The sequence below is a fragment of the Triticum urartu genome, chromosome 3A, assembly GCF_056163025.1.
Source record: "Triticum urartu cultivar PI428250 chromosome 3A, HENAU_Tu73, whole genome shotgun sequence".
Lineage (NCBI taxonomy): Eukaryota > Viridiplantae > Streptophyta > Magnoliopsida > Poales > Poaceae > Triticum > Triticum urartu.
In genome coordinates, this window is record NC_141875.1 from 168,352,813 (window position 1) to 168,424,901 (window position 72,089).

A 72,089-nucleotide genomic window follows, 5' to 3' on the forward strand; every position below is an offset into this window, starting at 1 on the left:
TTCTTCTTCGCAAGCGTGTGCAAATTCCTCATGCCTGCATGACCAAGTCGTCGATGCCATAGCCATCTTTCTGAAGATTTTGCAAGTAGGCACACGGCTGGTTGTGAATCTGCAGAGAAATCAACAATATACAAGTCTCCTCTCCTAAAGCCTTCGAAGACTTTGGATTTGTCAGGTTCCATAATCACAACACAACGATACTTGCCAAAGACAACAACCATATCAAGATCACAAAGCATTGAGACAGACATAAGGTTGTATCCTAAGGACTCAACAAGCATGACTTTGTCCATGTGTCGATCCTTTGTGATAGCAACCTTACCTAGACCCAATACCTAACTTTTGCTTTTGTCAGCGAAGATGATATGCTTCAGATGTGATGACGATAAGGGAGCATCCATCAATAGATTTCTGTCACCAGTCATGTGATTTGTACATCCACTATCAAGGACCCACCCAGTGGCTTTGGGTTGATCATCCTGCAGATGAATTAGTGCAACTTACGAACCTCATATACTTCAACAGTGAAGAATATGATATCACAATTCATCAGATCAATTTCATCAAGCAGTTATACAGATAAAACAATGTGAGGACGTGAGAAATGAAGATTCATTTCTTCATGATTAGCCTGCGTCCTTTCAGGCAATTTGTCAGGTCCCCAGCAAATTCTTCAGACGTTACAGTACGTCTGGAGACCTAACCCTGCATAAGAGATTAGTTCTTTTTCTTCACCGCCCACATCTGAAGGGGTGGCAAAGAGTTCATCACTCTGTGAGCTCCATATGAGAATGGTGGCATAGAGGCCAAACCATTTCGTTTCACATAAGAGGGGTTAGGGTAAGCATATGAATAAGCAGAGAAATTCTTCGAGGACTTCTGAACATAATGATTAGAAGAATAATGCTCATATTCATAGCCCTTGGCTCTTCCCTGTGAAACAGAGTTGTTAGCACGATGATGTTCATATGAGGACTTTGATCCTTTTGAGGAATTTGATCCTCGTGAGGAATTTGGTCCGTATGAGGACTTGGATCCATATGAAGAATTTGGTCCATATGAAGAATTTGATCTGGGGTTCCTATTCTTCACAGGTGGTGTCATGAGGACATTCACCCGAAGACTTTCAAGGCACCTTTTGGGAACCCAGATTTTCTTCATAGGGGAACCATTCCTACAGTTAGTGCCAACATATCTAGCAAATACTTCACCATTCTGATTTTTAAACAGTTTATAGTTGGAGTCAAATGACTCATCAGAAGAATGAGAAGATTCACATGTATAGCTAGATAAATTAGATGGACCAACTGGAGGTCCTTTTGCAGCAACCCATGAGGTTTTGGGGTACTGCTCAGGATTCCAATATGTACCATCAGCATTGAGTTTCCTCTCAAAGGCAATACCCTCTTTCCTAGGGTTCCTGTTGAGGATCTGATTTTTAAGCACATCACAAAGAGTCTGATGCCCTTTGAGGCTTTTGTACATGCCTGTCATGTACAATTCCTTCAGCCCTGCATCGTTAGTGATACTAGCAATGTCCTCAGATGAGGAATTAGTGATAGCAGAGGCAGGTGAAGAATTTGTAACATTAGAAGCATTTGAACATTCAGGTGAAGAATTAGCAGATTCTCGTTCAATGCATTTCAAACATGGAGGAACAAATTCTTCCTGAGTAGCGCTGATTTGTTGAGCAAGTAATGAATCGCGCTCCTTCTGAAGATCTTCATAACTCATTCTTAGCTTCTCATGATCAGATAAGAGAGAGTTAAGCTGATCTTGAAGGGAGTCATACTTAGAATGAAGTCCCTGAAGACTTTCAGCCAAAGCTTTTGACTGATCCATTTCTTCACCCAACATATCATCGCTCTTACTAAGCATTTCGTGAGCCTTTTCCAAAGCTCTTTGTTGTTTAGCAGCAAGGGAAGCAAGTTTGACATAACTGGGTCCAAATTCATCACCAGATTCATCATCACTAGATTCAGACAGATAGCATTCAGTTACCTTTTCACCATCTGCCATAAGGCATGATGAGGAGGATGATGATTCTGGTTCAAATGTCATTGACTTGAGAGATTCCTTGAAGTCCTCAAACCAAGGGTCATGACAGGTTCGATGGCCTTCATAGACGTCGGAGAGACGGTCCCAGATAAGCTTTGCCTGATCGAGATGCATGATGTTCCTGAACTGATTTTGAGACAGATAGGAGCAGATGACATCCTTCGCCGTGAGGTTGAGAAGAGTGTACTTGCGAATGTCATCAGCTTCCGCCATCTTGCACAGGTCGGTCAGACCAATCTCAGTGACGGTCCACAGCTCGCTGTTCATCGCCATGAGACGCTTCTTCATCATGGCCTTCCATTTGGGATACTCATGACCGTCAAAGATGGGGATGTCACTTTCTTCATATCTGCGGTCGACAAAACTAAAACTCCAGGCGGTTAAACCAAAATCACACAGAATAAGGGAGTACCTCGCTCTGATACCAATTGAAAGTGCGTTATATCGACTAGAGGGGGGGGTGAATAGGCGATTTTTATGAAATTCTTCACTGAGGAATTTGCTAGTGAGGAAATTCCTTAGCGAAGAACTACTAGCAGTGGAATAAGTACTCAGAAGTAAACATAGCAGAATACATGCATGGTCATCATGATGAAATGAAGATAAACACAGAGTACAGAAAGCGTAAACACAGGATAGCTAGCACAAGATGAAGATAAACAGACTAAAGAAATTGAACTGAGGAAATTGAGAAAGTCTTCAGTTAAAGTCTTCAAACACATATATGAACAAACACACAACACAGTAATGAGGAAATGAAAGTGTTGAGGAAATAGAACCAGTTGGTTTGGTGAAGACAATGATTTGGTAGACTAGTTCCAACTGCTGTCTCAGTTGTACATCTGGTTGGAGCGGCTGAGTATTTAAACTCGAGGACACATAGTCCCGGACACCCAGTCCTGAACACGCAGCTCAGGACACCAAGTCCTCACCGTATTCTCCTTGAACTAAGGTCACACAGACCTCGTCCAATCACTCGTGGTAAGTCTACAGGTGACTTCCGAACCTTCACAAACTCGGTCACTTGGCAATCCACAATTCCTCTTGGATGCTCTAGACCATGACGCCTAACCGTCTGGAAGAAGCACAGTCTTCAAAGGTAACAAGCGTCGGATCCACGCAGGATCAATCTCTTTAGTGATGCTCAATCATTTTGGGTTTGTAGGTGTTTGGGTTTGGGTTTGGATTTTCCTCACTTGATGATTTTCACTCAAAGTCCTCGGAGGATGGGATGCTCTCAAATGACAAGTGTCAGTTTCTTGCGGAGCAGCCAACCAGCTAGTGGTCGTAGGGGGCGGCTATTTATAGCCTAGGGAGCAGCCCGACATGATAAGACATAAATGCCCTTCAATGATATGACCGTTGGATGGATAAGATATTTTGGGACAGCTAGCGCGTAGCACAGCAACGGTCGGAAATTTGAGGTACAAATTCCTCAAGGCTATCATGTTCCTCACTGTGTAGGCAATCCGCACTGGCGAATTCCTAACTCCTCAGTCAGAACAAATTCCTCAGTGACCAGAAGAACTGCGTCTCTGTCACTGAAGAAATTGACTGATCTGTATGAGATTTCCAATGGCTTCACTCGAAGGGATTGGTAGGTGTAGGATTTTGAGTTGAGCATCACATGGAAATTTTCTCCTTAGTATTTCCTCGACCCCCTTTAACAGTACGGTGTTTCCTATGACTCAAGAAAGAGAAAATGAAACTACGAAAACAAAAGTCTTCACGCCTCATGTTCCTCGAATGAATACCAAGTCTTCAAGGTCACACCAATTTCTTCACTTCCAAAGTCTTCAGAAAGTCTTCAGAATATCAAAGTCTTCAGTCGAAGAACTTCATTTTTAGGGGTCGACTTTCTCTGTAAATAACAAACTCCTCGTAGACTTATAGACCTGTGTACACTCATAAACACATTAGATCCTTAACCTATAAGTCTTCAATACACCAAAATCACTGAGGGGCACTAGATGCACTTACAGTTTGTTCTCCGCTATTAGTGACTTTGGAGTGACTCTTCGTTGCATGTTGAGGGATAGTTATATGATCCAATTATGTTATTATTGTTGAGAGAACTTGCTAGTGAAAGTATGAAACCTAGGCCTTGTTTCCTATCATTGCAATACCGTTTATGCTCACTTTTACCATTTGCTACCTTGCTGTTTTTATATTTTCAGTTTACAAAAACCTATATCTACCAGCCATATTGCACTTGTATCACCATCTCTTTGCCGAACTAGTGCACCTATACAATTTACCATTGTATTGGGTGTGTTGGGGACACAAGATACTCTTTGTTATTTGGTTGCAGGGTTGCTTGAGGGAGACCATCTTCATCCTACGCCTCCCACGGATTGATAAACCTTAGGTCATCCACTTGAGGGAAATTTGCTACTGTCCTACAAACCTCTGCACTTGGAGGCCCAACAACGTCTACAAGAAGAAGTTTGTGTAGTAGACATCAAGCTCTTTTCTGGCGTCGTTGCCGGGGAGGTGAGTGCTTGAAGGTATATCTTTAGATCTTGCAATCGAATCTTTTTGTTTCTTGTTTTATCACTAGTTTAGTTTATAAAATAAAACTACAAAAAATGGAATTAAGGTTGCCTCATATGCTTCATCTTTTTAATATCTTTCGTGAGTATGATGGAAAGGAAAATTGTGCCAAAGTGTTAGAAGAAGAATGCATTAGAATGTTTGGCACTAAATCTTTGAATGATGAGCATGATTGCAATGTTGTTAGTATGAATTCCTTGAATATCCATGATGCTAATGATATGCAAAGCCACAAGCTTGGGGAAGCTATGTTTGATGAAGATGATATTTTTTGTCCCCCAAGCTTTGATGAGCAAATTTACTATGATGAAAGCATGCCTCCTATCTATGATGATTATTGTGATGACACGTATGCTATATAGAATAATGATAACCATGAAACTTGTCATCTTGATCTTAATTTTCAATCACATGATAGCTATTTTGTTGAGTTTGCTCCCACTACTATTGATGAGAATAAATTTGCTTATGTGGGAAGTAATAAAATTTCTACGCAAGTAGATCATGAAAAGAATGTTTTAGGTGCTGGTTATATTGTTGAATTCATTCATGATGCTACTGAAAATTATTATGAGGGAGGAGTATATGCTTGTAGGAATTGCAATAATATCAAGTTTCCTCTCTATGTGCTTAAGGTTTTGAAGTTATGCTTGTTTTGCCTTCCTATGCTAGTTGATTATTGTTCCCATAAGTTGTTTGCTCACAAAATCCCTATGCATAGTAAGTGGGTTAGACTTAAATGTGCTAGTCATATTCTTCATGATGCTCTCTTTATGTTTCAATTCTTATCTCTTATGTGAGCATCATTGAAATCATCATGCCTAGCTAGGGGCGTTAAACGATAGCGCTTGTTGGGAGGTAACCCAATTTTATTTTAGTTTCTTGCTTTTTGGTTCTGTTTAGGAATAAATAATCCATCTAGCTTCTTTTTAGATATGGTTTTGTGTTTTAATTAGTGTTTGTGCCAAGTAGAACCTTTGGGAAGACTTGGGTGAAGTCTTTATGATCATGCTGTAAAAAACAGAAACTTTAGCGCTCACGAGATTACCTAAAACTTTTTACTGGAGAGTGCTATTTAGTTGATTCTTTTTGCATATGATTACTAGACAAATTACTCAGGTCCACCAATTTATTTTAGAATTTTTTGAGTTCCAGAAGTTTGTGTTAGTTACAGATTACTACAGACTGTTCTTTTTTTGACAGATTCTATTTTCATTGTGTCGTTTGCTTATTTTGATGAATCTAAGGCTAGTAAAATAATTTATAAACCATATAGAAGTTTTAATACAGTAGGTTGAACACCAATATAAATAAAGAATGAGTTCATTACAGTAACTTGAAGTGGTGTTTTGTTTTCTTTCGCTAACGGAGCTTACGAGTTTTCTGTTAAGTTTTGTGTTGTGAAGTTTTCAAGTTTTGGGTAAAGATTTGATGGACTATGGAATAAGGAGGGGCAAGAGCCTAAGCTTGGGAATTCCCAAGGCACCCCAAGGTAATATTCAAGGATAACCAAGAGCCTAAGCTTGGGGATGCCCCGGAAGGCATCCCCTCTTTCGTCTTCGTTCATCGGTAACTTTACTTGGAGCTATATTTTTATTCACCACATGATATGTGTTTTGCTTGGAGAGTCATTTTGTTTTCTTTAGATTTGCTTGATGTTTGAATAAAGTATCAAGATCTGAAATTCTTAAAATGGGAGAGTATTCACATAGTTGCATAATTATTCGACTACTCATTGATCTTCACTTATATCTTTTGGAGTAGTTTGTTGTTTGCTCTAGTGCTTCACTTATATCTTTTAGAGCACGGTGGTGGTTTTATTTTTAAAGAAATAGATGAACTCTCATGCTTCACTTATATTATTTTGAGAGTCTTAAATATCATGGTAATTTGCTTAAATAATCCTAATATGCTAAGCATACAAGATTTGTAAGAATTCTTATGAGTGTGTTGAATACTAAGAAAAGTTTGATGCTTGATAATTGTTTTGAGATATGAAGATGGTGATATTAGAGTTATGCTAGTTGAGTAGTTGTGAATTTGAGAAATACTTGTGTTAAAGTTTGTGATTCCCGTAGCATGCACATATGGTGAACCGTTATGTGATGAAGTCGGAGCATAATTTATTTATTGATTGTCTTCCTTATGAGTGGCGGTCGGGGACGAGCGAGGGTCTTTTCCTACCAATCTATCCCCCTAGGAGCATGCACGTAATACTTTGCTTTGATAACTTCTAGATTTTTGCAATAAGTATATGAGTTCTTTATGACTAATGTTGAGTCCATGGATTATACGCACTCTTCTTCCTTCCACCATTGCTAGCCTCTCTAATACCGCGCACTTTTCACCGGTATCATACAACCACCATATACCTTCCTCAAAACAGCCACCATACCTACCTATCTTGGCACTTTCCACCCTTTCGTTTATTATGACACGCTCCATCATTGTCATATTGCTAGCATGATCATGTAGTTGACATCGTATTCGTGGCAAAGCCACCGTTCATAATTCTTTCATACATGTCACTCTTGATTCATTGCACATCCTGGTACACCGCCGGAGGCATTCATATAGAGTCATCTTTTGTTCTAAGTATCGAGTTGTAATTGTTGAGTTGTAAGAAAATAAAAGTGTGATGATCTTCATTTTTAGAGCATTGTCCCAAGTGAGGAAAGGATGATGGAGACTATGATTCCCTCACAAGTCGGGATGAGACTCCGGACGAAAAAGAAAATAAAATAAAAAAAGAGGCCATAAAAAAAGAGAAAAGGCCCAAATAAAAAAAATAAAAAAATGAGAGAAAAAGAGAGAAGGGACAATGTTACTATCCTTTTACCACACTTGTGCTTCAAAGTAGCACCATGATCTTCATGATAGAGAGTCTCTCATTTTGTCACTTTCATATACTAGTGGGAATTTTTCATTATAGAACTTGGATTGTATATTCCAATGACGGCCTTCCTCAAATTGCCCTAGTTCTTCGTGAGCAAGCGAGTTGGATGCACACCCACTTAGTTTCTTTTGATGAGCTTTCATATACTTATAGCTCTAGTGCATCAATTGCATGGCAATCCCTACTCACTCACATTGATATCTATTGATGGGCATCTCCATAGCCCGTTGATACGCCTAGTTGATGTGAGACTATCTTCTCCTCTTTTTGTCTTCTCCACAACCACCATTCTATTCCACATATAGTGTTATGTCGATGGCTCGCGCTCATGTATTGCATGAAGATTGAAAAAGTTTTGAAAATGTCAAAAGTATGAAACAATTGCTTGGCTTGTCATCGGGGTTGTGCATGATTTAAATACTTTGTGTGGTGAAGATAGAGCATAGCCAGACTATATGATTTTGTAGGGATAACTTCCTTTGGCGATGTTATTTTGAGAAGACATAATTGCTTTGTTAGTATGCTTGAAGTATTGTTATTTTTATGTCGACATTGAACTTTTGTCTTGAATCTTATGGATCTAAATATTCATACCACAATTAAGAAGAATTACATTGAAATTATGCCAAGTAGCACTCCGCATCAAAAATTCTTTTTTATCATTTACCTACTCGAGGACGAGCAGGAATTAAGCTTGGGGATGCCTGATACGTCTCCAACGTATCTATAATTTTTGATTGCTCCATGCTATATTATCTACTGTTTTGGACCATATTGGGCTTTATTATCCACTTTTATATTATTTTTGGGACTAACCTATTAACCGGAGGCCCAACCCAGAATTGCTGTTTTTTTGCCTATTTCAGTGTTTCAAAAAAAAGGAATATCAAACGGAGTCGAAACGGAACGAAATCAACTGGAGAAGTTATTTTTGGAAGGAAAGCTACCGGAAAAGCTTGGAGTGCGCATCAGGAAAGAAGGGAGGTGCCCACGAGGGTGGGGGGGCGCGCCCACCCCCCTAGGGCGCGCCCCCTGCCTCGTGGCCCCCCCTTCGGTCCACCAACGTACTTCTTTCACCCATATATACCTACGTACCCTAAAACTTCCAGAATAGAGACTAGATTGGGAGTTCCGCTGCCGCAAGCCTCTGTAGCCACCAAAAACCAATCGGGACCCTGTTCCGGCACCCTGCCGGAGGGGGGAACCCTCACCGGTGGCCATCTTCATCATCCCGGCGCTCTCCATGACGAGGAGGGAGTAGTTCACCCTCGGGGCTGAGGGTATGTACCAGTAGCTATGTGTTTGATCTCTCTCTCTCTCGTGTTCTTGATTTGGCACGATCTTTATGTATCGCGAGCTTTTCTATTATAGTTGGATCTTATGTTGCTTTTCCCCCTCTACTCTCTTGTAATGGATTGAGTTTTCCCTTTGAAGTAATCTTATCGGATTGAGTCTTTAAAGATTTGAGAACACTTGATGTATGTCTTGCCGTGCGTATCTGTGGTGACAATGGGATATCACGTGATTCACTTGATGTATGTTTTGGTGATCAACTTGCGGGTTCTGCCCATGAACCTATGCATAGGGGTTGGCACACATTTTCATCGTGATTCTCCGGTAGAAACTTTGGGGCACTCTTTGAGGTTCTATGTGTTGGTTGGATAGATGAATCTGAGATTGTGTGATGCATATCGTATAATCATACCCACGGATACTTGAGGTGACATTGGAGTATCTAGATGACATTAGGGTTTTGGTTGATTTGTGTCTTAAGGTGTTATTCTAGTACGAACTCTAGGGCTGTTTGTGACACTTATAGGAATAGCCCAACGGATTGATTGGAAAGAATAACTTTGAGGTGGTTTCGTACCCTACCATAATCTCTTCATTTGTTCTCCGCTATTAGTGACTTTGGAGTGAATCTTTGTTGCATGTTGAGGGATAGTTATATGATCCAATTATGTTATTATTGTTGAGAGAACTTGCACTAGTGAAAGTATGAACCCTAGGCCTTGTTTCCTATCATTGCAATACCGTTTATGCTCACTTTTACCACTTGCTACCTTGCTGTTTTTATATTTTCAGTTCACAAAAACCTATATCTACCATCCATATTGCACTTGTATCACCATCTCTTCGCCGAACTAGTGCACCTATACAATTTACCATTGTATTGGATGTGTTGGGGACACAAGAGACTGTAACATCCCAAATTTTCAATTTGGAATGTTATACACTAGATCATATGCATATCATATTTTCTTGCATTTTGGTTGATCCTAGAAATTTCACGCAACTCAAGGACCCTCGGAGAGAGTTGGAGATTTCGTTATTTTCATATTTGAGAGTTCTCTCGAATTTTGAAAATAGGATCATTTGATTTATTTATTTTATCTTCAATAATTTTTCCGGTGTCAATATATGAGAGAGGGAATAATATGAATTTCCCAAATTTAGGAAAAATGAAGATATAATAAATAGATCAATTTTGCTTTCCGGTGTTTATTTGCATTTTATTTGGATAGGGAAAAATGCGCGTTTTCAAAAATTGCATTTTAGGTCCGGAGAAAAGTTCATTTTGTTCGGCTCATTTTTAGGAGTCGGGGAAAATTTACTTTAGATTTTTCGGAGTTCGTTTAGATCCCTTTTTTGTTTTTTTTCTTTTTCTGCGCGAGGAAACTATTTAAAATTTTTTTTTTGAGCAGCGCCTTGGGCCAAAGGCCCAAGCCAAGCCACCTACCGCCGCGCTCCCAGGCACTAGGCGCCGAGCCAGGAGCCGGTCGGCCGCCGCCGCCTCTTGCTAGGACCGAATCCTTTTAGGATTCTAGGGCGCTCCCTTGTCCCCTTTCCTTATTCCGTTTATTTTCTAGATCTTTCCTACTCCTATTCTAATTCCTTGTCCTCTACCCCAAGTAAACCCCTCCCCTCCCCAATATAAATACCCAAGCACCCCCCCTCTAAACACATCAAATCAAAGCCCCTCTCCTCCACACCGCGCCTTGCACCGCCGCCGCGCCGCATCACACCGCGCCCTGCGTCACCGCCACCGCGCCTCACCGCCGCCGCCGCCCCACACCCGCGCCGCCGCCGCACCTTGCCCACGCCGCCGCCCAACGCCGCCCCCGCCGGAGCCCCGTTCGCCGGAGATCCTTGCCAAGGTTGCCCCGCGCTACATCTATTCTTTTTCTCGGATCGTTTTCTTCTAATCGTTCCGATTCTTTTCTTCTCTAAACCGTTCCAGTTTTCTAGATCGGTTTTTCGTTCGGTTTTTCTTCTCCGAAACCCTAGATCGGATTTGTTTTCTTTTCCGATTTAGTTGCTTTGGACCGTTCGCCGGACCGTTCGTCCTAACGAACGTGATCACCGGATTCTTCTAGGTTAACGAACGTCCGTTCGTTTAACCGTTCTTCTTTTTCTTTTTGTTGGATTTATTCCGCGATCGCGATCTCAGATCCGATCTTCTTCCTAGTCTATCTTTTCGCTCGTTTATCGGAATCAGGTGATTCAAACGCCTGGAGTTTCGTCTCGAAACCGCCGTTCCGTCTAATCAACTTGAACAAGCTTTTGTTACAGTAAAATTTTGACCTAGTTTCAACTTGCTAGAACCGAGTTGTTTTCTTCCGCCGTTTGTTTTTCGTTCTTTCTTTGCAACCGGAGTTCTTAAGTTGAACTACCTGGTTCGTTCTCTTGTTCGAGTTTTACCTGTGCATTAGATGAGTACTTATTTTATGCTTGTTGTTTGTCTGCGATAGATTACCCGGATTGCGCCGCTTGTTACTTCGAAACCCTAGGACTCGCGGATCATCAGCAAGGCAAGTAACACTTTGATCATACCTTTTCTACAACCCATGTTTTATTGAATTAGATCAATCCTCTCACATTGCATGATTAGGATCTAATTAAATTGTGGGATGGGAAGTAGATGAGGTAGTACCTATTACCTGTATTATTATGAAACCTTTGGGAGTTACTTCTACGTTTGCTTATTATGCCATGCTATGCTAGTAGACGTGGATTGGGTGAGTGATATCCATGACAGATGTGAGTTGATAATTTTAATGGTTTATCTAAGGTGGCAACTTAAACACACATCTGGGTGGATTGAGGCACCTGATGTCTATCAGGACTTGCCTGTTTTTTTTGGACCGCCACCCAGGCTCAAAGGGATCATAAGATAATTCATGCTAGAAACTTCCGTGTGCAGCCACATGCTACTATGGGCTCTAGCATAGTTGACTAAGTTGTGCGAACTCTTACGGGGTGGACTAGCAGATGTAGGGGATGTAGGTGTACCGGTCTACCCCACATGTAAGGTGCTAGCGCTTCTGAAAGACTATGTCTCGGTCATCCGTCTTCTCAAACACCATGTAGTGCGAGAAACCAAACGGAGGCGATCGAGTCTTGTGGGGAAAAGTGCGCAAACCTCTGCAGAGTAACAAACTAATCATGATTAGCCGTGTCCCCGGTTATGGACAACTTGAGTATCTAGTACTTGAATATCATTGTGAATCTCAACATGTTACTTCTAATTAATGTTATTGGGTTTTAATTACTTTTAATTGGGATTGAGAATGCTGTCAACCATTCTCAATGTTTCACAACCACCATGATAGTTAAATAAAATTTATTCCTTTGCAGTAGGGAAAAACTGGCTTTACGCAAAACTGTAACCATAGAGCTTTCCACCAGCCATATATGCATATAGTATAGCTGTTTCATTCCATTACTCTCTATGTGTTACTTTGCCAGCATATTCCATGTGCTGACCCGTTTTCGGGCTGCAACGTTAATGTTGCAGACTTTTTAGATGACGATTGAGGTGTTTTAGGTCGTGGTTCTATACTCAGTGATGCCGCTGGAGTTGATGGACCCATTTATCTTCCAAGTCTTCCGCTGTTATCTTTAAAATATGGCCTTAAGCCATATTTATTGTAATAAGTTCTTTTTTGAGCCATCGATGTAATAAGTGTGTGATTGCAACTCTGCTATAAAACCTCGATGTACTGTGTGGTGTCAGCATTACTGATCCAGGGATGACACCGTAGCACAGTAGACGTGATCCATCCGGGTCAGGTCACTACAGAGATGGTATCAGAGCACACGCTGACTGTAGGACACGACCACTAAGTTAAAGCCATAGATCACCCTTCTCTTCTCATTTTCTAACTCCTCATCTTTTCTACTCTATTAGGATGACGCACGCGAAGATTAAGTACGCTCAACCGGATGAAGGCACACCATTTGGATTTCACCTGAAGGAAGTCACCAAGTACCTGAACATTGGATTACCAAGCTTCACGGGAACCTTCAACGCCACTCTGCCTGAAGAGGAGCGCTGGAAGATTCAAGCTCACGTTCCGGGAAGAACATTCGCGCCAATCACGAAGCCCATAGATAGTGTTTTCAATGCACCAACCTGGAGTCTAGGAAGGAGCATGGCAGCTCATATCACCATAGGACGCATTGGAGAAGTTTATCAGGAAGACCTCAAGGATACTATCTACCAGATTTGCAGACGCTGTGATGAACAATGGGAGTTAGTCAGGACCAAGAAAGATAAATCCATTGCATCTTTCATCCAGGAGTTAAACCAGCACATTCGACGCCACGAGAACCAGATGTGCAATGATATGGTAGAGTTGAAGAATGCGAAGGCAAGGATCATCGAGCTAGAAGGAGAACTGAAGTCTACACGCAAGGACTACATGGACGAGATCGTAGCTCTAGCAAGGCACAATTGCGATCTTAAGCAGGAGATTGAAGAACTCAAGAGCAAGTTAGCATCCCAGGAGGACGACAAGTATGTCGCATGTCCAGAAAACTACATCATCATCGACGACACCGATTCGGATCCAAGTGAACCCGACTTTGAAGACGAAGCTGGAGTAGATATCATGGAGTCTTCCACCGGTTCAAATTTCTAGATGACCACCAGATAGTAATAGTATTCCCCCATGTAAACACATTATAGTCGAGCACTTTTGCGATAGTTAGACCGTTTGTAAGCCCTTGTTTGATTGATTGAAGTGAATTGTGTGCTTTTGCCTCATGTGCATATGGGTAGTGTTTTCCCTTTAGACCCCCTCTATTCTTAATTCTCGTCTTTTCTAAACCCTCTGATGCCTCCGAGACGTGACAATGGATTTCCACCGGAGCTCACTCAGTTGATCCAGCAGCAGAATCAATTGATGCAGATGTTAGTTCAGAACCAGCAGAACAACAACAACAACCCACCACCACCACCTATTGACCACTTAGCCCGTTTCCTTAGGCTGAATCCGCCAGTGTTTTCTAGTAGCACCGAGCCGATAGTAGCAGACGATTGGCTCCGCAAGATAGGAAGGGAGTTGACCACTGCAGGATGCACGGATGGTGAGAAAGTGAAGTTTGCCGCACACCAGCTTGACGGACCCGCGGCAGCATGGTGGGAGAATTTCACAGCCACTTACCCAGTTGACACTGTCACATGGGATCAGTTTCAGCAAGCTTTCCGCACTGCCCATGTTTCAGCAGGAGCTATGGCCATAAAGAAGCGTGAGTTTCGCAACTTACGCCAAGGAGGAAGGACTGTTGGCCAGTATGTGGAAGAGTTTAGTAAGCTAGCCCGTTATGCCCCAGATGACGTTGCTACGGATGCAGCCAAGCAGGAGAAGTTTCTGGAAGGATTGAATGATGAACTAAGCATGCAGTTGATGGTAGAAAATTTCAACAACTACCAGGAGTTGGTAGATCGTGCCATCATGATTGAAGGGAAGCAACAGCAGATTGAGAACCGTAAGAGGAAGTATGGACAGGGGAAGTATAACTCTGGAGCCCAGCAGAAGCCCCGTTTTACCCCTAAACCGGGATTTAAGTTTCAGCACACCCATGGAGGAGGTAGCTCGCACAACCATAATGGGCACAAGAATGGTAATGGGAATGGAGGAAGCAACGGCCAGAACCGAACAACCCCATCAACCCCAACCAAGAGAGACCTGAGTCAAGTCACCTGTTTCAAGTGTTCGAAGACCGGACATTATGCCAATGAATGTCCTGAAGGCCAGAATGGAAATGGCAATGGAAGCTCTGGGAAGAAGCCGAACCCTTTCAATAGGGGACAGGTGAACCACGTTAATGTGGAGGAGATTGAAGATCAGCCCGATGCAGTAATCGGTAAGTTTTTGGTTAAGTCATTTACTGCACTCGTTCTTTTTGATACTGGTGCATCGCATTCATACATATCAAGGGGATTTGTGGAAAAGTATAGCCTGCCCACTAGGATTCTTAAAACACCTATGCTAGTAAGCTCGACAGGAGCAGAATACATGGCCAGACAAGGATGTTTTCAAGTACCATTGAGTATAAGAAGGCATGTATTCCCAACGGATTTAATTATTCTGGAATCCCAAGGTCTGGATGTGATTCTTGGTATGGATTGGCTGTCGATGTATGGAGGAAACATCGATTGCGCCAGTAAGACAATTTTGCTTACCACACCAGAAGGAAGAAGGATCAAGTATGTATCCCGGCATGTGCCAAACAGGACACAAGTGAATTGCTTATCAGGAGTTGTGCAGGAGGAAGTACCAGTGGTAAAGGATTTTCCTGATATATTTCTTGAGGAATTACCAGGCATGCCACCGGATAGAGACATTGAGTTTTTGATTGAGTTATTGCCAGGTACAGGCCCAATATCGAAGCGACCGTACCGGATGCCAGCAAAGGATTTGGTGGAAATTAAGAATCAGATTAAGGAGTTATTGGATAAAGGTTACATTCGCCCAAGTTCGTCACCTTGGGGATCACCCGTACTTCTAGTGGAAAAGAAGGATGGATCATTAAGGATGGTTGTAGATTATCGGGGATTGAATGAAGTAACCATCAAGAACAAGTACCCACTGCCAATGATCAACGATCTGTTTGATCGATTGCAAGGAGCTAAAGTGTTTTCCAAGATCGATTTGCGATCAGGGTACCATCAGTTGAAGATTCGAGAGCAGGACATACCTAAGACAGCATTCACCACAAGATATGGACTGTATGAGTATACCGTTATGTCATTTGGATTGACTAACGCACCTGCCTATTTTATGAACCTGATGAACAAAGTGTTTATGGAGTTTTTGGATAAGTTCGTCGTAGTGTTCCTTGATGACATCCTAGTTTATTCAAAGAATGAAGAGGAGCATAAGGAACATTTGCGTTTGGTTTTGGAGAAATTAAGGGAACATCAGTTATATGCCAAATTCAGCAAATGTGAGTTTTGGTTGAAGGAAGTTGGATTCCTCGGACACGTTATATCCAGAGAAGGTATAGCAGTTGACCCCAAAAAGGTTGAGACCGTAACCGAATGGGAAGCACCAACAACAGTTGGAGAGATCCGGAGTTTTCTTGGACTCGCAGGATACTAACGGAGATTTATTGAGAATTTCTCAAAAATTGCGAAGCCTATGACGGAGTTGTTGAAGAAGGAAACTAAGTTCAAATGGACTGAGGAGTGTGAGGCTAGTTTCCGGGAGTTGAAGAAACGTTTGGTTACCTCACCGGTATTGATTTTCCCAGATCAGACCAAGGATTATGAGGTGTATTGCGACGCTTCACGTCGAGGACTTGGAGCAGTGCTTATGCAGGAAGGGAGAGTTGTTTCGTATGCATCACGACAACTGAAGCCTCATGAGTTGAATTATGCCAAGCATGATTTGGAGTTAGCAGCCGTAGTGCATGCATTGAAGACGTGGAGATATTTCCTCATTGGAAATCATTGTGAGGTGTACACGGATCATAAGAGTTTGAAGTACATTTTCACTCAGAAGGAGTTGAACCTCCGACAGAGGAGATGGTTGGAGCTCATCAAGGATTATGACATGAGATTGCATTACCATCCCGGAAAGGCTAATGTAGTAGCTGACGCATTGAGCCGTAAGAGCCATGTCAAAACGATAATGACGGGGAAAATACCAAAGGAGTTAGCAGAAAACCTTCGTGAACTAAGCTTAGAAATAGTTCCGAAAGGCTATGTAGCAGCATTGGAGATTCAGTCAACATTGATGGATAAGATCAGAGAAGCTCAGAAATCTGACAAGGAGATTGCTGCTATAAAGGAGAGACTTAGCAAAGGAAAAGCAAAGGGATTTCGTGAGGATGAGCACGACACCTTATGGTTTGAGGACCGTGTTTATGTGCCCAATGACCCGGAGATCAGGAAGTTGATTTTGCAGGAGGCACATGATTCACCATATTCGATTCACCCAGGGAATACCAAGATGTATTTGGATTTGAGGGAAACATTCTGGTGGACCGGAATGAAGAAGGATATTGCAGCGTATGTAGCAGTTTGTGACATATGTCAGAGAGTAAAAGCAGAACATCAAAAGCCAGCAGGATTGTTACAACCACTGCCGATACCCGAATGGAAGTGGGATAAGATAGGCATGGATTTTATCACAGGGCTACCCAGGACAAAAGCCGGATATGACTCGATATGGGTAGTAGTTGATCGTTTGACGAAGGTAGCACATTTCATTCCAGTTAAGACCACTTACACCAGTGCTAAGTTGGCAAAGATATACATGACTAGAATCGTTGTTTGCATGGAGTTCCGAGGAGTATCGTATCAGATAGAGGAACCCAATTTACCTCAAAGTTTTGGAATCAGTTGCATGAAACTTTAGGAACCAGACTAGAGTTCAGCACAGCTTTTCATCCGCAGACAGATGGACAGACCGAGAGAGTCAATCAGATTTTGGAAGATATGCTGAGAGCTTGTGCACTAGATTATGGATCAAGTTGGGACGAAAACTTACCGTATGCGGAGTTTTCTTATAACAACAGTTACCAAACCAGTTTGAAGATGGCCCCTTTCGAAGCTTTATACGGAAGGAGGTGCAGGACACCGTTATCATGGAACGAAGTTGGAGACCGTTAATTCTTTGGACCAGATTTGATTAAGGAGTCAGAACGGAAGGTTAAGTTGATTCGCGATAGGCTCAAGGTAGCCCAGTCCAGGCAGAAGAGCTATGCAGATTCTAAACGCAAGGAGACAGTTTACGAAACCGGAGACAGAGTTTACCTTCGAGTATCCCCACTTCGACGAGTTAAGCGTTTTGGAGTTAAGGGAAAGTTAGCACCGCGTTTCGTTGGACCATTTAAGATCGTGAAACGTATGGGAGAAGTCGCTTATAAGTTGGAATTACCAGAAGGACTGTCAGGAGTTCATGATGTATTCCATGTTTCTCAGCTGAAGAAATGTCACGCCGAGATGGCGGAGGTACCGCTAAGAGATACAGTGCCATTAGAAGCAATTCAGTTAAAGGATGACCTAACATATGAGGAGAAGCCAGTCAAGATTCTCGATGTTGCTAGTAGAGTTACTCGCAGCAAGGTTATCAAGTTTTGCAAAGTTCAGTGGAACCACCACTCAGAAGATGAAGCCACCTGGGAGAGAGAAGAAGATTTGCTCAAAGACCACCCTCACCTATTTTCTAGCCAACCCGAATCTCGAGGGCGAGATTCATCTTAAGGGGGGTAGGTTTGTAACATCCCAAATTTTCAATTTGGAATGTTATACACTAGATCATATGCATATCATATTTTCTTGCATTTTGGTTGATCCTAGAAATTTCACGCAACTCAAGGACCCTCGGAGAGAGTTGGAGATTTCATTATTTTCATATTTGAGAGTTCTCTCGAATTTTGAAAATAGGATCATTTGATTTATTTATTTTATCTTCAATAATTTGGATAGGGAAAAATGCGCGTTTTCAAAAATTGCATTTTAGGTCCGGAGAAAAGTTCATTTTGTTCGGCTCATTTTTAGGAGTCGGGGAAAATTTACTTTAGATTTTTTGGAGTTCGTTTAGATCCCTTTTTTGTTTTTTTTCTTTTTCTGCGCGAGGAAACTATTTAAATTTTTTTTTTGAGCAGCGCCTTGGGCCAAAGGCCCAAGCCAAGCCACCTAGCGCCGCGCTCCCAGGCGCCAGGCGCCGAGCCAGGAGCCGGTCGGCCGCCGCCGCCTCTTGCTAGGACCGAATCCTTTTAGGATTCTAGGGCGCTCCCTTGTCCCCTTTCCTTATTCCGTTTATTTTCTAGATCTTTCCTACTCCTATTCTAATTCCTTGTCCTCTACCCCAAGTAAACCCCTCCCCTCCCCAATATAAATACCCAAGCACCCCCCCTCTAAACACATCAAATCAAAGCCCCTCTCCTCCACACCGCGCCTTGTACCGCCGCCGCGCCGCATCACACCGCGCCCTGCGTCACCGCCACCGCGCCGCATCACACCGCGCCTCACCGCCGCCGCCGCCACACACCCGCGCCGCCGCCGCACCTTGCCCACGCCGCCGCCCAACGCCGCCCCCGCCGGAGCCCCGTTCGCCGGAGATCCTCGCCAAGGTTGCCCCGCGCTACATCTATTCTTTTTCTCGGATCGTTTTCTTCTAATCGTTCCGATTCTTTTCTTCTCTAAACCGTTCCGGTTTTCTAGATCGGTTTTTCATTCGGTTTTTCTTCTCCGAAACCCTAGATCGGATTCGTTTTCTTTTCCGATTTAGTTGCTTTGGACCGTTCGCCGGACCGTTCGTCCTAACGAACGTGATCACCGGATTCTTCTAGGTTAACGAACGTCCGTTCGTTTAACCGTTCTTCTTTTTCTTTTCGTCGGATTTATTCCGCGATCGCGATCTCAGATCCGATCTTCTTCCTAGTCTATCTTTTCGCTCGTTTATCGGAATCAGGTGATTCAAACGCCTGGAGTTTCGTCTCGAAACCGCCGTTCCGTCTAATCAACTTGAACAAGCTTTTGTTACAGTAAAATTTTGACCTAGTTTCAACTTGCTAGAACCGAGTTGTTTTCTTCCGCCGTTTGTTTTTCGTTCTTTCTTTGCAACCGGAGTTCTTAAGTTGAACTACCTGGTTCGTTCTCTTGTTCGAGTTTTACCTGTGCATTAGATGAGTACTTATTTTATGCTTGTTGTTTGTCTGCGATAGATTACCCGGATTGCGCCGCTTGTTACTTCGAAACCCTAGGACTCGCGGATCATCAGCAAGGCAAGTAACACTTTGATCATACCTTTTCTACAACCCATGTTTTATTGAATTAGATCAATCCTCTCACATTGCATGATTAGGATCTAATTAAATTGTGGGATGGGAAGTAGATGAGGTAGTACCTATTACCTGTATTATTATGAAACCTTTGGGAGTTACTTCTACGTTTGCTTATTATGCCATGCTATGCTAGTAGACGTGGATTGGGTGAGTGATATCCATGACAGATGTGAGTTGATAATTTTAATGGTTTATCTAAGGTGGAAACTTAAACACACATCTGGGTGGATTGAGGCACCTGATGTCTATCAGGACTTGCCTGTTTTTTTTGGACCGCCACCCAGGCTCAAAGGGATCATAAGATAATTCATGCTAGAAACTTCCGTGTGCAGCCACATGCTACTATGGGCTCTAGCATAGTTGACTAAGTTGTGCGAACTCTTACGGGGTGGACTAGCAGATGTAGGGGATGTAGGTGTACCGGTCTACCCCACATGTAAGGTGCTAGCGCTTCTGAAAGACTATGTCTCGGTCATCCGTCTTCTCAAACACCATGTAGTGCGAGAAACCAAACGGAGGCGATCGAGTCTTGTGGGGAAAAGTGCGCAAACCTCTGCAGAGTAACAAACTAATCATGATTAGCCGTGTCCCCGGTTATGGACAACTTGAGTATCTAGTACTTGAATATCATTGTGAATCTCAACATGTTACTTCTAATTAATGTTATTGGGTTTTAATTACTTTTAATTGGGATTGAGAATGCTGTCAACCATTCTCAATGTTTCACAACCACCATGATAGTTAAATAAAATTTATTCCTTTGCAGTAGGGAAAAACTGGCTTTACGCAAAACTGTAACCATAGAGCTTTCCACCAGCCATATATGCATATAGTATAGCTGTTTCATTCCATTACTCTCTATGTGTTACTTTGCCAGCATATTCCATGTGCGGACCCGTTTTCGGGCTGCAACGTTAATGTTGCAGACTTTTCAGACGACGATTGAGGTGTTTTAGGTCGTGGTTCTATACTCAGTGATGCCGCTGGAGTTGATGGACCCATTTATCTTCCAAGTCTTCCGCTGTTATCTTTAAAATATGGCCTTAAGCCATATTTATTATAATAAGTTCTTTTTGAGCCATCGATGTAATAAGTGTGTGATTGCAACTCTGCTATAAAACCTCGATGTACTGTGTGGTGTCAGCATTACTGATCCAGGGATGACACCGTAGCACAGTAGACGTGATCCATTCGGGTCAGGTCGCTACAGAGACTCTTTGTTATTTGGTTGCAGGGTTGCTTGAGAGAGACCATCTTCATCCTATGCCTCCCACGGATTGATAAACCTTAGGTCATCCACTTGAGGGAAATTTGCTACTGTCCTACAAACCTCTGCACTTGGAGGCCCAACAACGTCTACAAGAAGAAGGTTGTGTAGTAGACGATCACAGGTTTATACTATATACTTTATACATGATACATGTGATGACTAAAGTCGGGTCGGCTCGTGGAGTACCCGCGAGTGATTCACGGATTGGGGGCTGAAAGGACCTTTGTCCCGACGGCCCTCTGGCTGGATCTTTGTGGCGGAGCGACAGGGCAGGTTGAGACTACCTAGGTGAGAGGTGGGCCTGGCCCTGTCGGCATTCGCGGTTACTACAAAATAACACGCTTAACGAGATCTTGGTATTGGATCCGAGTCTGGCCACTGGCCTATACGCACTAACCAACTACGCGGGAACAGTTATGGGCACTCGACGTCGTGGTATCAGCCGAAGCCTTCTTGACGTCAGCGACTGAGCGGCGCGCGCCGGGTTGGACCACGTAACGCAACTTCCTTTGTAATGGAGGTTGCTAGGTCTGCTCACTGGCCGCGTTCACAACGTGCAGGTGTGCAATGGGCGATGGGCCCAGACCCCTGCGCCATAGGATTTAGACCGGCGTGCTGACCTCTCTGTTGTGCCTAGGTAGGGCCGTGACGTGTTGATCTTCCGAGGCCGTGCATGACCCAGAAAAGTGTGTCCGGCTAAATGGGATCGAGCGTGTTGGGTTATGTGGTGCACCCCTGCACGAAAATTTATCTATTCGAATAGCCGTGATCTTCGGTAACAGGACGACCCGAGTTGTACCTTGACCTTATGACAACTAGAACTGGATACTTAATAAAACACACCCTTCCAAGTGACAGATATAACCCGGTGATCGCTCTCACACAGGGTGACGAGGGGAGGATCGCCGGGTAGGTTATGCTATGCGATGCTACTTGGTGAACTTACCATCTACTCTCTTCTACATGCTGCGAGATGGAGGTTGCCAGAAGCGTAGTCTTCGACAAGACTAGCTATTCCCTCTGTAGTTCAGTCCATCGATATTGCCCCTTTACACAGATACCCTTGCATATGTAGTGTAGATCCTTGCTTGCGAGTACTTTGGATGAGTACTCACGGTTGCTTTTCTCCCTCTTTTCCCCCTTTCCCTTCTACCTGGTTGTCGCAACCAGATGCTGGAGCCCAGGATCCAGACGCCACCATCGACGATGACTCCTACTACACTGGAGGTGCCTACTACTACGTGCAGGCCGCTGACGACGGTCATGAGTAGTTTAGGAGGATCCCAGGCAGGAGGCCCGCGCCTCTTTCGATCTGTGTCCCAGTTTGTGCTAGCCATCTTATGGCAACTTGTTTAACTTATGTTTGTACTCAGATATTGTTGCTTCCGCTGACTCGTCTATGATCGAGCAGTTGTATTCGAGCCCTCGAGGCCCCTGGCTTGCATTATGATACTTGTATGACTTATTTTATTTTAGAGTTGTGTTGTGATATCTTCCTGTGAGTCCCTGATCTTGATCGTACACGTTTGCGTGTATGATTAGTGTATGATTGAATCGGGGGCGTCACAAGTTGGTATCAGAGCTGACTACATGTAGGAATCCCCCTTTCCAACTCCTTGGCCGAAGTTGAGTATAGACATTGCAAAACTTTTACTAACATGGCTATGTGTCTTACGGGCACACGTCACCATTGGGTGGTAGTAGGATCTTTTATTCCTTGACCTATACTCTGGGACTCTGACATCTCTTCTATTCGGGTTAAATGATTTTACTAACTCTGACTCTAGGTTCTCGATAATACTTTCTCCCGGAGAGCCCCTTATTACAGATGATCGTCTGCTGCACTAGAAGAATCCAAAGATACTCTCCGATGTTCTCTGGAGACTTTATGGCATCGCTTTTGCAATTCCCTTCCATCGATAAACCCCTATGGATAACCACGTATACTCGCCATTCATAGCTTCCAAGTTGATCTTGTTATTACAAGATACCCCGAAATTCTCTTTGTTGTTCCGAGAATCCTTTGAGCTTACTGCCTTGCTGTTCTTTGCCACATGAATACCACTATGGATAATTTCTAGCTCTGGATATTTGCTCATCCCTAGTTGATTCATGTATTTCAAAAAAGTCTTTAAAATACTATTTGAACTTCCAAAAATCTTGAGTAGCCTATTGCTCTTGAAATTCTTACTTGCTTGCATTATGGTTAATCCCATAAGTCTATAATCTTATTGGCATCCCTTGTCATTATCATTTTGAGTCCATTGATTCAAAATGTTGTGAGTGCTCGCCATCCTCAATCATATCCTAGAATTCATCCTTCCGGCTCAGACGTCATTTTAAACATGAGCTGGTTATCGACCAATCAAATTGTCGTCGGTTGTACCCCTAAGACTATTCGACTGATCCATTCTTAATGAGAGCGTTGGCTTCTGATCCCCTGATTTGGAAATGATAATTCCCTTGCATTTGAGCTTTGGATTAGTCAGTTGTTTCGATAATCCGATGTCCTCTCATTCCTTCTTCCTTTGATAGAGTACCAATACTCGCATCAGCTCTGTTGTAGAACATAAGACCCCTTGTTGGATTATTATCCGACAACGTCCTTCATATTCAATAAGCTTGAGAGCCTTTCCTTGGATACATAATGCCTTTGGTAAATTGTATCCTCTGCTTTCTCAAGCATGCTATACTATTGAGCTTGTGTTAATTATTCTTGAGATTTGTGGTATAAGCTCCTAAGATGCCCTGATGGGTTGAACCTATTCCTTCCCCAAACCGTATGGACCCGAAAGTTTTCGCGTGTCATACTCTTCTGTTGCTTCACCAAATAAAATTTCAACACTATGACCTTTTCGAAAATGAGAAGTGAATGAAAGGTTATGCATTGCAGAAGTGGGATTCGACCTTGAACTTTGTGTTCATGCCCATGGACACGATGTAGATCTTATCATGGAAGCTTCTCTTAAATTGATTATTCCCTTGATATAAGTTCTAATTATATCTGGGATCTGGTCTCTTGCAATCATGGTTCTGGCCATATTGATATTCTTTGATTCCTTCTCTCGGGCATATCAATACATCTCCGCGACCTCTGTTTTGATCTTCCTTCGAGTATTACCCTCCGTTATCTCGAGAATATTAAAGTGTTGGGGAACATAGCAAAAATTCAAAATTTTCTACGCAACACGAAGATCAATCTATGGAGTAATCTAGCAACGAGGGAAGGAGAGTGCATCTACATACCCTTGTAGATCGCTAAGCGGAAGCGTTCAAGTGAACGGGGTTGATGGAGTCGTACTCGTCGTGATCCAAATCACCGATGATCCTAGTGCCGAACGGACGGCACCTCCGCGTTCAACACACGTACAACCTGGGGACGTCTCCTCCTTCTTGATCCAGCAAGGGGAGAGGAGAAGTTGAGGGAAAACTCCGACAGCACGACGGCATGGTGGTGATGGAGCTCGTGGTTCTCCGGCAGGGCTTCACCAAGCACTACGGAGGAGGACAAGGTGTTGGAGGAGGGAGAGGGATGCGCCAGGGGAAGGGTGCGGCTGCCCTCTCTCTCCCTCACTATATATAGGGGGATGGGAGGAGGGGGAGGCGCCCTAGGGTTCCCTAGGGGAGGGGCGGCGGCCACAGGGGAAACCCTAGATGGGTTTGGGCGCCCCACCCCCTAGGAAACTTGCCCCCCAAGCCGGGAGGGGCGGCTGCCGTAGGGGTGGCGCCCCCACCTCTCCTGGTTACGTGAGATGGGGTGGGAGGGGCGCTCATCCCCTTAGTGGGCTGATGTGCCCTCTCCCCTTGGCCCATAAGGCCCCCCAACGCTTGCCGGGGCCTCCGAAACCCCTTTCGGACACGCTGGTCATCACCTGGTACCCCCGGAACAATTCCGGACTCCAATACCCTTCGTCCAATATACCGATCTTCACCTCCGGACCATTCCGGAGCTCCTCGTCATGTCCGGGATCTCATCCGGGACTCCGAACAACCTTCGATAACCACATACTATTTCCCATAACAACTCTAGAGTCACCGAACCTTAAGTGTGTAGACCCTACGGGTTCGGGAACCATGCAGACATGACCGAGACAACTCTCCGGCCAATAACCAACAGCGGGATCTGGATACCCATGTTGGCTCCCACATGCTCCACGATGATCTCATCGGATGAACCACGATGTCGAGGATTTAATCAATCCCGTATTCAATTCCCTTTGTCCAGCGGTATTGTACTTGCCCGAGATTCGATCGTCGGCATCCGATACCTTGTTCAATCTCGTTACCGGCAAGTCTCTTTACTCGTTCCGTAACACATCATCCCGTGATCAACTCCTTGGTCACATTGCGCATATGATGATGTCCTACCGAGTGGGCCCAGAGATACCTCTCCGTCACACGGAGTGACAAATCCCAGTCTCGATTCGTGCCAACCCAACAGACACTATCGAAGATACCCGTAGTATACCTTTATAGCCACCCAGTTACGTTGTGACGTTTGGCACACCCAAAGCATTCCTACGGTATCCGGGAGTTGCACAATCTCATGGTCTAAGGAAATGATACTTGACATTAGAAAAGCTTTAGCATACGAACTACACGATCTTTGTGCTAGGCTTAGGATTGGGTCTTGTCCATCACATGATTCTCCTAATGATGTGATCCCGTTATCAACGACATCCAATGTCCATGGTCAGGAAACCGTAACCATCTATTGATCAACGAGCTAGTCAACTAGAGGCTTACTAGGGACATGGTGTTGTCTATGTATCCACACATGTATCTGAGTTTCCTATCAATACAATTATAGCATGGATAATAAACGATTATCATGAACAAGGAAATATAATAATAACCAATTTGTTATTGCCTCTAGAGCATATTTCCAACATAAAGAACTGTGTTGCTTCCTATGAGTCTTCATCTAATGCTGCTTCTCATCGATTTCAGATTTTCCCCGGGTTCTGAGTTATTAGTCACTCGAGAACACCGATAAGTGAATTGATTCCGCACTCCAATTCAATAACTCTAAGTAATTTTCATTGCTTATGAGTTTAATAATCTTTCAACTCATCCTAGCCTGATCGGCTACATCATTATTGTGCCAATTTTAACTGTACTACCTGGTCCTTCCCGGAGCACAACTTTCGACGATGAGCTAAACTTACGTCGATCATACTGAAGAACTACAGAAGCATCAAGTAAAGAATGATGAACCACAGTTGTACTAAAGACTGTAAAGAGAGAGGCGAAAGACATTCTGGTTGCTAGAGAAGGTGAAGCGTAATGCCCATATTGTGCCCTCCTCCATGCGTAATGCGCGCACGACTCTAGGCCAACCCCTTGTGATGGCTGCCCAGCCATCCTTCACTGTCTTCATTAGGACTTTTCGATGGTCATTGTAGTATGGATGAAGCACTTTAACCTTAATTGCATGTCCACCAATCATGTACTTTGTGAGGTAATCTTGAGTAAACTGCTTCGGGAACCACTGCGAACGAAAAAGATTCCGACATTGTTGTCTAACAACTCATTATGGGCAGTAAAAAGAGAAGGCTGCAGAGTTTGTAGTTATCATCCTACAGCTCACTGTTGTGTTGGATAGAGCATAAACAAATAATTTGCTTGCCGCCGTTCGTATCTTTTTGCTAATAATCCTTATCAGTTTCCTCACTTGATGCTTGTTCATGAATATCTGATTGCCCCATATGTAAAAAGGGTCAATGCGTGGATCCTTTCCAAGGGCATATGTACCTACAAGCAACAAGTCAATATTAGAAGCTAACAAGTGTCCAGGCATGGATCTATATGCACTACATTATAGAACGACGGGGGATACAAGCCGAGGATGAAACTAACCTCGGCGGAAAATGGTGGTCACTCCCATTGTTGTCCTGCATAAGTAGTGGAAAGGCATGATAAGTACAACAATCTTAACATCAAACAAATATAGCAAAGGTAAACAACATCATCTCCAAATGATAGCTTGAATGTGTTGGTTTCAGCATGCTGTTAAAGCAGATATACAATGGAAGGGAATGTTAGCTACAACAAGCTTAACAACCATCAAATATTGCAATTCAAATTGGTATCATTGAAAATGAATAGAACGTAGGTCATGCTTAAACATCTCACTAGATAAATGTGTAAAAGTGAAATAAAGGGCATGTGTTAACTACACCAGGCATAACTGGAACCAAATATAGCCGTTCAAACTGGTATTGATGCAATCGAGCGGCACAGTTCCAACTTGCACATAATGAACAACACATTGTCACTGGTACGCGTCGGTCCTAAACAAACGGTTTTTAACCCCTTTCCGCGACGACATTTGGAACCGTCGCCAAGTGAGTGTGGGCGATAGGGGGGTCCTTCCCACACGACCCAGAAACCGTCGGGGATATGCCCTCCTGGCACACACGCTCGGCAAAATGAGATTGTGTGCGACCGACAAGCACTTAAATACGGAAATACGTATGGTAGAGCTAAAAAAATACAATTATACGGCGAAATTGTTTCCGGTCGCAAGTACATCCCACATAGTCAGTCCCCGCTAAACCTTTCCGTTCGTATGTACATCCCACACAGTCGCTCCAAGGAAAACGTTTCCGTTCACAGGTACATCACACACATTTTTTCCCGTTAAATCATTTGCGTTATTGAATGTATCACACACGGTCCATAGAAGAAACTGTGTGGCAAAGGTTGTCCATCACACACAGTTTTTATGTGGTAAACGTTTGTGCAAGGTGGCCTAATGCAAACAATTTTCAAGAGAAAGTCGCGTGTGATTGTTCATTGATTCAACACGGTTTATTCCTAAAAACTGTGTGCGTTGCCTGAGTTCATCGCCCACGGTATTTTTTCAATAACCGTTTGCAATATCGAAACCCAATTAGCAGGCTGATTCGCCATTAGCAGGCTAATTGCCCTATTATTAATAATCCATTTATTAATCTAATTGACATTCATATTAAGCACACAATATATTTCATTTCCATATTAAGGAAGCAGAATTTCATAATCAAAATACATCATAGTACAACATGATATAGCTTCGCACTCAGCTACCCCATTACACAACTGCAGCAACACCAAGTTCCACATGCAACATGTAGAACCTTTCGAAATTAGCATCATAGATGGTATATAGACAGATGCATCTCATCTGGAAAACTGCTGAAGCGGAAGGCGAATATTGAGCCTTCATTCATGTTGAAGGTCTTTGCAACTTTAGGCCAGTGCATGTGGATGATTGACCGTCTGTCCTTGGTCCTCTTCAGGAACACTTCAATATTGAACCGTGGGTGTTGTATGAAAACCTTCCTCGCCTCCTGACCATAGAGATGGTTTGAGAGGTAATCATCAGTGAACTGCTTTGGAAAGGCCTGAAAACAAGGATGTTCGTAAATATCTTCTCTATATTGGAAATGGGGCATAGGAATAAAAAAAAGCAAGGTATAATAGTTAGTAAAATCTTGTAGTAAACTGATGTCTTCTTCATTGTGCAGACAAAGATCTTGTTGTTTTTTGTCGCTAATTTCTTTATCCTAACAATCTTTCTGAGTTTCTTGATTTGATTGATATTCATGGACAACTCATTTCCCAATATGCAAAAAGGGTCAAACAGTGGGTCAAAACCTCTGAGAGTAGGACCTACATGTGCAAGACCAAATTGTTAAAAACCAAAATATTAGAATGGTTCCTGCAATTACACAATAATGTGCTATTAGAGAATGAACCATGCACGTGCTAACCTCGATTGTAAACCTCAGTTCTTCCCATTGTTTCCCTGCAACACATATAAGGTAGTTAGTCATCAGATTAAGTAAGGGTGCACATGCTACTAGTAAAATATGTTGATGAAAAATAAGCACATTGCAGATTCATCAGATTAATTCAAGTCACACAGAAAACCCATTTATCCAAACCAAGCATAATTAAGAACTAGGAAATATAGCACTTGTATATGTTTCTCATGTATTAAGTGCAACCAAATTCGATTTATTCTTACATGCACAACAATACAAAATTCTACCCATGACAATTGGACATCGCATTGCAGAATTGAACCAAGCAGATAACTAAACACCACAACAAATGAATCAAACATTAACTAAGCACCACATTGCACAATATAACATACTCCTAATAGAAGATCAGACAGTTAACCAAACAGTTAACTATAGCCAATTGTAGCAATCATATTTGTTTCTCATGTATTTACTATAGCCAAATTCAATTTATTCCTCACATGGTATACAATAACAGAATGCACCCACACTTATTGAACATCGCATTGCAGAATTGAACCAAACAGTTAACTAAACACCACAACACAAATGAACTAAACGTTAAACTGAGCACCACATTGCACAATGTATAACCAAACCAAGCGTGCTTGACAACTTGGAAATATAGCATTTGTATTCGTTTCTCATGTATTTTGTAAAGATAAATTCAATTTATTTCTCACATGGAAGACAATAAAAAATTGCAGCCTGAAGAATTGAACATCACATTTGTAGAATTGAACCAAACAGTTAACTGAAGACGACAACTAATTAACAAAACAGTTAATAAGTGAGCACCACACTGCACGACATATAGAACATATACACTAGAGGAACATATTGCATGGTAAAATTAGATAGCACAATTCACTAGAATTTGTGAAGGAAAGGCTGGAGCAGCACACGCAATGGGTAAACCGAGCATGCTTAACCGGCATAGCTAGCAAATGACAAGGTGCTCCTCCAAGATCTGGGGGTCGGCACAAATGGCAGCCATCGCGACCTCATCCACGCATGCAGCCATGATTTGCTTCTCCACTGCCAAATGCTCCTTGAGATCCTGGCTATACTGCGTGCACCATGGCTTAGACCGGTGCTTATTTGGTGGAGGGGTCGGTGATTTGGGTGGAAGGTGTCGCGCTCACGCCGGCGGTCGGGGCATGTGGGATGTGGAAGGAGGAAGAGGATGCGGGTCGGGTGTGGATTACCTGCCTGGATAGACGAGGCCGAGCAGCGTGAAGGTGGGTCACCGACGAGGAGGTGGCGCTGCAAGCAAGGAGTGAAGGTTCCAACTTGGAAAGGAAGGCTGAAAGAGGGGAAATGTGGCTTTTGGTAAGGGGAAGGGGCGGGGAGGTAGATATTTCCGCGGAAGTCGAAAATTTGGAATCGCTTCAGACAAAAAACTGGCATGCAAAGTGTCATCAGACACAGCCCCTTATTCAGAACTGTGTACGATATGTGGACATCACAAACGATTCACATAGCTTCACCCGTGTGTGATGACTTTGAACGTCAAAAGTTTTTGTTCAAATTTCCATGGTTACAGTGGTCATCCACGTCATTGCATAATTTGGGTACACAAAGGATACTACAGCACACCCACACTTCTTAATCGAGCAAGTTCAGCAATTAAACAAAGCTAGCTGACCTAAACATTACTCTAACAAATTAAAGACCGACGCTCTTAATTAAACAAAACAAAGAGTACTACTACGGCTGGTGCTCGTCGATCTCCTCCGCTGCCTCCATGTCCAGCTCGTGCCCGACTATCTCCTGGGGAAGGGGCTCCATGACGTCCATCGCACCATACACGACAAGCATCTCGCCATCTGCGTCCGCCATCTCGTTGGAAAAGGCCGCCACGAGTTGGGCGTGGGCGGACGCGATCTGGGCTTGGACGGACTCCATCGTCGCAAGATATGCCAGCTCTTTGGCCGTGGGAGGACACAGAGGAACGGGCGGCTGCTCGAACGCTCCCAGCAATTGCCAGCTCTTCGGCCGTGGGTTGCTGACCGTTGTCGGAGAAGCTTCGTTCGATTTGTGCGGTGACCGCCAGGAGCTGGGCGTGGGCGGCCTCCATCAGGGCTAAGGCCACCGTTGCGGAATGGACAGCTACTGCGCCGCTCTCGCCACTTGCTATCCTCGAGGCAGATGTTGCTGCCGCCACCTGAAAAGCAACAATGGCCGTTTGGGCTGCGTTTGCCGCCCGGTCGCAGATTGCGGCCGCGCTCCTGCACCTTGTTAGCACGCGCATGGCGGCTGCTATCGCGGTCTCACCGGAGTGGGCCATCGAAGTTGCTCTCACGACATGGGTCCACGTGCCCATCTTTCACCGGCGATGATTGAACAGTGAAATGATGTTTGGGGAGCAAGCTGGCGTGCTTGAGACGCCGGCTGTGGACTATAGCCGACGCACCTTCTCGCGTAAGCCATAGGCGTACTATACACCGACGGTGCTCCGGGATATTTTGTGCTGCATCTCACACGGTTGGTGATAATAAATTGTGTGCGATCTAATTGATTTTTCATCTTGATTTGAATTACATAATGGGGTCACAACGGCAATGGACGGTGTTGTCACATCCCTAGAATTGTTTGCAATAGTTGCATAAGAGAGCATCCATGCATCATGTCTAAATTCTGAAAGTTGAATTGAGGTTAGTTGAAACCCTCAGAAATCACTTCAGAAATAATCAACATTAAAAATCTTTTCAAACGAGTCCAAGGAAATGTTCCTGTTATTCTGTAAAAATATTGGCAAGAGGTAAAATTCAAACCAATATTTTTGGAGTTTCAGAAATATTATTTTGGGCATTTGAAATTAATTCAATAACTATTTAAATTGGATCTATATTTATTATATAATAAATATATGTTCAATAATTCTAGAAATTGTTGTGTAGCTTTGGATAAGTCCATTTAGTTCACACAATTATTTTCATGAATTTTTAAAATGGTTTGGTCTTTGAACTAAATCAAAACATATTAGCAAAAATAGAAAAACAGAACAATTAATAAAAGAGAGAGAGAGAGAAGGACTCACCTAGGCTTCTCACCTGCAGCAGAGCCGGCCCAGCTCCTGATCCAGCCCAGCCCACCAGGGGCTCCCCGGTCTTCTTCCTCCTTTGACAGAAGGACAGACGCGCGTGGCCACCGCGCGCCGGCGCACGCCCGACCACCTCCTGCTTCCACCGCGACGCCTCGGCCCTTCTAGCATCGCCACGCGACCCTCCTCGGTCCCCTGTCACTTTCCCCTCTCTCCCTGGAGCTCCTCCCCTCCTCTATCTCTCAGCCCCAAGCGAGACCGAGAACCGCCGTCACCGCCGTCCACCGCTCGCATAGCCACCGGCCTCCCCTACGCCCCTAGATGTGCCCCCGAGATCCGTGATGATGTCCTCGTTCTCTCCACCGAGTCACGCAACGCCAGGTGCCCGGGAATGCCGCCACCACCGTCGTCTTCAACTCCGGCCTCCGAGATCACCAGCAATGCCCCGACGTCGTCCGACCTCCCCCGAGCCCACTAAGACGCGTTCCGCAACCACAGTGAGCTCATGGACCGACTCCCCCTCCTCTCCTGCTCGCGTTTTTGCTCCAGCTCCATTCCCCACCTCTGCTGAAGCTCGCTGCCGCCACGGTCGACGAGCTCCATGCTCCTGAGCTCGTCCGCTCACCCGAGCATCACCAGCGTGCTCGCCGCGCTCCTGTGAACCTGCAGCACCCACGGGTTCGCCCTGTTGTGCACCGTAGTGCCGTTTCCGCCAACGTCCGAGGTCCGGCAGCCGCTGAGCTCGACGCCGGCAAGGATTACGGCCACCCCAGCTCGCCCCGTTTGCACCGTTGGATGTGCGGGATCGCCAGCAGCTCGTAGATGCTCTCCGTCATCAATTTGGGGGCCAGAGGAGCGAACTCGAGCCCATCCGCCGCACCTGTCGTCGCCGGCGTCGATCTGCCGGCACGTTAGCCCCAGTTGACTAGGGGTTTGACCTCCCCTGGCTTAATGATAGGTGGGGCCGCCCCGCTAACTAATGTAGATTAGGCTTAACTAAACCTAGTTTAGCTACTAACACACGGGACACACTGGTCAGTTTGACGTGGGCTGCCCCGTTGACTCGCTTACGTCATGCTGACGTAGTGCTGATGTACTAATGCATTTTCTGGAATTACTTTATTTCTAAATAATCCAGGAAATTCCAGAAAACAGTTTAAACTTCTAAAAATCATAGAAATTCAACCGTAACTCCAAATGAAATAATTTATATATGAAAAATTATCAGAAAAATTCAAGGAATCCATCTGTACCATTTTCATGCATGTTTGAGCAAGTTAACCTCACTGTTTAGGATGAAACATGATTAGGGAAAATTTCATAATAGGTTTGGAGTTGGAATTTGATATAGTTTTGAATTCCACTTCAATTAAAATGACTTTCTGTTGCATTAGCCCAAATCACAACATATTGCCATGTCATGATCATGCATCATATTGTTGCATTGCATTGATTGTATTATTCCTTGTTTGCCGGTAATTGCCCCCTCTCAGTAGACGTTGTTTCCAACGACATGATCGATGACACCGATGAAGAGCTATTCTATCTTCAGAAGTGCCAGGCAAGCAAAACCCCCTTGTTCATTCCGATACAATCCCACTCTCTCGCTCCTGCTCTCTTTTACTGCATTAGGACAACACCGATTCAACTATTACATGCTGCGGTAGTTGAACCTTTCCTCTGCACGACCTGTCATTGCCACAGTAAATAGATGAAACCCACTAGCATGAGTAGGAGTTGTTTGAGCCCTATTGTGCCTACTCATTCATGCTTGTTTGTCATGCCTGCTACTGCTTAGAGTTGAGTCAGGTCTGATTCATCGGGGATGAATTGGAATTTGGTGAACATGTCCTACCGTTGAGAGCTAAGTGTGTGAACACGATTTGGTAAAGGTAGCGGTGAGAGGCCATGTAGGAGTACATGGTGGGTTGTCTCATTGCAGCCGTCCTTAGGAACTGAGTTCTGTGTTTGTGATCCATGAACAGTTACTACTACACATTGGGCTCCGGGCGCTCCAAGCTCTCTCGACTTATTAATCAACTCGATCTCTGTCCAGGAGTTGCAACTAGTTTCTGGTGTTTGTAGGTAGTGCTAGTAGTCTACCAAGTGGGACTCGGTATAGGTGAGCTTGGGACAGACTAGGCACAGTGGCCTGGTGTACCAAGTGGCACCCGGATGGTGGGCTTGGGAACCCTGTACACATCGTTTGGGGCCGTGAGCGACACCCCGGCCGGATCTCCTTGCGGATGGAACCCGAATAGGCGATAAACCTGGACTAGAGACTTGTGTGGTTAGTCAGGTCGTGGCCGACTCCCTCACCAGGCTTCCGCTTGAAGGTTGCCGAGATACACGACGTGTACATGGTGGTAAGTGGCGAGAGCGTGTGTGAAGAAGTACACCCCTGCAGGGTTATCATTATCTATTCGAATAGCCGGATTCCTTGGATATGGAAACTTGGACCCCTTGCATAGTTCATAGACAAGTGAAAGGGGATACTCTAAAACTCGCAAGATAAGCGTGAGTGCTATGGATGGCGTTCTCGCAGGGAGGCGGGAGCGGATCCATAGTGGTGTATTGGTATGGTGAATTTGTGGACTCGTGTGCGCCACCTCAAAAGAGTTACTTGCAGTCGTAGTTCAGGTTAGCCACCGAGTCAAAGCTGGCTTGCTGCAGTTAACTCCACCACCCCTTTGTTGATACCGATGCATATGTAGATAGTTCTGATGTAAGTCTTGCTGGGTACATTTGTACTCACGTTTGCTTAATTTATGTTTTGCAGAGAGACTTCAGACTCGCTAGTAGTTCCACGTGGACTTCGACGTTTAGCTTGTTACCTCAGCTACGATCGTGTACCCTTGGGAGGGTCTTGTAGATAGTCAGGCTTCTGAGCCTTCTTCATTTGTAGTTGTCTGTACTCAGACAAGTTAAGCTTCCGCATGTGCTTGTTGCTTGTATGCTCTGTATGGTGGGTCATGAGACCCATGTTTGTATTTCTGGCTCCTCGCAGCCTAATGAATAAACACTTTGAGTTGTAGAGTTATGTTGTGATGCCATGTTGTATTTACACATATCGAGCATATTATGTGTATATTATTTAAATGCTTGGTATGTTTGGGATCCGACAATCTAGTTGTTTATCCTTGGCAGTCTCTCTTATGGGGAAATGTAGTCTAGTGCTTCCATGAGCCATAGTAGTCCGCTACGGCCTGGTTCACCGGAGTCCTGTTAGCCCAGCACTACTGCTGGACACTTGACTGGCCGGCATGTGTTTCACTTCGTTCCTGTGTCTGTCCCTTCGGGGAAATGTCACGCGGTGACATCCGGAGTCCTGCCTAGCCTGCTATAGCCCGGGTTCCCGGAGTCCTGTTAGCCCAGTGCTACAGCCCGGATTCACACGCTGCTGACCGACACGCTCGATGTGATTCATGTATGCCTGTCCCCATAGGTTAGTGCCGCTTTGGGTTCACGACTAGCCATGTCGGCCCGGGTTCTCTGTCATATGGATGCTAGCGACACTATCATATACGTGAGCCAAAAGGCGCAAACGGTCCCGGACCATGGTAAGGCAACACCCGTGGGAATACCGTGCGTGAGGCCGCAAAGTGATATGAGGTGTTACCGGCTAGATGGATGTGACTTGGAATTGGGGTCCTGACAGCGTTAGTATCAGAGCCTGACTGCCTGTAGGATTACCAAGCCAAACTGGTCAAAGTTGTGTCTAGAAATGCTTTAGTTATATAAGGGAATTGATTGTGGAAGGGAACGTAAGGCTCTTTTTACTCCTTATACCTCATGGCCTTCTGATCTGAGTCAACCTCTTCTCTTCTACGGGGATTAAGAACTAGGCCTTCTCATTTATCTATCAGGATGACGTGTTACTAATCCATAGACTTATAGGATTGTTGGTTTCAAGCCCAGTTCAGTTCCTACTACTTCTGTGTGTTGTTAGTTGATCTCAGAACCTTGATATGGTGATGTTGAGTGGTTATGCCACTATCTTGCAAGATGTCTCAAATCTTTTTGAGCATTTACAGCCGTTATGCTGTCCGAGTCATCCCAGGTTTCTAAATAGTCTGATGCATTTGCAAACCCTTTCTTTCCGTTCCCGATGTCCTTTTGGGTCAGATTAAGCACATTACACGGTCTGTGAGGTACTCCGTTACCTCGGCGTATATGTTGGATCTATTATTGTGACCCTAGGTGTTTTAGGGAGTCACCTAGTAATCTAGCCATGTTTTGTGTCCTGGTGTGATGATTCTGGCCACCATTCTCGAAAGCATCCCGTGATGCCATTTAGTAGTAGGCATTCTACTCCTGGGTTTTGAACCCGAGATTCACCCTACTTACCTCATGTCGATAGTGTTGCTAGTTCCTTTAGGATATTAGTAACCTTTGCATTAGTCCTCGAGGTCCGTGGTAGTTCCTTCTTCCAAACACTACGAACCGCTTATGGCAGAAGTTCTTTGAACCAAAAGATCACAACCAGAGTGCTCTTGATGAGTTCTCCATTCTGCATTGTGAATCTGCCAGTCCTACCTTTCTGCATGGGTTGTCTGGAAGAAATGTTGAGCTTTGCTCGACATACTAATCTATGCATCCACAACTCAGAAAATTATATGTTCCTCGAGTTGTTCCTCTTTAGTTGTATCCCGACCATCTTCTATCAGTTGATAGCCAAGAGTATGTGTGCATTTGTGTTCATCGATGCCTATTATTCTTGTGGTCTGTCAAGCCATTCTATTCCAGAATGAATAGGAGAAACAAACTCCAGTACCTCATCCATATCTAGGATTGGGTCAAAACAATTGTATTCCGCAGATCAAAATGCCAATCCAGCTTTTGCTTTGCTCTACCTTGGAGTGTTACCATCTTTATGTCAGGAGTGTCATGAGAATTGCGCCACCTCTTATGAATTCTTGACGCAGTAATACTTCTTGCCATCATTGTTCATTCCTTGGTTCCGTGTTATTGTAATCGGAGTGCCGACAAGTGTACTGTGATGTGCGAAATCAATACTCCTAGCAACTCCGTTGCTTGGTGGTTAATGGACGATAATCTCATTCTTGGTGTGTTGATTATGGAATCATCATTCTAAGATTGATCGTGCTACCTAGTCCATTTTCTTGGTGTACTTTTTGATCAATGAGTTAGGATAGTGTCAACCCTTTGCTTATTTGATCATATGGTCTCGCTTTGTAAAGCAAGATTGTTCTCGATCTTAGTAACATATCGGTGGTTCGTGATTTTCCGAATATCTTCTCGGAAGTATTTCCAGGTTGTCCCCTGACCGCTATGTTGAGCTCATGATCAAGTTGGTTTCAACCCTTCTCCAGGAATCTGTGTTGCATACCCTCGAGCTAGTTGGTTAAGCTAGACAACAACTTGGAGAGTTGGAAGATAAAAGCTTGTCCGACCTAGCTCATCCCTAAGGGATATCTTGTATCTGTGTTGAAGAAAGATGGTATTTTCATCGATTGATCCTCGTGGTCAGTTAATGGACCTATCATCTTATCCAAACTTTGATTTGAGTGTGGGCTATCGTCAGATCAAATCAGAACCAACGATATTCGTAATGTTGTCTTACTCATGGTTATTTCCTCGAGCATACACCATTATATCTTTTGGGTCTGACCAATGCTATCGTTTTGTTCACATAGTTGTGGAATTCCATCTTCATGGAAATCTGGATGACCTGTTGCTGAGCCCATCAGCAATATTTCCATCTTATCCATGATTCATGTTGGACAACTATGTTAGTGTTGAAAACTTTTATAAGCATTATTTTCATGTCCCGTTCATGAAGCATATGTTGGATGAAAGAAGTGACTTTCTCTAATTCATGTGCATTTGATGCAAGTTGCCGCCATGAACTCGAGAAAGTTTGTTTTTGCCTCCTCTGGAACCATCCCAAGTTAGTCATGCACGTGCAAAGTGCTCTATAGTTTGATAGGTTGGCCACCTCGATTCCATATGTGTTCCTAGCACACCAAGCCACCGACTGGTTTGTTCGAGGAAAAGGAGTTGCTGTGCGACTACTAGTTCATGCACAAGATTCCAATATCCTCGAAGATGGTTCCCCACCTGAACTCGGTAGTGTTCTATTATAAGACTACTATGAGATCATGCTTGTCTGGGACAGTGTGTTCACATGTATGTAGCAGAACTAGCTCATGTTTTGGAGCTTGCTATCGTAGTTCATTTCCCGAGAATCTCGCAACGTCATCTCGTCGGTTTGTGTTGCAAACTTTCCTCTCCAGACATGCTGTTTGAAATATCCCATTACCAACCAGATCTGAATCTCATGCAGATATGATGGTTGGGTCATTCCCAGTATTTGCATTTTGTTCCCAGCTTGCACCTCAGTAGTTGTTGTTCAGGATCATCTTCAAAAGTGGACTTACCATGGGTCCCTTCCATTTCCGATGATAAGCAGAAATCATCCATCGGGTTGTCTTCAACAAGGTAGTCCACATCATCCATTCGAACTCCGCCAAACGATCGATTGTGATTGCCTTAGGCTGGTATAAAGAGTTTCAATGATCTATGTACCAAAAGTAATTCTTTTTGCCACTTAAGGGAATAATTTCACGAGTCACCTTTCCTGGGGTGCTCCGTTATGGAATCATGGCAATTTTCCCCTGCTACTTTGAAACCCTCGTCAAATTGTTTCTTCCGTCCCTCCTGATGCATATCTTGCCTCTCAGCTCCAGAGATGTTTCTATGTCTCATTCCATGAGTTGATCTTGTGATCATTAAGATCATCCTAAGTTGCTCGAACCTCAGGAAGATCGATTCTTCTTAAGTTCTCCCTTTCTACTCTTTGTCATGTTGGATGTAGTTCTCAAAGCAAGACATCGAGATCAAGGTGATGCAATGAGTCAACATCCTTGAGAAAGACATCTGGATCGTGAAGATTGTGTTAGCTTGTGTCGCTCTGTCTTCCTACCTCACGACTTGAATCTCGAGACGAGATTCTTGTTTAGTGGGGGTGAGTTGTCACAGCCCTAGAATTGTTTGCAATAGTTGCATAAGAGAGCATCCATGCATCATGTCTAAATTCTGAAAGTTGAATTGAGGTTAGTTGAAACCCTCAGAAATCACTTCAGAAATAATCAACATTAAAAATCTTTTCAAATGAGTCCAAGGAAATGTTCCTGTTATTCTGTAAAAATATTGGCAAGAGGTAAAATTCAAACCAATATTTTTGGAGTTTCAGAAATATTATTTTGGGCATTTGAAATTAATTCAATAACTATTTGAATTGGATCTATATTTATTATATAATAAATATATGTTCAATAATTCTAGAAATTGTTGTGTAGCTTTGGATAAGTCCATTTAGTTCACACAATTATTTTCATGAATTTTGAAAATGGTTTGGTCTTTGAACTGAATCAAAACATATTAGCAAAAATAGAAAAACAGAACAATTAATAAAAGAGAGGGAGAGAGAGAGAAGGACTCACCTGGGCTTCTCACCTGCAGCAGAGCCAGTCCAGCTCCTGATCCGGCCCAGCCCACCAGGGGCTCCCCGGTCTTCTTCCTCCTTTGACAGAAGGACAGAGGCGCGTGGCCACCGCGCGCCGGCGCATGCCCGACCACCTCCTGCTTCCACCGTGACGCCTCGGCCCTTCTAGCATCGCCACGCGACCCTCCTCGGTCCCCTGCCACTTTCCCCTCTCTCCTTGGAGCTCCTCCCCTCCTCTATCTCTCGGCCCCAAGCGAGACCGAGAACCGCCGTCGCCGCCGTCCACCGCTCGCATAGCCACCGGCCTCCCCTACGCCCCCTAGACGTGCCCCTGAGATCCGCGACGATGTCCTCGTTCTCTCCATCGAGTCACGCAACGCCAGGTGCCTGGTAATGCCGCCAACACCGTCGTCTTCAACTCCGGCCTCCGAGATCGTCAGCAATGCCCCGATGTCATCCGACCTCCCCCGAGCCCACTGAGACACGTTCTGCAACCACAGTGAGCTCATGGACCGACTCCCCCTCCTCTCCTGCTCGCGTTTTTGCTCTAGCTCCGTTCCCCACCTCCGTCGAAGCTCGCCGCCACCACGGCCGATGAGCTCCATGCTCCTGAGCTCGTCCGCTCGCCCGAGCATCACCAGCGTGCTCGCCGCGCTCCTGTGAACCTGCAGCACCCATGGGTTTGCCCTGTTGTGCACCGTAGCGCCGTTTCCGCCAACGTCCGAGGTCCGGCAGCCGCTGAGCTCGACGCCGACGAGGATTACGGCCACCCCAGCTCGCCCCGTTTGCACCGTTGGATGCGCGGGATTGCCAGCAGCTCGTAGATGCTCTCCGTCATCAATTTGGGCGCCAGAGGAGCGAACCCGAGCCCATCCGCTGCACCTGTCGTCGCTGGCATCGAGCCGCCGGCGCATTAGCCCCAGTTGACCAGGGGTTTGACCTCCCCTGGCTCAATGACAGGTGGGACCGCCCCGCTAACTAATGTAGATTAGGCTTAACTAAACCTAGTTTAGCTACTAACACACGGGACCCACTGGTCAGTTTGACCTGGGCTGCCCCGTTGACTCGCTTATGTCATGCTGACGTAGTGCTGATGCAGTAATGCATTTTCTGGAATTACTTTATTTCTAAATAATCCAGGAAATTCTAGAAAACAGTTTAAACTTCTAAAAATCATAGAAATTCAACCGTAACTCCAAATGAAATAATTTATATATGAAAAATTATCAGAAAAATTCAAGGAATCCATTTGTACCATTTTCATGCATGTTTGAGCAAGTTAACCTCACTGTTTAGGATGAAACATGATTAGGGCAAATTTCATAATAGGTTTGGAGTTGGAATTTGATATAGTTTTGAATTCCACTTCAATTAAAATGACTTTCTGTTGCATTAGCCCAAATCACAACATATTGCCATGTCATGATCATGCATCATATTGTTGCATTGCATTGATTGTATTCTTCCTTGTTTGTCGGTAATTGCCCCCTCTCAGTAGACGTTGTTTCCAACAACATGATCGATGACACCGATGAAGAGCTATTCTATCTTCAGAAGTGCCAGGCAAGCAAAACCCCCTTGTTCATTCTGATACAATCCCACTCTCTCGCTCCTGCTCTCTTTTACTGCATTAGGACAACACCGATTCAACTATTACATGCTGCGGTAGTTGAACCTTTCCTCTGCACGACCTGTCATTGCCACAGTAAATAGATGAAACCCACTAGCATGAGTAGGAGTTGTTTGAGCCCTGTTGTGCCTACTCATTCATGCTTGTTTGTCATGCCTGCTACTGCTTAGAGTTGAGTCAGGTCTGATTCATCGGGGATGAATTGGAATTTGGTGAACATGTCCTACCGTTGAGAGCTAAGTGTGTGAACACGATTTGGTAAAGGTAGCGGTGAGAGGCCATGTAGGAGTACATGGTGGGTTGTCTCATTGCAGCCGTCCTTAGGAACTGAGTTCTGTGTTTGTGATCCATGAACAGTTACTACTACACATTGGGCTCCGGGCGCTCCAAGCTCTCTCGACTTATTAATCAACTCGATCTCTGTCCAGGAGTTGCAACTAGTTTCTGGTGTTTGTAGGTAGTGCTAGTAGTCTACCAAGTGGCACCCGGTACAGGTGAGCTTGGGACAGACTAGGCACAGTGGCCCGGTGTACCAAGTGGCACCCGGATGGTGGGCTTGGGAACCCTGTACACATCGTTTGGGGCCGTGAGCGACACCCCGGCCAGATCTCCTTGCGGATGGAACCCGAATAGGCGATAAACCTGGACTAGAGACTTGTGTGGTTAGTCAGGTCGTGGCCGACTCCCTCACCAGGCTTCCGCTTGAAGGTTGCCGAGATACACGACGTGTACATGGTGGTAAGTGGCGAGAGCGTGTGTGAAGAAGTACACCCCTGCAGGGTTATCATTATCTATTCGAATAGCCGGATTCCTCGGATATGGAAACTTGGACCCCTTGCATAGTTCATAGACAAGTGAAAGGGGATACTCTAAAACTCGCAAGATAAGCGTGAGTGCTATGGATGGCGTTCTCGCAGGGAGGCGGGAGCGGATCCATAGTGGTGTATTGGTATGGTGAATTTGTGGACTCGTGTGCGCCACCTCAAAAGAGTTACTTGCAGTCGTAGTTCAGGTTAGCCACCGAGTCAAAGCTGGCTTGCTGCAGTTAACTCCACCACCCCTTTGTTGATACCGATGCATATGTAGATAGTTCTGATGTAAGTCTTGCTGGGTACATTTGTACTCACGTTTGCTTAATTTATGTTTTGCAGAGAGACTTCAGACTCGCTAGTAGTTCCACGTGGACTTCGATGTTTAGCTTGTTACCTCAGCTACGATCGTGTACCCTTGGGAGGGTCTTGTAGATAGTCAAGCTTCTGAGCCTTCTTCATTTGTAGTTGTCTGTACTCAGACAAGTTAAGCTTCCGCATGTGCTTGTTGCTTGTATGCTCTGTATGTTGGGTCATGAGACCCATGATTGTATTTCTAGCTCCTCGCAGCCTAATGAATAAATACTTTGAGTTGTAGAGTTATGTTGTGATGCCATGTTGTATTTACACATATCGAGCATATTGTGTGTATGATTGAAATGCTTGGTATGTGTGGGATCCGACAATCTAGTTGTTTATCCTTGGCAGTCTCTCTTATGGGGAAATGTAGTCTAGTGCTTCCATGAGCCATAGTAGTCCGCTACGGCCCGGTTCACCGGTGTCCTGTTAGCCCAGCACTACTGCTCAGGACACTTGACTGGCCGACATGTGTTTCACTTCGTTCCTGTGTCTGTCCCTTCGGGGAAATGTCACGCGGTGACATCCGAAGTCCTGCCTAGTCTGCTATAGCCCGGGTTCCCGGAGTCTTGTTAGCCAGTGCTACAGCCCGGATTCACACGCTGCTGACCGACACGCTCGATGTGATTCATGTATGCCTGTCCCCATAGGTTAGTGCCACTTTGGGTTCACGACTAGCCATGTCGGCCCGGGTTCTCTGTCATATGGATGCTAGCGACACTATCATATACGTGAGCCAAAAGGCGCAAACGGTCCCGGACCATGGTAAGGCGACACCCATGGGAATACCGTGCGTGAGGCCGCAAAGTGATATGAGGTGTTACCGGCTAGATCGATGTGACTTGGAATCGGGGTCCTGACAGGTGTTTTGAATTGTTATACCTTTTATCTGGAGTGAACATGCAACTATATGTGTTCGTAAAAGAATCGGAATTATTCAGGGTTCGATTGAACATTTTATACATTAAATTGGTCTTCTAGCCATTTCAGGTGCACAATTCAAAATTAAACTACATGCACATGCTCCGGTGCACCAACATGGGTTGTAAAATCATATATGTGTCCATGGGTTTATGCTTATCTCCCATGCAAGAAATGGGGATGAAATTCGAACACCACAGCACCGTGGCTCTCCGGCAAACGTCGACATACTTGCTTTTGTAATTCTAGTAAATCCAAAATTCGTCCAAAATTCATCAAACTTGGCATGCTATCATGGAGCGGCGTCAACATGTCGTGGTAAAAATTTGTCCCATTTGGGGCAGGTTTGGGGATATGCTTCTCACAAACCAGAACTTCTCTCAACAAGCCTGATGGTTTCGGTAGGGAACATCCCACCTTTGGAGAAGAAACGATATCCATTGCCGTTTATTGCTTTCAAAAAATTTCTCATGTCAACATAGAACAACAGGAGTGTTGTGTCAATTTTTGGGATTTTTCGAGGTTCATTCGGACATTTTTATGCATTAATTGAGTTTTCAATGCATTTATGTGCATAATTCAAATTTCAACTACACGCACATGCTCTAATGCATATAAATTAGTTGAAAATTCAAATATGTGTCCTTGGTTGCCTGCTTAGGTCACATGCAAGAAATGGGAATGAATGTCAAACACCCTGCCACCGTCACCCGGCCGCAAACGTTGAGATACCTAGTTTTGAAATTCTAGTAAATCCAAAACTTGTCTAAAATTCATGAAACTTGGCATTCTATCATGAAGCAGCATCAACATCCCATGGTAAATTTTTTGTCCCATTTGGGGCAGGTTTGGGTATATGCTTCTCACAAACCAGAGCTTCTCACAACAATCATGATGGTTTCGGTAGGGAACGTCCCACCTTTGGGGACGAAACGATATCCATTGCCTCTTATTGCTTCCAAATTTTTTCTCATGTCAACATAGAACAACAGGAGTGTTGTGTCAATTTTTGTGATTTTTCGGGGTTCGTTTGGACATTTTTATGCATTAACTAAGTTTTCAATGCATTTATGTGCATAATTCAAATTTGAACTACATGCACATGCTCCAGTGCATATAAATTGGTTGAAAAATCAAACATGCGTCCTTGGGTGCATGCTTAGGTCCCATTCAAGAAATGGGAATGAATTTCAAACACCAGGGCACCGTTGATTGCGGCAAAACATTGACATGCCTGGTTTTTAAATTCTAGTAAATCCAAAACTCGTCTGAAATTCATGAAACTTGGCATACTATCATGGAGCGGCATCAACATGTCGTGGTAAAATTTTTGTCCCATTTGGGGCAGGTTTGGGTATATGCTTCTCACAAACCAGAGCTTCTCACAACAAGCATGATGGTTTCGCTAGGGAACGTCCCACCTTTGGGGACGAAACGATATTCATTGCCTCTTATTGCTTTAAAAAAATTTCTCGTGTCAACATACAACAACAGGAGTGTTGTGTCAATTTTTGTGATTTTTCGGTGTTCGTTTGGACATTTTTATGCATTAACTGAGTTTTCAATGCATTTATGTGCATAATTCAAATTTGAACTACATGCACATGCTCCAGTGCATATAAATTGGTTGAAAATTCAAATCTGTGTCCTTGGGTGCATGCTTAGGTCCCATTCAAGAAATGGGAATGAATTTCAAACACCAGGGCACCGTTGATTGCGGCAAAACATTGACATGCCTGGTTTTTAAATTCTAGTAAATCCAAAACTCATCTGAAATTCATGAAACTTGGCATGCTATCATGGAGCAGCATCAACATGCCGTGGTAATTTTTTTGTCCCATTTGGGGCAGGTTTCGGTATATGCTTCTCACAAACTAGAGCTTCTCACAACAGGCATGATTGTTTCGGTAGGGAACATCCCACCTTTTGGGACGAAACGATATCCATTGCCTCTTATTGATTTCAAATTTTTCTCGTGTCAACATACAACAACAGGAGTGTTGTGTCAATTTTTGTGATTTTTCGGCGTTCGTTTGGACATTTTTATGCATTAACTGAGTTTTCAATGCATTTATGTGCATAATTCAAATTTGAACTACATGCACATGCTCCAGTGCATATAAATTGGTTGAAAAATCAAATCTGTGTCCTTGGGTGCATGCTTAGGTCACATGCAAGAAATGGGAATGAATTTCAAACACCAGGGCACTGTTGATTGCTGGCAAAACATTGAGTACTTTATTTTTATATTCTAGTAAATCCAAAAGTCGTCTAAAATTCATGAAACTTGGCATTCTATCATGGAATGGCACCTGACATGCTGTGGTATTTTTTATGTCCATTTTGAGAGAAGGCGCACTCGAATAATGACAGCCAACGAAGGCATTTTGAAAAAATGGCTGCCACTTTAATATCTCAAATGATTGTATAATTCAAACCATGTGTGTTCTGTTAACCATTCACGTGACGCCACGTGTCTTGGTTTTAATGGCTGTAGGAGGTGCCATGCGGACAACTGCTTGACCTTGACTGAACGGGAGGCGTGCGAGCACCGTCCGGTGCGCAGGTTGATCGAGAGGCGTGCAAGCTGTCCTCGAATGCGCAGGCTCACCGGGAAGCATGCGAGCTTTACGCTGCGCAGGCTCACGGGGAAGCGAGCCCTTTGACTTCCATGGCCGCCCGCCTTGCTCGCATCCTCTTCATTAATGGCGCCCAAGCCGCAGTTTAATTCATTTTTTAAATATAAAACACTCAACGGAAACATTTTAGTTATAACACCCGTATGCAAACCTACAACTTCCCCAGGAAGCCTAGAGAAAATGTGCCGAGCGGGATTTCTGCAGCTCTTGATCGCAAATGTTTTAGATAGAACACGCGTATGCAAAGTGAGAGTAGCGTAGGATTTGCACATCCCTTCAATGCAAACGGTTGTTTTGGATGACCCGTGTGCAACCACGTACAAACAATTTGGTAAGATTTGTAAATCCTTGTAACACTGTGATCTGTCAAAATATGAAGCTAAAAATCACTACCAGTAACTAATTTTTGCAACTAAAATTCAGTACTTAAGCATAGATTTCATTCATACATTAAGCAGTCATTCTTAATTTATACAAACAGTTCAACTCGACAGCTGAACCGACCAAACTTTTCCCCAATTGTTGCCAACCACGTACTGAAATAGCTAGTTCAACTATATGTACTAGCTAATTTTAAGTACGTTGTACAGTTCCGCCACATCTATAGTCAGATGAACTGAACAAAATAGCCCCTAAATAGTTCCGGCTGCCTCTCCTCTGTCGAGCGCGCTCAGTAAGAGGCGGAGGAGGAGGAGCCTATCGACGAGCTGGGCAACCGCAATACGGTGCCTGCCGCTGTTGCAGCTTCAGTGACGCTCACCTCAAACGCCCTCTGCCGCTCCAGACGACCCCTCCTGAAGCGGTGGTTCTGATTCCTCGCCTTTGAGGCGGCATGTGCCGCAGCCACGGCGGCGATAAGGCTCTTTGCGTGCTGGACGAGCCGCTCCTCCTCCTCCCACAGGAACTCGGTGTAGCACACAAGGTCGCTGACGCACATGCGGGCATCCACCTCCGCCTCCCGCCTTCGGGCGGCAGTGGCGGAGCGGGTGATGACTCCGGCGATGACAGTGGGCTGGCGGCCACGGCGGCCGACGACGGGGTGGCGGTCACCACCTCCCGCCTTCGGGCCGCGGTGGCGGAGCGGGTGATGGCCACAGTGGCCGGCAGTGGGGTGGGGGCTACGACGGCCACCTCCCGCCTTCGGGCCACGGCGGTGGAGCGGGCGATGGCCCTAGCTTTCGACGGTTGTGTGGCGGCAACAGCGGCCTACAACAGCTGCCGACGGGCAGCGGCGACGGAGCGTATGGTGGGTGTTCCACGAACACCCAACAGGGACGCCACGCGCACTACACTACGCCGAGGACTACGCCGCCACCGCGGTGTAGCCTCCCAGCTGGAGCTGTCCTCTGATGGCGGCAGAGTGGCTGAGCGACGGTGACGGACCGGTGCCATTGGCGATTGTGGGAGAAGCAGACGAGATAAGCTACAGGGAGGGAGGGGAAAATGCGATGCAGGATTCGCCGGCCGTGAGGGTTTTTATAGCAGGCCGGTAAGCATTGGGATTTTGGGGGATTTCACCGAGTCGGCCGGGAAGCTTGCGCGGGAACCTGCTAGGTTGCGCTAGAACGGGCTCACCGATGATTCATTGGCGCCACCGTTTGGCCAAAAGAACGCCCCCGCACGCTGCGCAAGCTTGCGCTATAAGCCGTCTGCGACAGCGGGGTGACAAGACGTGCGAGAGGAGGACGAAAGGCCACGTACACATACGGTTAATACAAAAAACGTTTGCGATTTAATTACCTACTATACCACCATCCTGGTTTATAAGTATGATTTAACTAATAAAATACGAATGCATGTCGCCAAAGATTATATAGTTGGATTTGTATTTGAACATAGTTTCCAATCATATAATTTTTAAAACATGCATTAACATTTTGTTGGTTAAATTTGAGGGCAAAGTATGGCACAGAATATAAAGGAGACTATAGACTAGATGTAGGTGGTAGCACACGGCCGCTCTCTACACAGTGACGCAACTGTCGGCCGACTTGTAGGCGACCATTTCCTGCGTGTTCAACTGCTCTATGCATGTGGTTGCTTGCGGTTCAGGCGGCCGCGGTGCGCTCTACTCTCGCGTCCCTTCGGGTGCTCTGCCCTCGTCCCTCCACGCGCGCTGCCAGTGTTTGGGGCCGGCGCACGATCATGCACGTTCGTGTGCAAGCGGTTGCGCCGGGCGCGGCGGGGCGATGCAGTTACCCGCTGCAAAAACTTCCATGCGGACGCGCCGAGAATCCACGCCGCCCAGCCCCCTTTTATTCCTGTGGCCATTTACCTTCACCTCTCGTCTCACATGACACAATAAGCACACCCACGAGGACACATACAGAGAGGACATCCAGCGGCTCCAATGGCGCTCCCAGCGGCCGACGACGACAACGACGGGCAGTTCACCACGCATCACGTAGTGGACACCCACGTGAGGGGGAAGGCCCTCTCGGTGGTATACACGAATGATCCGGTCTCGGTGGAGAGCTCCATCCAAACTATGGAGCAGTTCCTTGTCGAGGACAAGTACCGAGTGGTCGGCTTCGACCTCGAGTACATCATCGGTCGTGCCGAGCACGATCAGAAGTTGCCGTCGCCCTGTTGTGCATGCGACATGACGTCCTCGTCTACCACTACCACCTTGCCACAAGGCCTTGCGAGCGTTTCTCCAAGTTTATCAACAACTCTGACTACAGTGTCGCTACGGTGGACACCACCAACGATCTAAAAGTGCTCAAGGTTTCGGACTTGAAATGCCCGAATCTTGTCAATATCCAGCACCACTACAAGGTCCGGGGCAGCGACAAAAACAAACTAAACTCCCTGGTTGACCTCGCCTCGGCCATCATTGACCCCTACTACGCGAACATGAAGGAAGATAGCAATAAGGACAAGAACGCCTGGCACAGTGTGTCGCATGAGAGACTGGATGAACAACATGTTAAGTACGCAGCCATGGACGTGTACACAAGCTACGAGATGTACAGGTGGATCATTGACATGAGGAACTGTCTTCTTCCTGACCCAGACGAGGGATCGAGCCACATAGAAGTGGCGGGAGTGTCACAAGAAGTAGATGACTAGACGATTGTTTCTCCTACTTTAGAATGCATGCAATTGTTTATTGAGGTGTGTGCGAATGATCTTATAGTCACTTATGTAATTGGATGTTTATTTCAGTTATATACATGCTATTCTACTGTAGACAGAGCAATTCACACAGCTTATTAGCAGCAATCGTCTGTGTTATTATTAGTCTTTGCACACATTTTTGATTACGGGCCTGTTTACCGCGTATCACACACATCTTGTTCAGTTGAACCGTTTCCATTGTGTTGCCTAATCACACACAGTTCATCCCAGTGAACCGTATGCTGTATATTGCACATGCCTTCATCTGGCTGCCCGTTTCTTTTGTTCCTCCTCATCCCAAACAGTTAATTGAGCTGAACCGTATGCCCTGCATCGCACACGGAACTAAATTCTGAACCGTGTTTGATGCATCCGTCATCGCAAACGTTCTGCACCTTTTTTGACGGTTTTTTACACCACCGTTTGCGATTATGGCATCGCACACAGTTTTGTCGAAGGGTCTCTGATCGTAGTGTCGCGTTTGGGCCATCCTGCAGTAGTGTGTGAATGACTGAAATAAACAAGGCATAAATGACCAGTATAACAACCAAATATAGCCATTGAAAACTAGACAGAGTCTCACTGCAACCAACCTAACAAGCAAATACAGATAAACAGGACATATGCTTGAAAACTGGACAAATGCTCACTGCAACCAACCTAACAAGCAGATAAAGATAAACAAGGCATCTTCTTGATAACTGGACAAATGCTAAAAAAAGCAACCTAACAACCAAATACAGATAAACAAGGCATAAATGATCAGTATAACAACCAAATATAGCCATTGAAAACTGGACAGAGTCTCACTGCAACGAACCTAACAAGCTAATACAGATAAATAGGGCATATGCTTGAAAACTGGACAAATGCTCACTGCAACCAACCTAACAAGCAAATACAGATAAACAAGGCATGTGCTGAAAACTAGACAAATGCTCACTGCAACCAACCTAACAACCAAATACAGATAAACAAGGCATCTTCTTGATAATTGGACAAATGCTCACTACAACCAACCTAACAACCAAATACATATAAACAAGACATCTGCTCGATAACTGGACAAATGCTCACCGCAACCAACCTAACAACCAAATACAGATAAACAAGGCATCTGCTTGACAAGTAGACAACTGGACAAATGCTCACTGCAACCAACCTAACAACCAAATACAGATAAACAAGACATCTACTCACTATAAACAACCAAATATAGCCATTCGTGAAACTGAAGTGGACAATTCATACTTAAACAACACATAGCTCTATTAAACATTACATTTTTGCATAACTGAAATAATTAAACATGGCACAGTTAAAACACCACATGGCAAAAGCTACTTCAACAAATGGTACGGGTTGGCAAGCTAGAAAAGGTAAGATTTGCTGATAGGATGTTGCCTCACATGTCATGGACGGGATCCTTCCAGTTGGAAGAGCACAGACCCATGGTGCGCTCTCTGATGTCACAGATGGGTTGTTTCACCTTGGAAGAACCATTTTGGGTGCCCTCCTCGTGGTCGTGGTCGATGAGATCTGACTTGGCAATTGAGGATCCCAAGCCGCCACCATAGAACATGTCCTTCAGAAATGACAAATGGGCTCGATGGCGTACAAGGACTGCAGATCCTTGATCGCGTGGCGGAGGAGATCAACGGTAGGGCCGTCAAAGAGATCGACGGTGGTTGAACCAAAGGGGTTGGGGATGGACCACTTAACCTATGACATGGCCCGCGTGATGTCAGGACCCCGATTCCAAGTCACATCGACCCAGCCGGTAACACCTCATATCACTTTGCGGTCTCATGCACGGTAATCCCACGGGTGTCGCCTTACCATGGCCCGGGACCGTTTGCGCCTTTTGGCTCACGTATATGATAGTGTCGCTAGCATCCATATGACAGAGAACCCAGGCCGACATGGCTAGTCGTGAACCCAAAGCGGCACTAACCCATGGGGACAGGCATACATGAATCACATCGAGCATGTTGGTCATCAACGTGTGAATCCGGGCTGTAGCACTAGGCTAACAGGACACCGGTAACCCAGGCTGTAGAAAGCTAGGCAGGACTCCGGATGTCACCGCATGACATTTCCCCGAAGGGACAGACACAGGAACGAAGTGCAACACACGCCGGCCAGTCAAGTGTCCAGAGCAGTAGTGCTGGGCTAGCAGGACTCCGGTGAATCGGGTTGTAGCGGACTACTATCGCTCAGGAAGCACTAGACTACATTTCCCCATATGAGAGGCTGCCAAGGATAAACAACTAGATTGTCGGATCCCACTCATACCAAGCATTTCAATCATACACACAATATGCCCGATATGAGTACATACAACATGGCATCACAACAAAACTCTACAACTCAAGTACTTTATTAAAGGCTCCAGAGAGCCATACATAACATGTCCATACAGATAGGGGTCACATGACCCGACACTCAAGTCATACAATCATACAAGCACGTGCAGAAGCAACTAGTCTGAGTACAGACTCTAGAAAGAAAGAAGGCTTCTCGAAGCCTGTCTATCTACATAGGGCCCTCCATGGCCTGGATCACCACCTGGGTGGCTAGTCACTCGTCGACGTCAAGGTCTATGTAGAACCCATCGGAGGGGGCGGTGTTGTTGTCTGAAAACAGTAATTAAGAAAACATGAGTACAAAGGTACAAAAGTACTTTATTTAGAAAGGCTCCGAGGAGCCATACATAACATGTTCATACATATAGGGGTCACATGACCCGACACTCAAGTCATACAATCATATAAGCACATGCGGAAGCAACTCAGTCTGAGTACAGACACTAGAAAGAAAGAAGGCTTGACGAAGCCCTTCTATGTACATCGGCCCTTCACAAGTCTTGGACCACCACCTGGGTGGCTAGTCACTCGTCAACGTCGAGGTCTACATAGAACCCATCGGAGGGGGCGGTGTTGTCGTCTGAAAACATTAATTTAAGCAACATGAGTACGGAGGTACTCAGCAAGTCTTACAACAGAATCCTACTATACATGCACATTCTCAAGAAGGTTGTGGAGTTATTGCAGCAAGCCAGCTTTGACTCTTGGCTAAGCTATCCTACGAGACACCACTTGGAAAACATTTGTCACACACGAGTCCACTAATCACCAACACAATACTCCACCATGGATCCTCTCCCGTCAACCTACGAGAGGGCCATCCGCGGTACTCACACTTATCTTGAGGCTTTTAGTAGTATCCATTTACTTGTCTATGAACTGCATAGGTGACCAAGTAGTCCTTTACCGCGGACGCGGCTATTCGAATAGTTTCATACCCTGCAGGGGTGTGCTTCTTCACACACGCTCTCACCACTTATCGCCGCTACACGACGTGTACTCGGCAACCTTCAAGCGAAGCCCAACGAGGGTGTCGGCCACGACCTGACTAAACACATGAGTGCCTAGTCCAGGTTTATCATCTATTCAGGTTTCATTCGTTTGGAGTCCGGCCGAGGTTTCCACTAACGGCCCCAAACGATGTCTGCAGGGTTCCCGAGACACCAAACGGGCGAATTGGTACACCGGGCCACGTGCCTACCGCAACACAGCCCACCCGTAAGGTCAGCGCTGCGTGCGGCCCCCAGCATGCTACAAACACCAGAAACTACTTTGCAACTCCCGGACAGAGGACAAGAGTGGTTAATAAGTCGAGAGGGTCCATTGGTTTTGGGCCCAATGCGTGGTAGTAGCTGAATCTTAAATCACACACATAGATCTCAGTTTTTAAGGACGGCCTCAATGAAACAACCCACCATGTACTCCTACATGGCCTCTCATCGATACCTTTACCAAATCATGTTCAACACTTCACTCTCATTACCGACACAACCTTTCACTCTAGTTCATCATCCCGATGAGCCAGACCTGACACAACTCTACGCATAGCAAGCATAGCATGGTAGGAAACACAATTATGGCTCAATCAACTCCTACACATGCTAGTGGGTTTCATCTAGTTACTATGGCAATGACAGGTCATGTAAAGGAAGTGGGTTCAACTACCGCAACACACAGCAGTTTGAATCACGTTATCTTAATGCAGTAAACAAGAGCAGAAGCGAGAACATGGGTTTGTATCGGAATGATCAATGGGTTGCTTGCCTGATGTAGTGGTAATAGGGTACTGCCCTTCAGACGGATATTCGGGGTTATCCTCGGAGGCAGAACCTACCACGAAAGACACACCGAACATAATCAACACATGACAATATGCAACAATATGATGCATGCTATGACATGGCAATATGAATGTGTCTTGGCCTAATGCAAGCTAAAACAGAAAGGAATGAACTCATTTGAATCAAAGATTCAAATGTTAGTTCATTTAACACAGCCATATTAGTGCATTATCTTATTTTGCTTAAACAGCAAGGTTAACTTGTTCTATCGTGCATGAAACCATTACCAATGGATAGATTGAATTTTTCTGATCAAAATTCATATATAAATCTTTGCATTTGGAGTTACAGATTAATTTCTATGAATTTTTGAAGTTTGCAATAATTTCTAGAATTTTCTATATAAAAATAAATCCAGAAATTAGTTATTGCGTCAGCAGTGCGTCAGGGTGACATCAGTGGTCAAAGGGGACGTCCAGGTCAACCTGACCAGTGGGTCCCGCGTGTCAGCAGTTATTTAAACTAACTAAATTTAGTTAAAACTAATCTGGGTTAATTAGCAGAGGGGGGCTTCGGAGCAAGCGAGCGCTCGAGGCTCGGCTTGCTCGAAGGAGAGGACGGCGGCGGAGCTTCTGGACACGATGGCACGGCGCGGGGACGACGAAGAGCGCGACTACGGCGGCGGTGCGGCTGCGGTGGCGTCGGCCATGGTGCGGGAAAGCGAGGGAGAGGAGCTAGGGAGGAAAGGGCGTGTCTGCGAGCTCGGGGGAGGAGTGGGTGACCGACCCAGGGCAGCAGAACGGCGAGGGGAGGAAGCAGGGCGGCGGGTAGCTGCGTGGCGCGCGCTGGTGCCGGCGTCGAGCACCTGGCTGCCTGCCTGGCCGAGCCAAGCAGCTCGCTGGAGCGGTGGCTGGGCTGGGCCGGCAGGTGGGCTTGCCAGGTGGGCGCCAGGTAAGCCTCTGCTTTGCTCTGTTTTTCTTTTTCTATTTTTCTGTAAGTTTGTGGCTTTATTAAAAATAGTTAGGCACTTCTAAAAATCCTGAAAATAATCAGAGGCTCTGTTTAGAATATCTCCAATAGCCCACACTTATTTCCAGAATTATTTGAGCATTCAAAATATTTACTAGCATTTAAATGACCAAATGCAATTTACATATGATTTAATTCAATGACCTTCTGTTGACCTAGAAAATTGTGCACCAATTTTGCCAGAGGTTCTAACCCAAGACAAAGAGGGTGAACTTTTTAGAAGGGCATTTCAGGTTCATTGAAAATATTTTTAGTAAGCCTTAGTTGAATGCGCAGGGGTTCTGGGGGTTCTGTCTACCCCAATTCAAGTTTTTGATGAAAGGTAGACATGATGCAACACTCTAATGCATGGACTAGCTAGGATGTGACAACTCACCCCCACTCAAAAGAATCTCGTCCCGAGATTTAGGATCCGTCGGGAAGAAGGTGGGGTACTCAAGCCGAAGACGATCCTCCCTTTCCCAAGTAGCTTCTTGCTTGGAATGGTGTGACCATTGAACCTTGAGAAACTTGATATTCTGGCGTCGAGTGGTACGCTCGGCTTGATCAAGGATATGGACGGGATATTCTCGATATGTGAGATTATCTTGAAGATCAAGCGTTTCGTGGTCCACTCTACGGATAGGATCCGAGAAGCAACGCCTGAGTTGAGAAACGTGGAAAACATCATGAACTCTGGAAAGATGCGGAGGTAGTTCCAACTGGTAGGCAACTTCTCCCTGTTTGGCAAGAATGCGAAAGGGTCCAATCTAACGAGGAGCCAATTTTCCCTTGATACCGAATCGATGGGTTCCCTTCAAAGGAGTAACCCGAAGGTAAGCCTTCTCGCCAACCTCATAAGTCATAGGCTTATGTTTGCGGTCATATTGGCTCTTTTGACGAGATTGGGCTGTTTTCAATTTCTCACGAATAATGCGAACCTGCTCTTCTGCTTCCTGGATCATATCCGGGCCAAAGAGTTGTCTTTCCCCGGTTTCTGACCAGTTAAGAGGCGTTCGACATTTTCGTCCATAGAGAACTTCGAAAGGAGCTTTGCCCAAGCTAGCTTGATAACTATTGTTATAAGCGAACTCGGCGAATGGAAGACACTTCTCCCAATTCAAACCAAGAGAGATGACAGAAGCTCGAAGCATATCCTCCAGAATTTGATTGACTCGTTCCACTTGACCACTTGATTGAGGATGGAAGGCGGTGCTAAAGGAGAGACGAGTTCCCATAGCATTTTGGAAACTTTCCCAAAATCGAGAGGTGAAGAGACTTCCACGGTCTGAGTTAATCTCCAATGGAACACCATGAAGAGACACTATTCGGGAGATGTACAAATCAGCTAGCTGGCTAGCGGTTATACTCTCACGAACGGGTAGGAAGTGGGCTAGTTTGGAAAGACGATCGACAACGACGAAGATAGCATTATTCCCTCTCTTGGTCCTGGGAAACCCGGTAATGAAATCCATACCGATTTTATCCCATTTCCATTCAGGAATGGCCAAAGGTTGCAGGGTGCCAGCAGGCCATTCATGCTCTGCTTTAACACGACGACAAACGTCGCAATTAGCAATGTATTGAGCGATTTCTCTCTTCATCCTAGTCCAGCAAAACCTCTAGCGTAGGTCTTGATACATCTTAGTACTACCGGGATGAATGGTGAGAGGGGATTCATGAGCTTCCTTAAGGATCAATCGCCTCAGGTTGCGTTCCTTGGGAACCACTAGACGGTCTCCAAAGAACACGACACCTTGATCATCAATGGAGAAACAATCTATGACTCCTTTCTTGATGTTTCTCTTGATACGGGAGATTCTCGGATCTACCTTCTGTGCCTTGATGATCTGATCCGTAAGGGTAGGTTTCGCCACCAGGGTGGAAAGAAATCCCCGAGGAACAATGTGAAGGTTGAGCTTACGAAATTCCTCGTGGAGAAGTGGTTGACTTTGTTGTAACATCAGGTTGTTACAATAAGATTTACGACTTAGTGCATCAGCCATGACATTGGCTTTGCCTGGGGTGTAAGTTATTCCTAAGTCGTAATCCGTAATCAACTCGACCCAACGTCTTTGCCTGAGATTCAAATCCGGTTGGGTGAAGATGGATTTCAGACTTTGGTGATCGGTGTAAATCTCGCAACGAATACCAAGAAGGTAATGTCACCATGTTTTGAGTGCATGGACCACAGCTGCAAGCTCTAGATCATGTGTGGGATAGTTATCCTCATGTGGACGCAACTGTCGAGAGGCGTAGGCAATCACATGACGATCTTGCATGAGTATGCAACCTAGTCCTTGTCGCGAGGCGTCGCAATAGATAACAAAGTCCTTAGAAAAATTTGGTGGTACAAGTATGGGAGCAGATGTTAGGCGTCTTTTCAGTTCCTGAAAGTTGAACTCGCAGTGTGGGGTCCACTCAAACTTTTTATCTTTCTTGAGGAGTTCAGTTAGAGGTTTAGCAACCTTGGAGAAATTCTCGACGAAGCGGCGACAGTAGCTCGCTAAACCAAGGAAACTCCGAACTCGCTTAACCGTTTCAGGTGGAGTCCAGTCAAGGACGGCTTGAACTCGCTCGGGATTGACAGCAATGCCCTTACCAGAGATTACATGGCCCAGATAGGTCACTTTTGGCAACCAAAATCCGCACTTAGATAATTTGGCATAAAGGCGGTGCTCTCGAAGTTTCATCAATACTAGCCTTAGATGTTCGGCATGTTCTTCCTCATTCTTGGAGTAGATGAGTATATCATCGAGGTATACCACGACGAATTTATCCAAATACTCCATGAAGATCGAGTTCATTAACCGAGAGAAGGTGGCTAGAGCATTGGTTAAACCGAAGGACATGACGGTGTACTCGTATTGGCCATAACGAGTAACAAAGGCCGTTTTAGGTATGTCCCCGTTCTTGATTTTGATTTGATGGTAGCCCAACCTCAAATCCATTTTGGAAAAGCCTCAGGATCCAGCGAGCTGATCATACAGGTCGTTGATCGTGGGGAGCGGATACTTGTTCTTGATGGTGACCAAGTTGACAGGTCGGTAATCTACAACCATCCGATCCGTTCCATCCTTCTTCTTGACGAAGAGGACGAGGCAAGCCCATGGAGAAGAACTAGGATGGATGAAACCCTTTTGCAAGGACTCATCGAGTTGTTTCTTAAGCTCGGCTAGTTCTAGGGGTGCCATCTTATAAGGTCTTCTAGAGTTTGGGACGGTTCCTGGAACAAGGTCTATCACGAACTCGACATCTCTGTCAGGTGGAACACCTGGCAGTTCTTCTGGAAAGACATCTAGGAAGTCACGGACTACCGGAATATCTTCAAGGTCTGGAAGGGGGTTGGCATTTAAGGAGTAGAGCTGACGCTCAGACACTCGGGTCAAAACATTGACTGTCTTGCCCGATGGATGGGTGAGTTGAACAGTTCTAGTGGAGCAATCAATCTTAGCATAATGGGCTGACATCCAGTCCATAACCAAGATGATGTTTATGTCCGAGGACTTGAGAGCTATTAGTGATGGAAGGAAGACCAATCTGTCGACAAGGATTTCATTCCCATGACTTATTCTAGAGGTTTGCCATCTAGAACCGGGGGTCTGAATTTCCATGGAGGTGGGCATGTCACTAAATGTGGTGTTGTGCAATCGAGCATAGCTCTTAGAAATAAATGAATGAGATGCTCCAGTATCAAAGAGAACAGTTGCCGGATGGCAATTAACAAGGAGCGTACCGAGAACGACGTTGGGCTCCTCATGAGTCTCCTCAGCTGAGACGTAGTTGACATGGCCATGTGAAGTGGTGGCTGGCTTGGCGTAGAGCACCTTTTCTGCTGGCTTGCCATGGCCAACAGACTTTCCGAATGGGTTGGGGTTGTTGTTCTGGGGACACTCACGGATGTAGTGACCCGTCTCCCCACACTTGAAACAAGTTATCACATTGGGGCGTGGTGCAGCATTAGCAGCGGGCCACCATAGGTCTTGGGCGGTGCATACTGCTGGTTGGGGCAAGGCGCCTCAAAGGATGGTCTCGGAGTGAACCTGGGTGGCAGAGTGGTGTTTGGAATCCAGACTCGGCGCTTCTAGGATCCAGAGCCGGATGAAGATCCAAAGTCACAGGAGTGCTTGCGTGAAGCTTCGAAGTCGGTATGACCTGTCTCAGCACTGATGGCCTTGTTGACTAACTTCTAGAAGGAGGTGCACTCGTGCAGACGAAGGTCACGGTGAAGCTCGGGGCTAAGTCCCTTGCGGAACCTTGCCTGCTTCTTGGCATCGGTGGATACCTCTTCAGGAGCATAACGTGCTAGATTTCCAAACTCACGACTGTATGCATCCATAGTCAGTCTACCCTGGGTGAAATTGCAGAACGCTTCTCTCTTACGATCCATGAGACCTTCCGGGATGTGATGCTCACGGAAAGCCACACTGAATTCAGCCCAGGTAGTGAGTTGGCCGACCGGGCGCATAGCCTCAAAATTTTCCCACCAAAGGCTAGCAGGGCCTTCGAGGTGATAGGCAGCAAAGGTAACCTTATCAGCTTCGGCTACGTTGGCAGAACGTAGCTTGTGGGTGATGCTGCGAAGCCAGTCATCCGCATCCAGAGGCTCGACGGAATGATTAAACTTCGGTGGATACAACTTGACAAAGTCATTGATTGACAACAGATCGTTCCTCGGCTGGCGTGCAATATTCTGCTCAATCCGCTCCAGCAAGCGGTTGGTCTCACGCTTGTTTCGTTCTGCCTCCAGCATAACTTCGGCCAGAGAAGGCGGTTGAGGCAGATTTTCATTCCTAGTTGCGCTGGCTTCACCCGACTCCGGGGCAGCAGGGTTGTTGCAGGTGTTGACCATCCTAGGGAAACAAGACAACGGTTTAGACAAGGATGGCAAAATCCTGGCAAGGAAGTGCGGAATGTAAGGGATAACACGGAATGTAGAGATGTTCATCCGTATGACATGGTAATATAGAAACTGCCATATATATACCAACGGTCATACACACCATTCATAGTTTAGTACAAGCCCAGGCTATAGTACAACTACGATGAAAGACGTTACATCTCATCGAAGGCATTCCAAGCTCCTATACATTATTTTTTCTACACCTCCGGAATTGATACACACTAAGTCATATTCCACAAGTCACGCAGGACGGTGGAAATACAACTATTACAATACTAGTGATACTACTACTAACTCAGACAGCTCCGTAGTAGTCCTCATAGAAGTCACCACCATAGCCTGGAAGTTCAACGTGATCATCTGGGAACAGACGGTCCTGAGGAGCTTGTGGACCATAGGGGCTAGGATGAGGTCTTGGACCAACAAACGGTGGTCTGCGGGGACCACGGGGTGGGGTGATGCCTCCCACATCACGCCAATCCACCATGTCTGGCAGAGCAGATCTCACATGATACAGATCCCTCGTATCCATACATCTAGCTTGCACAGCCGGTGCAAACCGAGTCAAAGTGGCCCAATGATCAGCACGGGTGTTGAAAAGCTCCAGTCTCAAGGCCCGATTCTCTCGGTCCTTATCCTCGAGCATCTCGGCAGTGGTGCGAGTTAGTGAGTCCTCCTGTGTGGAGTCAGCATAGATAGCCTGGAGATACCCCTGCGCTCCCGGGAGTGAAGCTGGCATATAATGGAAGTCGGTGTTCCGAAGCAAGCCAGTCCTGACTCGCATGATGGTCATCATAGAATATGCAGCATCCTGCACAGCCATCTCAATAGTAACCCCGAGTCCATAAGAACAATGGAGGGGCTCGGTAGACCCAGGATAAGAAGGAAATATCCTGACAGTGCAGAAATATTGGCTTTGATTAAAGTCTCGGAATTGCTCTTCGACAGTGTATTCGGGATACCAACGGTAACCCGTCTCGATCATTACCCGGACTAACATAGCTGTATGACCGGGCACATCGAGGCACCGGGTCAGGCGAACCACTTGGTTTTGAGCACGAGTGGCCATCTGAAAGCACAACCACAATGCGAAGACATTAGAATTTCTAGGGAAAATCAGACAACATAATAGCTGTAGATGCTCAGGCAGATTTGAGACATTCACAACAGATTGCAAAACCACTCAACAACATCATATCAAGGTTCTGGTTCAACTGATAACATACTAAAGTGCTAGAAACTGAACTGAGGCTGGTAACCAACAATCCTATAAGTTACTACAGATTAGTAATACGTGAACCTGATAGAGAGAAGAGAGCCTAGTCCTTAACCCACGTAGAATAAGAAGAGGGCCGACATGGCTAGTCGTGAACCCAAAGTGGCACTAACCCATGGGGACATGCATACATGAATCACATCGAGCATGTCGGTCATTAACGTGTGAATCTGGGCTGTAGCACTGGGCTAACAGGACTCCGGTAACCCGGGCTGTAGCAGGCTAGGCAGGACTACGGATGTCACCGCGTGACATTTCCCCGAAGGGACAGACACATGAACGAAGTGAAACACACGCTGGCCAGTCAAGTGTCCAGAGCAGTAGTGCTGGGCTAGCAGGACTCCGGTGAACCGGGCTGTAGCGGACTACTATCGCTCAGGAAGCACTAGACTACATTTCCCCATATGAGAGGCTGCCAAGGATAAACAACTAGATTGTCGGATCCCACTCATACCAAGCATTTCAATCATACACACAATATGCCCGATATGAGTACATACAACATAGCATCACAACAAAACTCTACAACTCAAAGTACTTTATTTAGAAAGGCTCCGAGGAGCCATACATAACATGTTCATACAGATAGGGGTCACATGACCCGACACTCAAGTCATACAATCATATAAGCACATGCGGAAGCAACTCAGTCTGAGTATAGACACTAGAAAGAAAGAAGGCTTGACGAAGCCCTTCTATGTACATCGGCCCTTCACAAGTCTTGGACCACCACCTGGGTGGCTAGTCACTCGTCAACGTCGAGGTCTACATAGAACCCATCGGAGGGGGCGGTGTTGTCGTCTGAAAACATTAATTTAAGCAACATGAGTACGGAGGTACTCAGCAAGTCTTACAACAGAATCCTACTATACATGCACATTCTCAAGAAGGTTGTGGAGTTATTGCAGCAAGCCAGCTTTGACTCTTGGCTAAGCTATCCTACGAGACACCACTTGGAAAACATTTGTCACACACGAGTCCACTAATCACCAACACAATACTCCACCATGGATCCTCTCCCGTCAACCTACGAGAGGGCCATCCGCGGTACTCACACTTATCTTGAGGCTTTTAGTAGTATCCATTTACTTGTCTATGAACTGCATAGGTGACCAAGTAGTCCTTTACCGCGGACGCGGCTATTCGAATAGTTTCATACCCTGCAGGGGTGTGCTTCTTCACACACGCTCTCACCACTTATCGCCGCTACACGACGTGTACTCGGCAACCTTCAAGCGAAGCCCAACGAGGGTGTCGGCCACGACCTGACTAAACACATGAGTGCCTAGTCCAGGTTTATCATCTATTCAGGTTTCATTCGTTTGGAGTCCGGCCGAGGTTTCCACTAACGGCCCCAAACGATGTCTGCAGGGTTCCCGAGACACCAAACGGGCGAATTGGTACACCGGGCCACGTGCCTACCGCAACACAGCCCACCCGTAAGGTCAGCGCTGCGTGCGGCCCCCAGCATGCTACAAACACCAGAAACTACTTTGCAACTCCCGGACAGAGGACAAGAGTGGTTAATAAGTCGAGAGGGTCCATTGGTTTTGGGCCCAATGCGTGGTAGTAGCTGAATCTTAAATCACACACACAGATCTCAGTTTTTAAGGACGGCCTCAATGAAACAACCCACCATGTACTCCTACATGGCCTCTCATCGATACCTTTACCAAATCATGTTCAACACTTCACTCTCATTACCGACACAACCTTTCACTCTAGTTCATCATCCCGATGAGCCAGACCTGACACAACTCTACGCATAGCAAGCATAGCATGGTAGGAAACACAATTATGGCTCAATCAACTCCTACACATGCTAGTGGGTTTCATCTAGTTACTATGGCAATGACAGGTCATGTAAAGGAAGTGGGTTCAACTACCGCAACACACAGCAGTTTGAATCACGTTATCTTAATGCAGTAAACAAGAGCAGAAGCGAGAACATGGGTTTGTATCGGAATGATCAATGGGTTGCTTGCCTGATGTAGTGGTAATAGGGTACTGCCCTTCAGACGGATATTCGGGGTTATCCTCGGAGGCAGAACCTACCACGAAAGACACACCGAACATAATCAACACATGACAATATGCAACAATATGATGCATGCTATGACATGGCAATATGAATGTGTCTTGGCCTAATGCAAGCTAAAACAGAAAGGAATGAACTCATTTGAATCAAAGATTCAAATGTTAGTTCATTTAACACAGCCATATTAGTGCATTATCTTATTTTGCTTAAACAGCAAGGTTAACTTGTTCTATCGTGCATGAAACCATTACCAATGGATAGATTGAATTTTTCTGATCAAAATTCATATATAAATCTTTGCATTTGGAGTTACAGATTAATTTCTATGAATTTTTGAAGTTTGCAATAATTTCTAGAATTTTCTATATAAAAATAAATCCAGAAATTAGTTATTGCGTCAGCAGTGCGTCAGGGTGACATCAGTGGTCAAAGGGGACGTCCAGGTCAACCTGACCAGTGGGTCCCGTGTGTCAGCAGTTATTTAAACTAACTAAATTTAGTTAAAACTAATTTGGGTTAATTAGCAGAGGGGGGCCCCACTTGTCATAGACTCAGGGGAGTCAACCTGGGCCCACCCAATCAAAGTCAAAGGTCAAACACGCCGGTGTTTAGCCGCCGGCGAGGCCAGACGCGGCGAGTGGAGTGCATTAGCGCGTTCTGGCGACCAAATGAGCGGCGGAGGGAATCTACGCGTAGCTGGGAGCAAGCCGCAGCGTTTGGTGGCGGTGGTTGGGCTCGGGGTTGCCGGAAACGTCGCCGGCGACGAGCTTGGCGGTCGCCGGAGTCGGGTGAAGATGAGCCCGAGGCTACGGGGCACGACGAGGCGCGTGGGGTGGTGCGTTGGACTCCTCGCGATGCGGTGAGTGTGTTGGACACGGTGGTGAGGCCTGTGGGTGGCTGGAGTCACGTTGGCGACGAGCTCCGCGGCGGTGCGTGCGAGTGAGCTTCATGCAGTCGATGCAGGGCTCAAGAGCGAGAACGAGAAGGGGGAGGAGGTAGCTGGGCTCATGGTGGTCACGTAGGAGCAGACGGCGTGGCCGGGGATGAACTGTTGCGGCGGTGATGGCAAAGGGGATCTTCGGTGGTGGCGGAGCCGGGCGAGGTCGGTGCAGAGGCTTCGAGGCAAGCGAGCGCTCGGGGCTCGGCTTGCTCGAAGGAGAGGAGGGCGGCGGAGCTTCTAGACACGATGGGACGGTGCGGGGACGACGGAGAGCGCGACTACGGCGGCGGTGCGGCTGCGGTGGCGTCGGCCATGGTGCGGGAGAGCGAGGGAGAGGAGCTAGGGAGGAAAGGGTGTGTCTGCGAGCTCGGGGGAGGAGTGGGTGACCGACCCAGGGCGGCAGAACGGCGAGGGGAGGAAGCAGGGCAGCGGGTAGCTGCGTGGCGCGCGCTAGTGCCGGCGTCGAGCACCTGGCTGCCTGCCTGGCCGAGCCAAGCAGCTCGCTGGAGCGGTGGCTGGGCTGGGCCGGCAGGTGGGCTTGCCAGGTGGGCGCCAGGTGAGCCTCTTCTTTGCTTTGTTTTTCTTTTTCTATTTTTCTGTAAGTTTAAAATCCTGAAAATAATCAGAGGCTCTGTTTAGAATATCTCCAACAGCCCACACTTATTTCCAGAATTATTTGAGCATTCAAAATATTTACTAGCATTTAAATGCCCAAATGCAATTTACATATGATTTAATTCAATGACCTTCTGTTGACCTAGAAAATTGTGCACCAATTTTGCCAGAGGTTCTAACCCAAGAAAAAGAGGGTGAACTTTTTAGAAGGGCATTTCAAGTTCATTGAAAATATTTTTAGTAAGCCTTAGTTGAATTCAGAGGGGTTTTGGGGGTTCTGTCTTCCCCAATTCAAGTTTCTGATGAAAGGTAGACATGACGCAACACTCTAATGCATGGACTAGCTAGGATGTGACACGTGAAGCCGTCACTGTCGACGAGCTTGATGTCGTAGCCAGCTTTCCCGAGATATAGTAATATGCTAGCCTGCTGATGTGAAGCCTTCGGCATGGCAACGCAGTCAACGTCTTCGTCGGCTTCCCGACGAGGTGTTGCTCTGGGATCGATAGGTCAGGGCGAACAATGACCACCTCGCCAACGTCTGCCGGAGAGGCCATGATAAACCTCTTCTTGGCCGAACGCTCATCGGGCTCCCCGGGATACGCGGTCGGGCTTAGGCTGCGACATTCTAGAGTAGGGGATGTGGATCAGGCGGAAGGGACACCACAGACCTCATCTAAAAACTCAGGGGATGGGGCGATGGTATGGGAATCGCTAGGTAACCTAAACTTTATTATCTAAGTTAGGAGGAATAGGCAGACCGGCAGGGGTTGGTGGCGGCAAGCTAGTGTTCGGGGGGGGGGGGGGAGGGGGCCGGGTGTGGGGACTGTGGAGGGGGGCGGGGTGGCTGGGGTGGTGTTTGAGGATACGCCGCGGCTACTAAATTTTTTGTAATGGTGGGTAGAGATGGTGGTGGACGAGGGAGGGCGACGGTTCATATGCCTCGGCTACTGCAATTTTACTATAAGGTCGGTGCTGGAGGAGTGCGGGCAACGGTTTAATTACGGTGGATAAATTTGGGTAAAGGAATTGATGCGGGGCGGGAGTACCCAAGACCGCACACGGTCCAATAAGAATATGCATGTATGATAATAAGAAAAAGCAGCGGAACCGCTGATTTTTGCAACGCTCAAGGCGGGTAGTTTGTTTTTAAATTTCTAGCTAGCTGGTCTATCGCACACGGTTTGTCCTAATTTTCAGATGCAGACATGGAATTCAATCTAAATAAACTGCCTGTCTTTAGCTTGCGCAGGTGGTGATTTTACAGTGCACTAGCATCGCACACAGTTAAGCTAGTACCTCCACCTTTGCTCGCGCTTGCGCACTCATGGGGATTCACAGCGCACTTGCATCGCACACGGTTAAGCCAGTACACCCGTGTCCATTGAGCGTCTTCTAAGTCTTTGCAGCAAAAAAACGTTAGAGAGGGACAGAAGGCAGCCACACCAGCATGTGGCCCAAATATATATGAGTGAAAAGGGTGGTCTATGATGTTCAAAATTCCAATGCACAACTTTGACCATGCGGGCCCATGGTTGGGCGCGTCATAGAAGATCGATGAGAGGGGCCAGAAGTCAAGAACCACCTGGAAGTGGCCAAATATGTAGGAATATAGGGTGTGATGTTTAAAACTTTAAATACAAAATGCAAAACTTTGGTGGCACCTGCCTCGCAAACCCGAAAGCACCATTGGATATATATATAATGACATAATGTCGTAGCTACCTAGCTAGGGTGCTTGACTCACCTCCCACTTCATGTCAGCGGGGCGGATGCACGTAATGATACTTTGGTCATACATGCATGTCGCCATGACCTACCATAAGACGGACCAGTGAATCTATCGCTTGGCCAACCGAAAACTGTTGTTGTCAATAAAAAATGGATAGAATATATATAAACCTCTTGGGCCAATAGATTGAACCATCATAAAAAATCGCACGAAAGGGACCACAGAACCAGCACTGCCTGCATGCAGCCCAAAATGATGTACTTTGGAAGGGGTGATGTGTGGTTTCAATATCAAATAATGTACAATTTAGATGTGGCGCTTGCCTCTCGATACATACAACAACCATGAAAGATAACTAGTTAAGGACGGGATACGCAAGGTACGGTGTTGGTCGAACCCAGCAATCCGGCGTGTGGGAGGGAATCCTGACAAAAAATGAGCTCGAGCTTTTGGTTGAACGACATGTGATAGTGACCGGCCCTAACACGAACTAGGAGCAATCCATTCATGGCCAACACATACCCCTCGTTATCGGTCAAAGAGATGATATATATATATACACCCGGGGAGCCCACAGATATGCGTGTCGTTACAAAAAACCGCACAAGGGAGACGTTGTCGATCAGAAGACCCCATATACACTGCATGCGGTACAAAAAAATGTATGGGTATGGTGGTGTGTGATGTGTTCAAATCCCAAATGCACAACTTCGACGGGGCACCAACTACATTACAAACTGAACACCGTACCCATACATATTGGGTAGGGGGTCCCAGGTAGGGGGTCCCGAACTGTGCGTCTGAGGGGCGAAGGTAACAGGAGACAAAGGGGACACAATGTTCACCTAGGTTCGGGCCCTCTTAATGGAGGTAAAACCCTACTTCCTACTTGATTGTCTTTGATGAGTATAAGGGTTACAAGACTTGATCTACCTCGAGATCGTAATGGCTAAACCCTAGCTGTCTAGCCTATGTGAATTCTGATAGCCTCTACGGACTAAACCCTCCAGTTTATATATACACCGGAGGGGCCTAGGGTTGCACAAAGTCGGCTTGCAGAAGAAGGAAATTACATATTCGGACGCCAATCTTGCCATCCACGCATAGGAGAGTCCTATCCGGACACGGGGGAAGGCCTTCTACCTTGTATCTTCACGGCCCATCAGTCCGGCCCATATCACACAGCCCAGACACCCAAGGACCCCCTAATCCAGGACTCCCTCAGTAGCCCCTGAACCAGTCTTCAATGATGATATGTCCGGCACGCAGATTGTCTTCGACATTGCAAGGCGGGTTCCTCCTCCCGAATACTTCAAAGCAATCTTCTGAATAAAAGAACTGTATCCGGCTCTGCATGACAGTCACAACCCTCAACCATGAAGGAAAAATATTTAATCAAAATAATGTCTGTCAACTGACAACTTTTTCGGCAAAATGCCACGTCTGACCTCTTTAACATTTTGAACCTTTTTTGGCCTCCCACTTCGCGTTTCGAGGCGCGACCTCTATTGACACGTCTTGTTAGAGATCATGTCCGCTTATCGCGGGATCCTCATCAATACGGGTTTGGGTAATCCAACCGTGTCATTCGCATGACCCCTTGGGAATAGGCAAGTTTTAAGGCTTGAGGGGGGTGCTTGATATTCATTGCCTATATAAGTGGATAAAGATCCCGCTTTTCTCCCCACGCCTTCTTCCTTCTCCTGTTTCCCCACCCTCAAGCTCCAGTGCCCAAGCTTCAATCTTTCCCATCGCCACCAACCTCTCCAGCCATGTTCGGATCTGGCTCGAAGGGCAAGTGGGAGGCCTCCTCCGTCACGGAGAAGGACGTAAAGGAGCTCCGGGAGGCGGGATATCTGTCTGCGGACATCGCACACATGCTCCTTGCCAAGGAGAAAGTTATCCCCACCCCGGAGCCCGACGAAAGGGTTGTGTTCATCCCTCACTTCCTCTGCGGGCTATGGTTTCCCCTTCACCCCTTTGTCCGCGGCCTCATGTTCTACTACGCGATAGATTTCCTTGATCTAGCCCCAAATTCTTTCCTCCATATCTCGGCGTGTGTGAGGTGCTACTCCGCATCCCCCCACACTTCGGCCTATGGCTAAAAGTCTTCAATGTGAAGCCGAAGGTGGTCGATGGGCAGCATGCGGACTGCGGCGACGTCATGGTGAGCAAGATCCCCAACACCACTTGGCCTAAAGGGGCCTTCATGGAGATCGTCAAGGTGGTGGCAACAGGAGTGGTTATATATCACTGAACCCCGCGGTGCCAGGTGGGTGGCCACTCCTGAGTTCAGATCCGGGGCCCCTATGCGGCTCGCATCAGGACCAATAAGGGTCTGGACTGGGGATCGACCACGGAAGTGCTGATGCTGCAAAAGTGCATCACAAACATGATAAGCAAAAATAATAGTCTCACTAATGTGATTCAGGTGATGCTCTTCCGCCGGATCCTCCCCTGCCAACTTCGTCCCCTGCACATGTGGGTGTTCAATCCAGAAGGTCCACGGACCCTGCAGCGCTTCTTCGGCACAACACACGAAGAGATCTGGAAGCTGCTCTTCAAGGCCCAGAAAACGTGGCCGAAGAAGATCGAAGACATCGGCCTCGACAGCGAAAATCCGGCCACCCCGGTAAGTGTGTTATTTCTGAACATACACTTGGTCCATAAATTCTTAGGCATAACGAGTTTTTCGTCCCTCTCACAGGGCTGGATAGCGAAGGCGGAGCGGATCAAGTGTCCGACACCACTGCCTGAAGATCCGGCCACACCCTAGCTCACGAAGATGTTGGGTCCGGCGCCCTATCAAGTGCTGGAGAAGAAGGCCAAGAAGAAGAGCAGGGAGGCCAAGGGCGGCCTCCGCCGTAAGGGTACTTCGGATGCAGTGTCCAGAGAGACCGAAGCCCCCTCCTCCCATGAGGGAGATGAAGACGAGGAGGAGGAGGAGGCTGAAAGTGACTCTCCCCTCAAGGGGAGAAAAAAGAAAAGGGCAACCTACATAGACTAGGAGGAGGGGGTGTCCAAGAGGGGGAAGATAACCCTCTCGGATGGTTTGGATTCGGATGCCGAACCCATCCCCAAGAGGCTCCCCAGGGCGAAGCCCCTGGCCACATCGTAAGTACCAAAGGGTACTTTACAAATATTCAGTCCTTTATGTTTTCAATATAACATGTTATGTTGTGTGTATTTCAGTCCTGCCCGCGACCTCCCCCATCCATCGCTATCTGAGAGGAGCTCTCTAGCACCAGAGATGGTGGAGAGCGAGACGCCTTCGCCAGCCTCTTCACCAACCATCGTGGATGACACCGAGGTGTTGTCCCGAAGGGCCTCTCCGGGCCACGGAGAGGTGAAGGAGGCTGCCAATACGGCGCCTGAGGGTGAGGCCTTGGCTGCCGAGAACATGGGGGGTGCAACCCCCATGGAGACCGACGACGGGGGCCCTGACCAGTCCGGCCCCCAGCCGAACACTATTCTGGAGACCCATATGGCTCTGGGATCGAGCGAGCAACCCCCTTCGAAGGAGGGGGAGCGTCAACTCCAGCGGCGACCTCCACTAATCCAGAGGCACCAAACGCTCTGGTGGAGGCACTACGACGTGCTTCCATCATGGAGGAGCACCTCACCCTGATGGGTGTGGTGGTTGAGAAGGTTCAGCCCGCCAATAGGGGGTTAAACGAAGCCTTCACCAGCCCGCTAACAGGCTTCGAGGTATGCGACGTAATACTCGCAGACGCTTTTCATATGAAGGAAATGTGCATGTATATAGATAGTAGCCCCTGAGACTGTGTTTGGTTTGAAAAAAGCCGAACAGAGGATCACATAGTATTCAGAAGAGGTGACATACTTTTCTATTTTATAACAGGCTTCCCTATTGGCGGCAACCGCCTAGGCCACTGAAGTTTCCGAACTCAATCGGAAGCTGAAGCTGGCCGATGATGAGATCGACCGCATTAACAAGCGGTCCGATGAGGCGCAAGGTATGTTTAAAAGAGCTTTCTTATATATATATATATATATATATATATATATATATATATATATATATATATATATATATATATATATATACAGCCCGTCTATTCTGATAATATTATCAGAATAACTATTCTGATAACACTTCCGCACTGCATGCTCAACGCGAGGGCACTGAACTTTCTTTAGCTAGAGCACTGCATTACAGAGACTAGTGAACTTCATGTCATAAAAAACTGTACGCAGTGTTTTCTTGGTACTGTTTTTGCTCTAGTTTTTCAACCGTTTATCGGAACAAGGCGTATGATATGCCGTTGGAAAGCTATGGATTAGAAGCAACTTCGCCATGTTGAACACTTTTCGAGATTCCTCTCGGTTTAAGAGCCGTTTCAAAAATGGTGCGGCGGATGACGAGTGGCAGCGATCGTATTTTCGTGATTTTTTCAAAACCGCTGATCGGAATAAAGCAAATGATACACCGTTGGAAATATATCGTCGAGGCGCATCTTTTTCATAACTGTTATTTTCTCTAATTCGTTACGGTTTAAGAGCAGTTTCAAATTTACTAAATCGCAGAATTCTGTTTTTTTGATTTTTTTTTCAATTTTTCGGTACTGTTTTTGCTCTAGTTTTTGAACCGTTTGTCGAAATGAGGCGTGTAATACGTCGTTGGAAAGACATGGACAAGGCGCAACTTTCATATGTAGAAATGGTTTTGAGATTCCTTACAGTTTTAAGTTAATTTTGAAAATCATGCGGCGGACGACGAGAGGCAGCGGCCGTTTTTCGCGAAATTTTTACAAACCAGTTGTTGAAATGATTAAAATGATATGCCGTTGGAAAGATATCACCGAGGCGCAACTTTTTCATGTAGAACACTCTCTCTAATTCCTTATGGTTTAAGAGCAGTTTTAAAAATACGAAAACGCGGACACTCTATTTTTCGCGACACTAATATTGACGAGTGAACCGCATCGGACAGAAAAACACACTGCTTTGGACAGGAAACCGCACCCCATCAGATGGGCAAGTGAACTGCTTGATTTCTTCTATTTACACGTAAATTTTCTCATGCAAGGAAGTGGACGGGACTTCACATCGGGCGTAAGTGAACCCCAAAAATATGGAGAAGTGAACCGCATTACTTTATTTATCGTTTCGGTAACATTTTTTCTTTGCAATTACAAGATGAACAACATCAGATACCCGACCGCACTACTTTAGTTGGAAAACCGCACTGCATCAAATGCTCACTTAGAAGATGAACAACATCAGACACATGACCACGCTGCTTCAGTTAGAAAACCGCATAGCATCAAATGGTCAAGTGTACGGAATTACTTTTTTTGTTGTTTCTCTACAATTTTTCATTTAACACATGTTTGCACTTTGTTTCCTTCTTTCTTTTTTCTGTTTGGAGTTTTGGGTTTCCACATTGGCGAGCTGTACATGTGCAAAGAAGTGAACCGCATGGTCGAGGGAAATGAGATGCAACACAATTTGAAATGAACTTCTTTGGTAAACAATTTTCAAACGAGTCCATATAACTTTTATACATAAAATCATCAAACACGGAAAACACCATTTTTGCACTGCATGTCCACATGGTCGAAACCGCATGCTCATGCCTGAACATCACCATGTTTCGCTGCAATCAAATGAGTCCCTATAATCTTTATACAAAAAATCCACACCACACTGCAAGCATCGGACTAAGTATAAAGTGGTGAGGATGACGGGGGAGGACGAGTATAATTTCACGACACTACACTGCAAGCAAAAAATCAGTGGACTGCGCCAGAACATCATCTGCGCTGGAACCGCATGGCAGATGCTCATCCAAAATCTGCAACAAAAAAGAACTTTTCTCAAACATGATGCTGGCGTTGTGGACTGCTTTTGTGAGCTGTCAAACTGCATCAGGAGCACCGCACTGATCGCCAGGAGCACAATACACTTTTTTCTCTCTCTTTTTTGATGTTTTTCCTCTCCTGCAAAAAGTTGGCAAACTGAACCGAAGAATATGAATAGTAAACTGTTGTGGGTTTGATTTTCCCTATCAAAAATCAAAAAAGTGAACTATAGAAGCAACAAAAACGGAGTGAGGTTTGGGCCTTTTCTCAGATAACATACTGCACTGCATTGGGGCTTGTCGTGGACCGCACATCGCCTCCCCGATGGGCTGCATCCCACGCTGGACGATGAAGAATTTTTTGCTGGTCGGAGTCTTTTTGCTGGTGAAGAGCAGCTCGTGGTGGTCGAACCAGGCAAACCACACTGCAGATGGGCAAACGAACTGCATGCCTGCTCTCTCCGAGCTGCAAGCTGCACACACCGCATCACACCACCAATCGAACTGCATCAGGAGCCTTGACCGCCTTCAAGGCAGCTCACATGGGGGGAGGGGATGCAGGAGAGCTCGTCGGAGGGGAGGGGAGGCAGGGGAACTTGTTGGAGGGGATCCAGTAGAGGAAGACCATCGGCGACCCGAGCTCCCTGCATCGTGTGATGGCGATGCCATCCAGCAGCGACCAGGCTGGAGCGGATCCCGGAGGCGATGGCGCGCGGGAAGGCGGCGGCGCGAGGGTAGGAGGCGGCGGTGCTGGGGAGTGGCCGGTGCGGCGGCAGGGGTGGCCGGAAGGAGAAGGTGGAAGCAGCAGAAGGGGAATCGCGGTGGGGATCTGGGGTGGCTATGGTTTTCTTTGGAAGGGGAGGATTTGGATGGGATCTGGCCATGCTGGAGAGTGGGAGGGGCGTGGCGGCGTGGTTGGTAGTTGGTCGGGGTGGCGCCGTGACCATGGATCTGGGACGGGA